Raw genomic sequence first — 72,089 nt, 5'->3', positions numbered from 1 at the left:
GGCTCCAACACCGCCAGTTGCCGTCCAGAAGTGCTGTACGCACAGTCAACAGTCCCTCCTCTGTTATTGGGGTTCAGTAACGTCAGCTGTTCCCCTGCTGTGTGTGTGTGGCAATCCCTCCTACCTCCTCCAACCTCCTCCTCCTCCACCTGTCCCTGGGCTCCAACACCGCCAGTTGCCGTCCAGAAGTGCTGTACGCACAGTCAACAGTCCCTCCTCTGTTATTGGGGTTCAGTAACGTCAGCTGTTCCCCTGCTGTGTGTGTGTGGCAATCCCTCCTACCTCCTCCAACCTCCTCCTCCTCCACCTGTCCCTGGGCTCCAACACCGCCAGTTGCCGTCCAGAAGTGCTGTACGCACAGTCAACAGTCCCTCCTCTGTTATTGGGGTTCAGTAACGTCAGCTGTTCCCCTGCTGTGTGTGTGGCAATCCCTCCTACCTCCTCCAACCTCCTCCAACCTCCTCCTCCTCCACCTGTCCCTGGGCTCCAACACCGCCAGTTGCCGTCCAGAAGTGCTGTACGCACAGTCAACAGTCCCTCATCTGTTATTGGGGTTCAGTAACGTCAGCTGTTCCCCTGCTGTGTGTGTGGCAATCCCTCCTACCTCCTCCAACCTCCTCCAACCTCCTCCTCCTCCACCTGTCCCTGGGCTCCAACACCGCCAGTTGCCGTCCAGAAGTGCTGTACGCACAGTCAACAGTCCCTCCTCTGTTATTGGGGTTCAGTAACGTCAGCTGTTCCCCTGCTGTGTGTGTGTGGCAATCCCTCCTACCTCCTCCAACCTCCTCCTCCTCCACCTGTCCCTGGGCTCCAACACCGCCAGTTGCCGTCCAGAAGTGCTGTACGCACAGTCAACAGTCCCTCCTCTGTTATTGGGGTTCAGTAACGTCAGCTGTTCCCCTGCTGTGTGTGTGGCAATCCCTCCTACCTCCTCCAACCTCCTCCAACCTCCTCCTCCTCCACCTGTCCCTGGGCTCCAACACCGCCAGTTGCCGTCCAGAAGTGCTGTACGCACAGTCAACAGTCCCTCCTCTGTTATTGGGGTTCAGTAACGTCAGCTGTTCCCCTGCTGTGTGTGTGTGGCAATCCCTCCTACCTCCTCCAACCTCCTCCTCCTCCACCTGTCCCTGGGCTCCAACACCGCCAGTTGCCGTCCAGAAGTGCTGTACGCACAGTCAACAGTCCCTCCTCTGTTATTGGGGTTCAGTAACGTCAGCTGTTCCCCTGCTGTGTGTGTGGCAATCCCTCCTACCTCCTCCAACCTCCTCCAACCTCCTCCTCCTCCACCTGTCCCTGGGCTCCAACACCGCCAGTTGCCGTCCAGAAGTGCTGTACGCACAGTCAACAGTCCCTCCTCTGTTATTGGGGTTCAGTAACGTCAGCTGTTCCCCTGCTGTGTGTGTGGCAATCCCTCCTACCTCCTCCAACCTCCTCCTCCTCCACCTGTCCCTGGGCTCCAACACCGCCAGTTGCCGTCCAGAAGTGCTGTACGCACAGTCAACAGTCCCTCCTCTGTTATTGGGGTTCAGTAACGTCAGCTGTTCCCCTGCTGTGTGTGTGTGGCAATCCCTCCTACCTCCTCCAACCTCCTCCTCCTCCACCTGTCCCTGGGCTCCAACACCGCCAGTTGCCGTCCAGAAGTGCTGTACGCACAGTCAACAGTCCCTCCTCTGTTATTGGGGTTCAGTAACGTCAGCTGTTCCCCTGCTGTGTGTGTGGCAATCCCTCCTACCTCCTCCAACCTCCTCCAACCTCCTCCTCCTCCACCTGTCCCTGGGCTCCAACACCGCCAGTTGCCGTCCAGAAGTGCTGTACGCACAGTCAACAGTCCCTCCTCTGTTATTGGGGTTCAGTAACGTCAGCTGTTCCCCTGCTGTGTGTGTGTGGCAATCCCTCCTACCTCCTCCAACCTCCTCCAACCTCCTCCTCCTCCACCTGTCCCTGGGCTCCAACACCGCCAGTTGCCGTCCAGAAGTGCTGTACGCACAGTCAACAGTCCCTCCTCTGTTATTGGGGTTCAGTAACGTCAGCTGTTCCCCTGCTGTGTGTGTGTGGCAATCCCTCCTACCTCCTCCAACCTCCTCCTCCTCCACCTGTCCCTGGGCTCCAACACCGCCAGTTGCCGTCCAGAAGTGCTGTACGCACAGTCAACAGTCCCTCCTCTGTTATTGGGGTTCAGTAACGTCAGCTGTTCCCCTGCTGTGTGTGTGGCAATCCCTCCTACCTCCTCCAACCTCCTCCTCCTCCACCTGTCCCTGGGCTCCAACACCGCCAGTTGCCGTCCAGAAGTGCTGTACGCACAGAGCCAAACACCTCGCCTATGTGTTAGTGGGGTTCAGCACCGCCAGCTGTTCCCCTGCTGTGTATACGGCAACGTGTACTGCGACCACCACGCAGGCACAACAAGTTAAATTTAAGGGAACCTGTCCCCCCCCCCCCATGCGTTTGTTACTGAAGGAGCCACCTTGTGCAGCAGTAATGATGCAAAGGGAAAAAGTGCCTCTTTTCGTGGTGCTCCTTGCATATGCTGAACCTAACACTTATGAAATGTGTCCCCTCACAGCGTTCAACCGTCCGGTAGGTGGAACTTTCCTTTGTCATGTGACGCAGCACAGCCGTCATTTTTACCCCCTTGTCGCCGTGCGCCGCCTCCTCAGCGTTGTTTGAATCTGTCCCGGAGCCTGCGCTGTTAGGTTACCCCTTGGCCATGCACACATTTTGCGCTGCCCGTCTTCTGACATCATTTGCTGTCAGGCTGGCTGCGCCTGTGCGGGTGCGCTGTCCGAGATTCAGCCTCGCGGTGTCGTCTAATGTAATCCCACCGCGGGCCTGGGATCCGTGTCCATGCGCAGTGCATATCCTCGCCTCTCACTCCCCTCCCTACGGCTTCTAATGACTGTTCGGTGTCAGCTGGTCCCTAATAGCATGCCACGGCCGTGACACTGCACAGTCTTTAGAAGCCGTAGGGAGGGGAGTGAGAGGCGAGGATATGCACTGCGCATGGACACGGATCCCAGGCCCGCGGTGGGATTACATTAGACGACACCGCGAGGCTGAATCTCGGACAGCGCACCCGCACAGGCGCAGCCAGCCTGACAGCAAATGATGTCAGAAGACGGGCAGCGCAAAATGTGTGCATGGCCAAGGGGTAACCTAACAGCGCAGGCTCCGGGACAGATTCAAACAACGCTGAGGAGGCGGCGCACGGCGACAAGGGGGTAAAAATGACGGCTGTGCTGCGTCACATGACAAAGGAAAGTTCCACCGACCGGACGGTTGAACGCTGTGAGGGGACACATTTCATAAGTGTTAGGTTCAGCATCTGCAAGGACCATAATTAAAAGAGCTAAGTTTACCTTTTCCAGCATTAGTGCTGTACACGATGGCTCTTCCAGCTACAAACGCCTGGGGGGGGGGTTAAAGGTTTCCTTTCAACTTGCTCCAGTGCAGGCTTCGGCCTACACTCCGCTCCCCCTGCTCCTCCTGCTGACCCTGGGCTCTAACACCGCCAGTTGGGGCCCAGATGTGCTAGCTGCACAGAGAAAAACACCTCGCCAATGTGTCAGTGGGGTCCAGCACCGCCAGCTGTTCCCCTGCTGTGTAGCCGGCAACGTGTCCTGCAAAAGCCACGCAGACACAACAGACCCAAAGCTGCCGCCAGTGCAGGCTTCGGCCTACACTCCCCTCCCCCTGCTCCTCCTCCTCCTGCTCCTCCTCCTGCTGTCCCTGGGCTCTAACACACCGCCAGTTGGGGCCCAGATGTGCTAGCTGCACAGAGAAAAACACCAGCCAATGTGTCAGTGGGGTCCAGCACCGCCAGCTGTTCCCCTGCTGTGCAGCCGGCAACGTGTCCTGCAAAAGCCACGCAGACACAAGAACTGAAATTGAAGGGAACCTGTCCCCCCTCCCCCAGGCGTTTTTACGTTATCCAGCCACCTTGTACAGCGGTAATGCTGCATGTGTGCAAGGTGGCTCAGAAACGTATTCTCCTCGCACATGTGGAACTGAAAACACGTCTGAAATGTGTCCTCTGTGTGACCAGTTAACCGTCCCGGTGGTGTGACTTTCCTTTGTAATGACACGCTGCAACCCCCTTGGTAGCGCTGCCCGTCTTCTGGCATCATTGTTTGGCTGGCTGCGCCTCTGCGGCCGCCCTGACCCACACAACGCCCCTCGGTGTCTTATTTATTGGGACTGCGAGGGTGTGATTCATGGGCAGGATCAGTGCATCAGTTCGCCTGTCCCTCCTCTCCTTCCGCCTTCTTCGGACTGTGCGGCTTCATGGCCGTGGCATGCGATAAGGGATCAGATGACGCCGCACAGTCTGAAGCGGGTGTAAGGACCCGAGTGTGAGAGGCCAACATATGTGCTGCGCCAGGCCCTGAATCCCAGCCCCGCAGTGTTTTAACAATGTTAAGACACTGCGGGGCTGGGATTCATGGTCATCGCGAACCGCACCGGCCGACATTACATGATGCCAGAAGATGGGCAGCGCTAACGGCGCTAGGCCAGGGGATAACACGACAGCGCAGACTCCTGTACAGCAAATAACAACGCTCGGGAGGCTGCACCCAGCACCAAGGTGGGATTCTTGACACCTGTGCTGCGTCTCATTACAAAGGGAACTCGCGCCTCCATTACACAGTTTGACTGTATAAAGGGCTGAATGTTATACGTGTTCCATTCAGCGTGTGCAAGGAGAAAAATTACAAGAGCAACCTTTGACTTGCGCAGCACTGCTGCTGCATAAGCTGTGGCTCTTCTACTTTGTAACCCCTGAGGGGGGGTTAAAGGTGACTTTTGAAATCGGTTCAATTAGGCTTCGGCCTACACTCTGCTCCACCTGCAGAGCCCGGGCTCCAACAACGCTAGTTGCTGTCCGGAAGTGCTGGCTGCACAGAGCCAAACACCTCGCCAATGTGTCAGTGGGGTCCAGCACCGCCAGCTGTTCCCCTGCTGTGTAGCCGGCAACGTGTCCTGCAAAAGCCACGCAGACACAACAGACCCAAAGCTGCCGCCAGTGCAGGCTTCGGCCTACACTCCCCTCCCCCTGCTCCTCCTCCTCCTGCTCCTCCTCCTGCTGTCCCTGGGCTCTAACACACCGCCAGTTGGGGCCCAGATGTGCTAGCTGCACAGAGAAAAACACCAGCCAATGTGTCAGTGGGGTCCAGCACCGCCAGCTGTTCCCCTGCTGTGCAGCCGGCAACGTGTCCTGCAAAAGCCACGCAGACACAAGAACTGAAATTGAAGGGAACCTGTCCCCCCTCCCCCAGGCGTTTTTACGTTATCCAGCCACCTTGTACAGCGGTAATGCTGCATGTGTGCAAGGTGGCTCAGAAACGTATTCTCCTCGCACATGTGGAACTGAAAACACGTCTGAAATGTGTCCTCTGTGTGACCAGTTAACCGTCCCGGTGGTGTGACTTTCCTTTGTAATGACACGCTGCAACCCCCTTGGTAGCGCTGCCCGTCTTCTGGCATCATTGTTTGGCTGGCTGCGCCTCTGCGGCCGCCCTGACCCACACAACGCCCCTCGGTGTCTTATTTATTGGGACTGCGAGGGTGTGATTCATGGGCAGGATCAGTGCATCAGTTCGCCTGTCCCTCCTCTCCTTCCGCCTTCTTCGGACTGTGCGGCTTCATGGCCGTGGCATGCGATAAGGGATCAGATGACGCCGCACAGTCTGAAGCGGGTGTAAGGACCCGAGTGTGAGAGGCCAACATATGTGCTGCGCCAGGCCCTGAATCCCAGCCCCGCAGTGTTTTAACAATGTTAAGACACTGCGGGGCTGGGATTCATGGTCATCGCGAACCGCACCGGCCGACATTACATGATGCCAGAAGATGGGCAGCGCTAACGGCGCTAGGCCAGGGGATAACACGACAGCGCAGACTCCTGTACAGCAAATAACAACGCTCGGGAGGCTGCACCCAGCACCAAGGTGGGATTCTTGACACCTGTGCTGCGTCTCATTACAAAGGGAACTCGCGCCTCCATTACACAGTTTGACTGTATAAAGGGCTGAATGTTATACGTGTTCCATTCAGCGTGTGCAAGGAGAAAAATTACAAGAGCAACCTTTGACTTGCGCAGCACTGCTGCTGCATAAGCTGTGGCTCTTCTACTTTGTAACCCCTGAGGGGGGGTTAAAGGTGACTTTTGAAATCGGTTCAATTAGGCTTCGGCCTACACTCTGCTCCACCTGCAGAGCCCGGGCTCCAACAACGCTAGTTGCTGTCCGGAAGTGCTGGCTGCACAGAGCCAAACACCTCGCCAATGTGTCAGTGGGGTCCAGCACCGCCAGCTGTTCCCCTGCTGTGTAGCCGGCAACGTGTCCTGCAAAAGCCACGCAGACACAACAGACCCAAAGCTGCCGCCAGTGCAGGCTTCGGCCTACACTCCCCTCCCCCTGCTCCTCCTCCTCCTGCTCCTCCTCCTGCTGTCCCTGGGCTCTAACACACCGCCAGTTGGGGCCCAGATGTGCTAGCTGCACAGAGAAAAACACCAGCCAATGTGTCAGTGGGGTCCAGCACCGCCAGCTGTTCCCCTGCTGTGCAGCCGGCAACGTGTCCTGCAAAAGCCACGCAGACACAAGAACTGAAATTGAAGGGAACCTGTCCCCCCTCCCCCAGGCGTTTTTACGTTATCCAGCCACCTTGTACAGCGGTAATGCTGCATGTGTGCAAGGTGGCTCAGAAACGTATTCTCCTCGCACATGTGGAACTGAAAACACGTCTGAAATGTGTCCTCTGTGTGACCAGTTAACCGTCCCGGTGGTGTGACTTTCCTTTGTAATGACACGCTGCAACCCCCTTGGTAGCGCTGCCCGTCTTCTGGCATCATTGTTTGGCTGGCTGCGCCTCTGCGGCCGCCCTGACCCACACAACGCCCCTCGGTGTCTTATTTATTGGGACTGCGAGGGTGTGATTCATGGGCAGGATCAGTGCATCAGTTCGCCTGTCCCTCCTCTCCTTCCGCCTTCTTCGGACTGTGCGGCTTCATGGCCGTGGCATGCGATAAGGGATCAGATGACGCCGCACAGTCTGAAGCGGGTGTAAGGACCCGAGTGTGAGAGGCCAACATATGTGCTGCGCCAGGCCCTGAATCCCAGCCCCGCAGTGTTTTAACAATGTTAAGACACTGCGGGGCTGGGATTCATGGTCATCGCGAACCGCACCGGCCGACATTACATGATGCCAGAAGATGGGCAGCGCTAACGGCGCTAGGCCAGGGGATAACACGACAGCGCAGACTCCTGTACAGCAAATAACAACGCTCGGGAGGCTGCACCCAGCACCAAGGTGGGATTCTTGACACCTGTGCTGCGTCTCATTACAAAGGGAACTCGCGCCTCCATTACACAGTTTGACTGTATAAAGGGCTGAATGTTATACGTGTTCCATTCAGCGTGTGCAAGGAGAAAAATTACAAGAGCAACCTTTGACTTGCGCAGCACTGCTGCTGCATAAGCTGTGGCTCTTCTACTTTGTAACCCCTGAGGGGGGGTTAAAGGTGACTTTTGAAATCGGTTCAATTAGGCTTCGGCCTACACTCTGCTCCACCTGCAGAGCCCGGGCTCCAACAACGCTAGTTGCTGTCCGGAAGTGCTGGCTGCACAGAGCCAAACACCTCGCCAATGTGTCAGTGGGGTCCAGCACCGCCAGCTGTTCCCCTGCTGTGTAGCCGGCAACGTGTCCTGCAAAAGCCACGCAGACACAACAGACCCAAAGCTGCCGCCAGTGCAGGCTTCGGCCTACACTCCCCTCCCCCTGCTCCTCCTCCTCCTGCTCCTCCTCCTGCTGACCCTGGGCTCTAACAAACCGCCAGTTGGGGCCCAGATGTGCTAGCTGCACAGAGAAAAACACCTCGCCAATGTGTCAGTGGGGTCCAGCACCGCCAGCTGTTCCCCTGCTGTGCAGCCGGCATCGTGTCCTGCAAAAGCCACGCAGACACTTGCTCTTGTACCTTCTGCTCCCCATCCTGGTTCCAGTACCGTCAGCTGGTTCCGGGCAGAGCCTTTGGCTTAGGTGCCTCCCTTTGGTATCCGAGTTCCACCAACGTCAGGTGGTCCTTGGTAGTGCTTTCAGGCACGGGTACCTCCTGCTTAGTAACCGGGTTCCAGTAACGTCAGCTGGTCCTCGGTAGTTCCATTGGCTCTTGGACCTTCGGCTACCCATCCGGGTTCCAGCACCGTCAGCTGGTTCTCGGCAGTGTCTTTTGCTCTTGTACCTTCTGCTCCCCATCCTGGTTCCAGTACCGTCAGCTGATTCCGGGCAGAGCCTTTGGCTTAGGTGCCTCCCTCTGGGTATCCGAGTTCCACCAACGTCAGGTGGTCCTTGGTAGTGCTTTCAGCACAGGTACCTCCTGCTTAGTAACCGGGTTCCAGTAACGTCAGCTGGTCCTCGGTAGTTCCATTGGCTCTTGGACCTTCGGGTAGCCATCCGAGTTCCAGTTCCATCAGCTGGTTCTCGGCATTTTCTCAGCCTTCTTGTACCTTCTGCTACATTTCCAAGTTCAAGAGACTAAACACAATGACCCAGAAGACCACCCCTAAGATGACGACGACACCAGAGACGACAACCACCGTGATGACGACGACCCTGGAGACGATGACCCCGAAGACCACCCCGATGACGACGACCCCGGAGACGACGACCCTGAAGACCACCCCGATGACGACGACCCCGGAGACGACGACCCTGGAGACGACGACGACCTGGAAGACCGAGAAGCAGAAGAACAAGAGGCTGCAGAACAAAGAGCAGAAGAACATTAAGCATAACACTAAATATCAGAGCAAAAAATATTATCTAAATTATAAGCAGAAGAAGACTAAGCAGTGTATGGGGGTGAGTCCGTTCCTCCTCGTGGTGCCCCTGGATAAAGCCTGATGCTGCAGGCCAAACTGAACGCGGACAAATGTAACTGTTTTGTGACAGGCAGAACGGAAGGTGTAATCTTCAAACTTTTATAGATAACAACTACGGGAATGCCTGTCACAAATAAGAATATGATGAAGAAGTTGAATATGATGAAGATAATAGTAAAATAAAAAGAATATGAACAATGTAACCCAAAAAATAATAGGTAGAAGATGAAGAAGAAGATGAATAAGGTGAAGAAGTTGATGTCAAAGAAGCTGATGATGAGGATAATTAAGAAGAAAGCGTGGGAGAAGTAAAAAAGAAGGTGAAGGGCGTGGAAGTAGTGAAACATCAATATCTGACATAAAAAAAAAAAAAAAAACATAGTCAAATTCTTTCTAACGCCGAACTTCATAAAAAAAAATAAAAAATCCTGCTATTCTATTACATTGGGCTAAACCTCTGTCCCTTTAATATCTCCGCCACGTCCCCCAATACATCCTACAATATTCTTAGTTGTTTTCCTTCATGTAGAATGAACCTACAAGTGTATAAAGGGTTTATTTTAATTCCGATATTTTCGTCCCATTGACTTGCATTGGGATCGGGTATCGGTATCGGATTGGATTCCGATACTGTGACGGTATCGGCCGATACTTTCCGATACCGATACTTTCCGATATCGGAAAGTATCGCTCAACACTACTCCTGACACAAACCTGTGCCTGTTCCTAAGCTCTTCTAATGCCCTATGTGGGTCCTTCCCTCGTTGCCATCACGTGCCTATTTACTGATTGTCACTAGTGTTGAGCATTCCGATACTGCAAATATTGGGTATTGGCCGATATTCACGGTATCAGAATTCCGATACTGAGTTCCGATACTTTCAGTATATCGAATACCGGAATTGGAAGTTCCCGTAGTGTAATGAGCCAGTTTGATTTAATTCAGCCAATGATGAATTTTAAGAAGTGTGGGCACATCCTGTTATGCATGTTAGGCTGTTCTGACTGAGGGATAGTTTGAGATGGCGATTTGCTTCATTGTGCTTTACCCAGGCTAATTTAGCAACCGCTGTGTTAGAACCTTGTTTTTGCCTTGCAGCGCTGTTCATGGCTGTCTGCAAGGTCTGTGTGTGAGTGCAGCTCATGCTGTAGCCCGTTATGCAGCCACAGCTGGTTGTAGTTAGCTCAGGGTGTGTCACTGCCTCATACTGTTCCATTGTCCTTTTTTTCAATTAGTGCTGCCTGCTGCACATTTTTTCTGACTTATCCTATTAGTGGGTTTCCATCTGTATCCTGCTAGATTGTGGAAAAACACTATATAGGATTATATAGAGGAGCTTTTTTGGCCTTGCAGCGCTGTTCACAGCTGTCTGCAAGGTCTGCGTGTGAGTGCAGCTCACACTGTAGCCTGTTCTGCAGCCACAGCTGATTGTAGTCAGCTCAGCGTGCGTCACTGCCTCATACTGTTCCATTGTCCTTTTTTCAATTAGTGCTGCCTGCTGCACATTTTTTATGACTTATCCTATTAGTGGGTTTCCATCCGTATCCTGCTAGATTGTGGAAAAACACTATATAGGATTACATAGAGGAGCTTTTTTTGGCCTTGCAACGCTGTTGACGGCTGTTTGCAAGGTCTGTGTGTGAGTGCAGCTCACGCTGTAGCCTGTTCTGCAGCAACAGCTGGTTGTAGTCAGCTCAGCATGCATCACTGCCTCATACTGTTCCATTGTCCTTGTTTTCAATTAGTGCTGCCTGCTGCACATTTTTTTCTGACTCATCCTATTAGTGGGTGTCCATCCGTATCCTGCTAGATTGTGCAAAAACACTATATAGGAGTACATAGAGGAGCTTTTTTTGGCCTTGCAGCCCTGTTCATGGCAGTCTGCAAGGTCTCTGTGTGAGTACAGCTCACGCTGTAGTCTGTTCTGCAGCCACAGCTGGTTGTAGTCAGCTCAGCGTGCGTCACTGACTCATACTGTTCCCTTGTGCCCTGCCGCCCCAGCCAGATTAGTATTAGCCTATTTTTTGGAGCCTCATCTATTGCATTGTAGGTTACCTTCCTGCATTGTAATCGCTTCAAAAAGTTTGTGATACGATCGGTTTTACATCTTTGGGCACATCCAGTGTCTTTTTGTGAAAAAAACAAAAAGTTAATAAAGTTCACCAAACACTCCACTTTACAGTTGTGTAGGCCACATTAGCTCATATTAAAGGGAACCTGTCACCTGAATTTGGCGGGAACAGTTTTGTGTCATCTGGGCGGGGTTTTCAGGTGTTTGATTCACCCTTTCCTTACCCGCTGGCTGCATGCTGGCCGCAATATTGGATTGAAGTTCATTCTCTGTCCTCCGGAGTACATGCCTGCGCAATGCAATATTGCCTTGCGCTGGCGTGTACTCCGGAGGACAGAGAATGAACTTCAATCCAATATTGCGGCCAGCATGCAGCCAGTGGGTAAGGAAAGGGTGAATCAAACACCCGAAAACCCCACCCATATGACCCAAAACTGGTCCCGCCAAATTCAGGTGACAGGTTCCCTTTAAAGTCTAGTCCACACTTTATAAAATTAGTGTTTCTTATACCTGTTAGCAGCTGTTCAGGAATAAGCACACTAAGCCCTTAGTACTTTTCTGCCTATCTTTATCAGTCTACCAAGATGAACAAGGCAGGGAGTAAGGCACGTGGTCGTGGGCGTGGAGTTTCTGCAGGGAGAGGACATGGGGATTCTGTGCCTACTGCGGGCACTGGTGACTCATCATCCCCCAGTTTTAGCAGGGAACAGTCCTTCATGTGCAGCTTTGTAGGAGATCGCCGTACCCCACAGCTGCAGGACGAACAAATTGAAGCCATTGTCGGATGGATGGCAGCTAATGCATTGACTTCAATTAGTGCTACATCCTCTCAGGCACAGAGCACTGAAGACCACCCATCTGTCTCTTCACCACCTGCCAAATTGCCCAGGCAGTCAGAGAGCCCAGGACAGGAGCCATCTCTACTTCTGTTCTTTGAATCTCTTGGCTTGGAAAGAGGGGGCCAGCCAAGCAGCATTTGAGAAACTGAAGAAGAGGCAGTATGCAGTGATGCGCAACAGCTTTGTCTCTCTGAATCCGAAGAGGCGGGTGGGCCAGTGCCTACGGTCAGCACACCTCAGTACGTATCTGATGATGAGACTCAGGTGCCACTTTCTGGTGCATACTGTGCTGCCAAGACTACCCAGGAGAAGCAGTTGTTGGAAGAGGGTAGTGTAGATGATGAGGTCCTTGACCTATCATGGCGTGAGGTACAGGAAGGTGGTGAGAGCAGCTCTGAGGAAGAGATTCCCCGAAGGGCCCAAAAAGGAGGAAGAGGGAGGGGAAAGACTGCATTGCCTGTAGCCTCCACTTCGGCACCCATTAGGAGTATGCCTCTTCCAAAAGCCAAAACGGGTGCTCCCAAGACTTGCAGTGCCTGGTCCTTTTTTGACACGGTTGCAGATGACATTTGCTTTGTCAAATGCAAGCTGTGTAATCAGAAAGTCAAAAGAGGGAAAAGTGTCACCAACCTCAATACCACAAATATGTGGAAACATGTGTGGACCAAGCACGTGGTGGAGTTACAAAAACACACTGAAGACCTAGGCCAACCTCCAGCGGCACCTACCACCTCTTCAGCTAGTGTTGTAGCCTCTTCCTCCAGCTCACACACAGCTGGTTCGGCTTCCTCACAGGATCGCCATGGAAAAACCTCTGGCACTGTTGGACAGAGACACAGTGTAATTCCCCCCACAGCACAACGTACCCTGTCATCCTCACACTCCCAGGCCAGTCTACAGCCATCAGTAGCACAGGCATGGGGGAAAAGGTGCCCATACTCGGCAAACCACCCTCGAGCACAGGCTCTGAATGCTGGCATTGCAAAACTACTGTCCCTTGAAATGCTATCATTCAGGCTGGTGGAGACTGACACCTTCCGTAACTTCATGGCATTGGCAGTCCCACAATACAATGTGCCCAGCCGCTTTTATTTCAGCAGGCAAGCCGTCCCTGCCCTGAAAAAGCATGTGGAGGGAAAAATTAAACATGCGCTACTAAACGCCGTCTGTCATGGTTCCCAATGGCAAGGGAACGTAAAAAACACATAAGTAATGAACGAGCTCTCGGGTGATGGAAACTCGAGTTGACCGTGAGCTAAATCTACCACACAACTAACAGTAGCCAGGGAGCATACCTACGGCTTCCTATATGCCACGCGCCAGCCGGAGGACTAACTACGCCTGGTAGAGGAAGAAACAGACCTGGCTTACCTCTAGGGAAATACCCCAAAAGATGATAGCAGCCCCCCACATGTAATAACGATGAATTAAGAGGAAAAGACATACACAGTATGAAAGTAGATTTAGCAAAGAGAGGTCCACTTACTAGATAGCAGAAGGATACAAAAGAGGACTTCACGGTCAACTGAAAACCTTTTCAAAAACCATCCTGAAATTACTTTAAGACTCCTGTGTCAACTCATGACACAGGAGTGGCAATTTCAGCCCGCAAGAGCTTCCAGCTACAGAGAATTACAAAAACTGCAAACTGGACAAAAGGTACAAAACAAAAGGACAAAGTCCACTTAGCTGATCAGCAGACTAGTAGCAGGAACATGCAACCGAAGGCTCTGGTTACAATGATGACCGGCAAGGAAATGACTGGAGAGCAAGGCTAAATAGGAAACTCCCAAACACTGATGGAAGCAGGTGAACAGAAGAAGCAAAGTGCAAACAAGTCACCAGTACCACCAGCAACCACCAGGGGAGCGCAAAAAGCGGATACACAACAGTACCCTCCCCTTAAGGAGGGGGCACCGAACCCTCACAAGAACCGCCAGGGCGATCTGGATGAGCCCTATGAAAGGCACGAACCAAATCCGAGGCATGAACATCAGAGGCAGTTACCCAAGAATTATCTTCCTGACCATAGCCTTTCCATTTAACCAGATATTGAAGTCTCCGTCTGGAAATATGGGAGTCCAAGATCTTCTCCACGACGTACTCCAATTCACCCTCCACCAGCACAGGAGCAGGAGGTTCAGTAGAAGGAACCACCGGTACCTCATATCTCCGCAACAACGACCGATGGAACACATTATGGATAGCAAAAGATGGCGGGAGGTCCAAACGAAAGGAAACAGGGTTAAGAATCTCCAAAATCCTATAAGGACCGATAAACCGAGGCTTAAATTTGGGAGAAGAAACTCTCATAGGGACAAAACGGGAAGTGTTGTGAATTTGGATTCTGGGCTCCCCCGGTGGCTACTGGTGGAATTGAACTGGTGTCTTCATCTTCTCTGTTCACCTGTTCCCATCAAGATGTGGGAGTCGCTATATAACCTTGCTGCTCTGTTAGTTGCTTGCCGGTCATCAATGTTATCAGAAGCCTCTCTGTGCTTGTTCCTGCTCCTAGACAACTACTAGATAAGTTGGACTCTTGTCCATGTTTGTTTTTGCATTTTTGTTCCAGTTCACAGCTGTAGTTTCGTTACTGTGTCTGGAAAGCTCTTGTGAACAGGAATTGCCACTCTGGTGTTATGAGTTAATGCCAGAGTTTTAAAGTAATTTCTGGATGGTGTTTTTGATAGGGTTTTCAGCTGACCATGAAAGTGTCCTTTCTGTCTTCTGCTATGTAGTAAGTGGACCTCAAATTTGCTAAACCTATTTTCATACTACGTTTGTTATTTCATCTCAACTCACCGCCAATACATGTGGGGGGCCTCTGTCTCCTTTCGGGGTATTTCTCTAGAGGTGAGCTAGGACTAATATTTTCCTCTGCTAGCTTTATTTAGTCCTCCGGCTGGTGCTGGGCATCTAGAATCAACGTAGGCATGCTACCCGGCCACTGCTAGTTGTGCGTTAGGTTTAGTTCATGGTCAGCTCAGTTCCCATCTTCCAAGAGCTAGTTCCTATATATGCTTATGCTATGTTCTCTTGCCATTGAGATCATGACAGTTTGACCGGCCCTCAAAGTGTTAATTGTTTGGGCTGAAGCAGGAGAAAAAGAAGTGTTGAAGGGAAATTTTTTTTTTTTTTCCCCTCAGAGTTTTGCTGCCTAGCCCTTAATTGCTGTCTAGCTGCTTCTTACCTCCTCTTAACCCTTGAATGGCTCTGTGTCCACCTGTTTGTAATGGATCTTCAGAGTGTAACTGCAGGTTTGAATAATCTCGCCACGAAGGTACAAAATTTGCAAGATTTTGTTTGTCATGCACCTGTATCTGAGCCGAGAATTCCTTTGCCGGAATTTTTCTCGGGGAATAGATCCGGGTTTCAGAATTTTCGAAATAATTGCAAATTATTTTTGTCCCTGAAATCTCGCTCTGCCGGAGACCCTGCACAGCAGGTCAGGATTGTGATTTCCTTGCTCCGGGGCGACCCTCAAGACTGGGCTTTTTCATTGACACCAGGGGATCCTGCGTTGCTCAATGTGGATGCGTTTTTTCTGGCCTTGGGGTTGCTTTATGACGAACCTCATTTGGAGCTTCAGGCAGAAAAAACTTTGATGTCCCTATCTCAGGGGCAAGATGAAGCGGAAATTTACTGCCAAAGATTCCGTAAATGGTCTGTGCTTACTCAGTGGAATGAGTGCGCCCTGGCGGCGACTTTCAGAGAGGGTCTCTCTGATGCCATTAAGGATGTTATGGTGGGGTTCCCTGTGCCTGCGGGTCTGAATGAGTCCATGACAATGGCTATTCAGATCGATAGGCGTTTGCGGGAGCGCAAACCAGTGCACCATCTGGCGGTGTCCACTGAGAAGTCGCCAGAGAGTATGCAGTGTGATAGAATTCTGTCCCGAAGCGAGCGGCAGAATTTTAGACGGAAAAATGGGTTGTGTTTCTATTGTGGTGATTCTACTCATGTTATATCAGCATGCTCTAAGCGCACTAAAAAGCTTGGTAAATCTGTTTCCATTTGCACCTTACCGTCTAAATTTATTCTATCTGTGACCCTGATTTGCTCTTTGTCATCTATTACCACGGACGCCTATGTCGACTCTGGCGCCGCTTTGAGTCTTATGGATTGGTCCTTTGCCAAACGCTGTGGGTATGATTTAGAGCCTTTGGAGACTCCTATTCCTCTGAAGGGGATTGACTCCACCCCATTGGCTAATAATAAACCACAATACTGGACACAAGTAACTATGCGTATTAATCCGGATCACCAGGAGATTATTCGCTTTCTGGTGCTGTATAATCTACATGATGATTTGGTGCTAGGATTGCCTTGGCTGCAATCTCACAACCCAGTCCTCGACTGGAGAGCTATGTCTGTGTTGAGCTGGGGATGTAAGGGGGCTCATGGGGATGTACCTGTGGTTTCCATTTCATCATCCATTCCCTCTGAAATTCCTGAGTTCCTGTCTGACTATCGTGACGTCTTTGAAGAATCCAAGCTTGGTTCGTTACCTCCGCACCGAGAGTGCGATTGTGCCATAGATTTAATCCCGGGTAGTAAATACCCAAAGGGTCGTTTATTTAATCTGTCTGTGCCTGAACATGCTGCTATGCGAGAATATATAAAGGAGTCCTTGGAAAAGGGACATATTCGTCCATCGTCATCTCCCTTAGGAGCCGGTTTTTTCTTTGTGTCAAAAAAAGACGGCTCTTTGAGACCATGTATTGATTATCGGCTTTTGAATAAAATCACTGTTAAATATCAATACCCATTGCCGTTGCTGACTGATTTGTTTGCTCGCATAAAGGGGGCCAAGTGGTTCTCTAAGATTGACCTTCGTGGGGCGTATAATTTGGTGCGAATCAGGCAGGGGGATGAGTGGAAAACCGCATTTAATACGCCCGAGGGCCACTTTGAGTATTTAGTGATGCCTTTTGGTCTTTCTAATGCTCCGTCAGTTTTCCAGTCCTTTATGCATGATATTTTTCGCGATTATTTGGATAAATTTATGATTGTGTATCTGGATGATATTCTGATTTTTTCGGATGACTGGGACTCTCATGTCCAGCAAGTCAGGAGGGTTTTTCAGGTTTTGCGGTCTAATTCTTTGTGTGTGAAGGGTTCTAAGTGTGTTTTTGGGGTACAGAGGATTTCCTTTTTGGGATATATTTTTTCCCCCTCTTCCATTGAAATGGATCCTGTCAAGGTTCAAGCTATTTGTGATTGGACGCAGCCCTCTTCTCTTAAGAGTCTTCAGAAATTTTTGGGCTTTGCTAACTTTTATCGTCGATTTATTGCTGGTTTTTCGGATATTGCTAAGCCATTGACCGATTTGACTAAGAAGGGTGCTGATGTTGCTGATTGGTCCCCTGATGCTGTGGAGGCCTTTCGGGAGCTTAAGCGCCGTTTTTCCTCTGCCCCTGTGTTGCGTCAGCCTGATGTTGCTCTACCTTTTCAGGTTGAGGTCGACGCTTCTGAGATCGGAGCTGGGGCAGTGTTGTCGCAGAAAAGTTCTGACTGCTCCGTGATGAGGCCTTGTGCCTTCTTTTCCCGTAAATTTTCGCCCGCTGAGCGGAATTATGATGTTGGGAATCGGGAGCTTTTGACCATGAAGTGGGCTTTTGAGGAGTGGCGCCATTGGCTTGAGGGGGCCAGACATCAGGTGGTGGTATTGACTGACCACAAAAATTTGATTTATCTTGAGACCGCCAGGCGCCTGAATCCTAGACAGGCGCGCTGGTCATTATTTTTCTCTCGGTTTAATTTTGTGGTGTCATACCTACCGGGTTCTAAGAATGTTAAGGCGGATGCCCTTTCTAGGAGTTTTGAGCCTGACTCGCCTGGTAACTCTGAGCCCACAGGTATCCTTAAGGATGGAGTGGTATTGTCAGCCGTTTCTCCAGACCTGCGGCGGGCCTTGCAGGAGTTTCAGGCGGATAGACCTGATCGTTGCCCACCTGATAAACTGTTTGTTCCTGATGATTGGACCAGTAGAGTCATCTCTGAGGTTCATTCTTCTGCGTTGGCAGGTCATCCTGGCATTTTTGGTACCAGGGATTTGGTGGCAAGGTCCTTCTGGTGGCCTTCCCTGTCACGAGATGTGCGAGGCTTTGTGCAGTCTTGTGACGTTTGTGCTCGGGCCAAGCCTTGTTGTTCTCAGGCTAGTGGATTATTGTTGCCCTTGCCTATTCCTAAGAGGCCTTGGACGCACATCTCGATGGATTTTATTTCAGATCTGCCTGTTTCTCAGAAGATGTCTGTCATCTGGGTGGTGTGTGACCGTTTTTCTAAGATGGTCCATTTGGTTCCTCTGCCCAAGTTACCTTCTTCTTCCGAGTTGGTTCCTCTGTTTTTTCAAAATGTTGTTCGTTTGCATGGTATTCCTGAGAATATCGTTTCTGACAGAGGGACCCAATTCGTGTCTAGATTTTGGCGGGCATTCTGTGCTAGGATGGGCATAGATTTGTCTTTTTCGTCCGCTTTCCATCCTCAGACGAATGGCCAGACCGAGCGGATTAATCAGACCCTGGAGACATATCTGAGGTGTTTTGTGTCTGCTGACCAGGATGATTGGGTTGCTTTTTTGCCATTGGCGGAGTTCGCTCTCAATAATCGGGCCAGCTCTGCCACTTTGGTGTCCCCGTTTTTCTGTAATTCGGGGTTTCATCCTCGATTTTCCTCTGGTCAGGTGGAATCTTCGGATTGTCCTGGAGTGGATGCTGTGGTGGAGAGATTGCATCAGATCTGGGGGCAGGTGGTGGACAATTTGAGGTTGTCCCAGGAGAAGACTCAGCTTTTTGCCAACCGCCACCGTCGTGTTGGTCCTCGGCTTTCTGTTGGGGATTTGGTGTGGTTGTCTTCTCGTTTTGTCCCTATGAGGGTCTCTTCTCCTAAGTTTAAGCCTCGGTTTATCGGCCCGTATAAGATATTGGAGATTCTTAACCCTGTTTCCTTCCGTTTGGACCTCCCTGCATCCTTTTCTATTCATAACGTTTTTCATCGGTCATTATTGCGCAGGTATGAGGTACCGGTTGTGCCTTCCGTTGAGCCTCCTGCTCCGGTGTTGGTTGAGGGTGAGTTGGAGTACGTTGTGGAGAAAATCTTAGACTCTCGTGTTTCCAGACGGAGACTCCAGTATCTGGTCAAGTGGAAGGGATACGGCCAGGAGGATAATTCTTGGGTGAATGCATCTGATGTTCATGCCTCCGATCTGGTTCGTGCCTTTCATAGGGCCCATCCTGATCGCCCTGGTGGTTCTGGTGAGGGTTCGGTGCCCCCTCCTTGAGGGGGGGGTACTGTTGTGAATTTGGATTCTGGGCTCCCCCGGTGGCTACTGGTGGAATTGAACTGGTGTCTTCATCTTCTCTGTTCACCTGTTCCCATCAAGATGTGGGAGTCGCTATATAACCTTGCTGCTCTGTTAGTTGCTTGCCGGTCATCAATGTTATCAGAAGCCTCTCTGTGCTTGTTCCTGCTCCTAGACAACTACTAGATAAGTTGGACTCTTGTCCATGTTTGTTTTTGCATTTTTGTTCCAGTTCACAGCTGTAGTTTCGTTACTGTGTCTGGAAAGCTCTTGTGAACAGGAATTGCCACTCTGGTGTTATGAGTTAATGCCAGAGTTTTAAAGTAATTTCTGGATGGTGTTTTTGATAGGGTTTTCAGCTGACCATGAAAGTGTCCTTTCTGTCTTCTGCTATGTAGTAAGTGGACCTCAAATTTGCTAAACCTATTTTCATACTACGTTTGTTATTTCATCTCAACTCACCGCCAATACATGTGGGGGGCCTCTGTCTCCTTTCGGGGTATTTCTCTAGAGGTGAGCTAGGACTAATATTTTCCTCTGCTAGCTTTATTTAGTCCTCCGGCTGGTGCTGGGCATCTAGAATCAACGTAGGCATGCTACCCGGCCACTGCTAGTTGTGCGTTAGGTTTAGTTCATGGTCAGCTCAGTTCCCATCTTCCAAGAGCTAGTTCCTATATATGCTTATGCTATGTTCTCTTGCCATTGAGATCATGACAGGGAAGACAACCACACCAAGTCCCCAACGCGAAGGTGGGGACCAACACGACGACGACGGTTAGCAAACTGCTGAGTCCTCTCCTGGGACAATTCCAAATTATCCACCACTTGTCCCCAAATCCGATGCAACCGATCCACCACCGCATCCACTCCAGGACAATCCGAAGATTCAACCTGACCAGATGAAAAACGCGGATGAAACCCTGAATTGCAAAAGAAAGGAGAAACCAAAGTGGCAGAACTAGCCCGATTATTAAGAGCAAACTCCGCCAACGGCAGAAAGGCGACCCAATCATCCTGATCCGCAGACACAAAACACCTCAAATAAGTCTCCAAAGTTTGATTAGTTCGCTCCGTCTGGCCATTGGTCTGAGGATGGAATGCAGATGAAAAGGACAAATCAATGCCCAACCTGGCACAGACTGCCCACCAAAATCTAGACACGAACTGGGTACCCCTGTCAGAAACAATGTTTTCCGGAATACCATGCAAGCGAACCACATTTTGAAAAAACAGAGGGACCAACTCAGATGAGGAAGGCAACTTAGGCAATGGCACCAAATGAACCATTTTAGAAAAACGGTCACACACCACCCAGATGACAGACATCTACTGAGAAACAGGGAGATCCGAGATAAAGTCCATAGAGATGTGCGTCCAAGGCCTCTTCGGAATAGGCAAGGGCAACAACAACCCACTAGCCCTAGAACAACAAGGCTTGGCCCGAGCACACACATCGCAAGACTGCACAAAAACACGCACATCTCGAGACAGGGAAGGCCACCAGAAGGATCTAGCCACCAAATCTCTGGTGCCAAAAATTCCCGGATGACCTGCCAGAGTAGAAGAATGAACTTCCGAGATGACTCTAGTGGTCCACTCGTCAGGAACAAACAGTCTACCAGACGGACAACGATCAGGTCTATCCGCCTGAAATTCTTGCAAAGCACGTCGCAAATCTGGAGAGACAGCAGACAAAACCACTCCATCCTTAAGGACACCAACAGGTTCAGAATTCCCAGGAGAGTCAGGCTCAAAACTCCTAGAAAGAGCATCTGCTTTCACATTCCTAGAACCCGGTAAGTACGAGACCACAAAATTAAACCGGGAAAAGAACAACGACCAACGTGCCTGTCTAGGATTCAGGCGCCTGGCAGACTCCAAATAAATTAAATTCTTGTGATCAGTCAAAACTACCACCTGATGTCTGGCACCCTCAAGCCAATGACGCCACTCCTCAAATGCCCACTTCATGGCCAAAAGCTCCCGATTACCAACATCATAGTTTCGCTCGGCGGCCGAAAATTTTCGCGAAAAGAACGCACAAGGTCTCATCACTGAGCAGTCGGAACTTTTCTGCGACAAAACCGCCCCCGCTCCGATCTCGGAAGCATCGACCTCAACCTGAAAGGGAAGAGAAACATCAGGCTGGCGCAACACAGGTGCAGACAAAAAGCGGCGCTTAAGCTCCCGAAAGGCGTCCACGGCAGCAGGGGACCAATTGGCAACATCAGCACCCTTTTTAGTCAAATCCGTCAGAGGTTTAGCAACGCCAGAAAAACCAGCTATAAATCGACGATAAAAATTAGCAAAGCCCAAGAATTTCTGGAGACTCTTCAGAGAAGTAGGCTGCGTCCAGTCGTAAATAGCCCGAACCTTGACAGGGTCCATCTCAATAGAAGAAGGGGAAAAAATATACCCCAAAAATGAAATTTTTTGAACCCCAAAAACACACTTTGAACCCTTTACACACAAAGAATTCTCCCGCAAAACCTGAAAAACCCTCCTGACCTGCTGAACATGAGACTCCCAGTCATCAGAAAAAATCAAAATATCATCCAAGTACACAATCATAAATTTATCCAAATATTCCCGGAAAATATCATGCATTAAGGACTGAAAGACAGAAGGTGCATTAGAAAGGCCGAAAGGCATTACCAAATACTCAAAATGGCCCTCAGGCGTATTAAATGCGGTCTTCCACTCATCCCCCTGCTTAATGTGCACCAAATTATACGCCCCACGAAGATCAATCTTAGAGAACCACTTAGCCCCCCTTATGCGAGCAAACAAATCAGTCAGCAAAGGCAACGGATACTGATATTTGACTGTAATTTTATTCAGGAGACGATAATCAATACAAGGCCTCAGAGAGCCATCCTTTTTAGAGACAAAGAAAAAACCGGCTCCTAAAGGTGATGAAGAAGGACGAATATGTCCCTTTTCCAGGGACTCCTTAATATACTCGCGCATAGCAGCATGTTCAGGTACAGATAGGTTAAACAAACGACCCTTTGGAAATTTACTGCCAGGAATCAGATCTATGGCGCAATCACAATCCCTGTGAGGAGGGTGTGAACCAATTTTAGGCTCTTCAAAAATATCACGATAATCAGACAAAAATGCCGGAATCTCAGATGGAATAGATGACGAAATGGACACCATAGGAGTGTCCCCATGAGCCCCCCGACATCCCCAGCTTAACACAGACATAGCCTTCCAGTCAAGGACTGGGTTATGAGACTGTAACCATGGTAATCCAAGCACCAAAACATCATGTAAATTGTACAACACAAGGAAGCGAATCACCTCCTGATGGTCTGGAGTCATACGCATAGTCACTTGCGTCCAGAACTGTGGTTTATTACAAGCCAAAGGTGAAGAATCAATACCCTTCAGAGGTATAGGGACTTCCAGAGGCTCTAAATCAAACCCACAGCGCCTGGCAAAGGACCAGTCCATAAGACTCAGAGCGGCGCCCGAGTCCACATAGGCATCCACGGTAATAACTGATAATGAACAAATCAAGGTTACAGACAAAATAAATTTGGACTGTAAAGTGCCAATTGAAATGGACTTGTCAACCTTCCTAGTACGTTTAGAGCATGCCGATATAACATGAGCAGAATCACCACAATAGAAGCATAACCCATTTTTACGCCTATAATTCTGCCGCTCGCTTCTGGACATAACTCTCACATTGCATTTTCTCTGGCGTCTCTTCAGAAGATACCGCCAAATGGTGCACGGGTTTGCGCTCCCGCAAACGCCGATCAATCTGAATTGCCATTGTCATGGACTCATTCAGACCTGTAGGCGCAGGGAACCCGACCATAACATCTTTAACGGCATCAGAAAGGCCCTCTCTGAAATTTGCCGCTAAGGCGCACTCATTCCACTGAGTAAGCACAGACCACCTACGAAATTTTTGGCAGTATATCTCCGCTTCATCTTGCCCTTGAGATAGGGCTATCAAAGCTTTTTCAGCTTGAATCTCCAAATTAGGTTCCTCATAAAGCAACCCTAAAGCCAGGAAAAACGCATCCACATTGAGCAACGCAGGATACCCTGGTGCCAATGAAAATGCCCAATTTTGAGGGTCACCTCGCAGCAAAGAGATTACAATCTTAACCTGCTGGACAGGATCTCCTGAGGAGTGAGGTCTGAGAGAAAGGAATAATTTACAATTATATTTGAAATTCAAAAACCGAGATCTATCTCCGGAAAACACCTCTGGTGTAGGGATTTTAGGTTCAGAAATAGGAGCATGTATAACAAAATCTTGTAAATTTTGAACCTTCGTAGCAAGATTATTTAAACCTGCAGCCAAACTCTGGACATCCATGTTAAACAGCTAAGGTCAGAGCCATTCAAGGGTTAAGAGGAGGTAAGAAGCAGCTAGACAGCAATTAAGGGCTAGTCAGCAAAACTCTGAGGGAAAGAAAAAAAAAAAAAAATTTCCCTTCAACACTTCTTTTTCTCCTGCTTCAGCCCAAACAATTAACACTTTGAGGGCCGGTCATACTGTCATGGTTCCCAATGGCAAGGGAACGTAAAAAACACATAAGTAATGAACGAGCTCTCGGGTGATGGAAACTCGAGTTGACCGTGAGCTAAATCTACCACACAACTAACAGTAGCCAGGGAGCATACCTACGGCTTCCTATATGCCACGCGCCAGCCGGAGGACTAACTACGCCTGGTAGAGGAAGAAACAGACCTGGCTTACCTCTAGGGAAATACCCCAAAAGATGATAGCAGCCCCCCACATGTAATAACGATGAATTAAGAGGAAAAGACATACACAGTATGAAAGTAGATTTAGCAAAGAGAGGTCCACTTACTAGATAGCAGAAGGATACAAAAGAGGACTTCACGGTCAACTGAAAACCCTTTCAAAAACCATCCTGAAATTACTTTAAGACTCCTGTGTCAACTCATGACACAGGAGTGGCAATTTCAGCCCGCAAGAGCTTCCAGCTACAGAGAATTACAAAAACTGCAAACTGGACAAAAGGTACAAAACAAAAGGACAAAGTCCACTTAGCTGATCAGCAGACTAGTAGCAGGAACATGCAACCGAAGGCTCTGGTTACAATGATGACCGGCAAGGAAATGACTGGAGAGCAAGGCTAAATAGGAAACTCCCAAACACTGATGGAAGCAGGTGAACAGAAGAAGCAAAGTGCAAACAAGTCACCAGTACCACCAGCAACCACCAGGGGAGCCCAAAAAGCGGATACACAACAGCCGTCAGTAGCAAGGTCCACCTCACCACTGATGCGTGGACCAGTCACCATGGACAGAGACGATACATTTCCCTCACTGCCCATTGGGTAAATGTTGTGGAGCCAGGGACAGATCTTGAGAGTGGCGCTGTACGTGTTCTGCCAACTCCAAGGATTGCAGGAATCCAGTCTGTACACATTGACTCCTCATACTCCAGTTCCTCAGAATCACCGCTGCAGGAGCCGTCACAGTCTACCTCCACATGGACCCGTGAACGCTTACCTGTTACGACCGATATGAGCACAGACGTGGCCAAACGTCAACAGGCCGTATTGAAATTAATTTCTTTGGGGAATCGAAGCCACACAGCGCAGGACCACTGGAATGCCATTAAGCAGGAGAGTGACGTGTGGTTTATGCCAGTGAATCTCCAGACAGGCATGGTAGTGTGTGACAATGGCTGAAATCTGGTGGCAGCTCTGGGCCTAGGCAACCTCACTCACATCCCATGTCTGGCACATGTGCTCAACTTGGTCGTGCAGAGTTTTTTGAGGGACTATCCGGATCTTGATGCACTGCTGCACAAAGTCTGCCTAGAGTGCGCTCACTTGCGGCGTTCCAGCATGGCAAGATCGCGCACTGCAGCTCTTCAGCGCCGATTCCGCCTTTCGAAACATCGCATCATATGTGGCCTACCAACCAGGTGGAATTTAACGTTACATTTGTTGGAGCGGTTGTATGAGCAGCAGGCAGCAGTAATGGAGTGCCAGCTGCATCAGGTGCAAACAAGTCGCACTGTGCGCCGTTCACACTTCACTACCACTGAGTGGTAGGGTTGAGCGAAACAGATCGGCATTAGTGTTGAGCAATACCGTCCGATACTTGAAAGTATCGGTATCGGAAAATATCGGCCGATACCGGCAAAGTATCGGATCTAATCCGATACCGATACCCGATACCAATACAAGTCAATGGGACACCAAGTATCGGATGGTATCCTGTATGGTTCCCAGGGTCTGAAGGAGAGGAAACTCTCCTTCAGGCCCTGGGATCCATATCAATGTGTAAAAGAAAGAATTAAAATAAAAAATAGGGATATACTCACCCTCTGACGCGCCCTGGACTTTACCGCCGTAACCGGGAGCCGTTGTATCTAAGAATGCGCGCTTGAAGGGCCTTAGATGACGTCACGGCGCTCTGATTGGTCCGTAGCGGTCGCGTGACCGCTACGCGACCAATCACAAAGCCGTGATGTCACCTAAGGTCTTTCAAGCGCTTGAAATACCTTAGAAGACGTCCGCAGCTTCTGATTGGTCATGTGTGTGTGTGTTTTTTAACCCTTTCATACAATTGGATTAATAATGGATAGGTGTCAGAATTGACGCCTCTCCATTATTAATCTGGCTTAATGTCACCTTACAATAGCAAGGTGGCATTAACCCTTCATTACCCCATATCCCACCGCTACACGGGAGTGGGAAGAGAGTGGCCAAGTGCCAGAATAGGCGCATCTTCCAGATGTGCCTTTTCTGGGGTGGCTGGGGGCAGATGTTTCTAGCCACGGGGGGGCCAATAACCATCGACCCTCTCCTGGCTATTAATATCTGCCCTCAGTCACTGGCTTTACCACTCTGGCGGAGAAAATTGCGCGGGAGCCCACGCCAATTTTTTCTGCGATTTAACCCTTAAATTTAATAGCTACAGTGCCGAAATTTTGCACATACACACTACTAACATTAGTAGTGTGGAATATGCAAAAAAAAGGGGGATATGACATGGTTTACTGTATGTAAACCATGTCTCACATCATGTCGGGTTTAGGCAGGAGAAATGAAAAGCCGGCAATTGAATTACCGGCTTTTCAACATTATCGCACTGAAGCAAATATTAAAAAAGTATGCTTCCCCATTGAATTGCATTGGGTTTCGTGTTTTGGCCGATCCCCGACCCCGACTTTTCAATAAGATCGGCCGATTTCACTAGACCCGACTTTTGAGAAAGTCGGGTTTCGTGAAACCCGACTCGATCTCAAAAAATGAAAAGTCGCTCAACCCTACTGAGTGGGCCTCTGTGAAGGAGATCTGCCATGTTTTGCGTGCCTTCGATGATTCCATGTGGATGGCGAGTGCAGATGATGCACTAGTCAGCATGACTGTCCCCCTTATCTGCATGCTTGAAAAAACACTGCAAGCACTAAGGGGCGAGGTTGTGGAAGAGGTGGAGGATGAGAAGTCACAAACGCCATCTGCTTCTGGACAGTCTGCGCAACGTGGTTCCTCACAAAGGCCTAGGCAGGGGACACTTTGTGAGGAGGATGAGGAGGGGTCAATGGAGGAGGAAGGCATCTGTCCAGAGGAGGGAGTTACACAATGCTGTAGTAGTCAGTATGTAGAGCAAGGGTGGGATGATGCAGAGCAGGCAGAGATGACGTCTCAAGCAAGGGACAGCGTTTCTTGGCCAGTTGGCAGTCTGCAGCACATGGTTGATTTCATGCTGCAGTGCCTGAGAAATGACCGCCGCATCGCCCGCATTCTCAACACGGCTGATTATTGGGTGTACACCCTCCTAGATCCTCGCTACCGGGACAACTTACAAAGCCTCATAACTCTGTTGACCCGGGAGCGTAAAATGGGGGAGTACCAAGACACACTGGTGCATTCCATCTTGTTCTCCATTCCAACCGAGAGCAGTGCTGCTAGTGCTTTACAAAGCAGCTGGGTGCATCGAGGCAGTGGAGGAAGCTCTGCACAAAGAGGGAGCAGAAGCAGTGCCTCAGCACAAGGCAAGACCAGTATGGTCCAAATGTGGCAAAGTTTTGTGTGCCCGCCACAAATGTCTACACATCACAGACGGCTCAAGTCAGCAGGAGGCAACGTTTCCATCAGATGGTGACAGACTACATGTCTTGCCCTCTCAGTGTACTCCCAAACGGCTCTACCCCTTCAAGTTTTGGGTCTCTAAGCTGGATACATGGCCAGAGCTTAGCGAGTATGCATTGGAGGTGCTGGCTTGCCCTGCTGCTAGTGTATTATCAGAACGCGTCTTTAGTGCCGCAGGTGGTGTACTAACAGACCGTCGCATGCGACTATCCTGCGATAATGTTGAGCGGCTTACTTTTCTGAAAATGAACAAGGCCTGGATCTCGCAGGATTTTGCTATTCCTCTTCCAGATTAAATAATTGGTTGGCAACAGTATCCTGGTCTCCTGTTGTGTTCATGTTTCTACCACCTGAACTGGAATCCCTGGGCTCCAACACTGTCAGTTGCTCCTCAGAAGTGCCATCTGCACAGTCAACACATGACCCAGTGTTATTGGGTTTCAGTAACGTCAGCAGATCCCCAGCTGTGTATCCGGCAATTTCTCCTGCTCCGTCCACACTCACATTGCATCCTGGTCTCCTGTTGTGTTCATGTTTCTACCACCTGAACTGGAATCCCTGGGCTCCAACACTGCCTGTTGCTGCTCGGAAGTGCCATCTGCACAAAGAAAAACACTAGCTCCTGTGTTAGTGGGGTTCAGTAATGTCAGCTGCTCCCCTGCTGTGTGTCCGGCAATGTCTCCTGCTCCCTCCACATTCACATTGCATCAGATATTAAACTTGCTCCAATTATGCCTCAGCCTACACCCTGATTGACCCTGGGCTCCAACACCGCCAGTTGCTGCTCGGAAGTGCCGTCTGCACAGAGAAAAACACTAGCTCCTGTGTTAGTGGGGTTCAGTAACGTCAGCTGCTCCCCAGCTGTGTATCCGGCAATTTCTCCTGCTCCGTCCACACTGACATTACATCAGATACTAAACTTGCTCCAATTAGGCCTCGGCCTACACCCTGATTGACCCTGGGCTCCAACACTGCCAGTTGGTGCTCGGAAGTGCCATCTACACAGAGAAAACCACTAGCTCCTGTGTTAGTGGGGTTCAGTAACATCAGCTGATCCCCAGCTGTGTATCCGGCAATTTCTCCTGCTCTGTCCACACTCACATTACATCAGATACTTAACTTGATCCAATTAGGCCTCGGCCTACACCCTGATTGACCCTGGGCTCCAACACCGCCAGTTGCTGCTCAGAAGTGCCGTCTACACAGAAAAAAACACTAGCTCCTGTGTTAGTGGGGTTCAGTAACGTCAGCTGCTCCCCTGCTGTGTGTCCGGCAATGTCTCCTGCTCCCTCCACATTCACATTACATCAGATATTAAACTTGCTCCAATTAGGCCTCGGCCTACACCCTGATTGACCCTGGGCTCCAACACCGCCAGTTGCTGATTGGAAGTGCTGTCTGCACAGTCAACAGTTGCTCCTCTGTTATTGGGGTTCAGTAATGCCAGCTACTCCCCTGCTGTGTGTGTGGCAATTTCTCCACTCTGTTTCTAGCATTGACCCTGGGCTCCAACACCGCCAGTTGCTGCTCGGAATTGCTGTCTGCACAGTCAATGCCTGCTTCAGTGTTATTGGGGTTTAGTAACGTCGGCTGATCCCCTGCTGTGTATCTGGCACTTGCTCCTGCTACCTCCACACTCACACTACTACAGATATTAAACTGCCTCAAATTAGGCCTCAGCCTACACTCTGCTTCTCCTGGATTCCCTGGGCTCCAACACCGCCAGTTGCTGCTTGGAAGTGCCGTCTGCACAGTCAACACTTGCTGCCATGTTATTGGGGTTCAGTAACGCCAGCTGCTCCCCTGCTGTGTGTGCGGCAATTTCTCCACTCTGTTTCTAGCAATGACCCTGGGATCCAACACTGCCAGTTGCTGCTCGGAAGTGCCGTCTGCACAGTCAACACTTGCTGCCGTGTTATTGGGGTTCAGTAACGCCAGCTGCTCCCCTGCTGTGTGTGCCGCAATTTCTCCACTCTGTTTCTAGCATTGACCCTGGGCTCCAACACCTCCAGTTGCTGCTCGGAAGTGCTGTCTGCACAATCAACACCTGCTCCAGTGTTATTGGGGTTCAGTAACGTCAGCTGATCCCCTGCTGTGTATCCGGCAATTGCTCCTGCTACCTCCACACTCACACTACTACAGATATTAAACTGCCTCAAATTAGGCCTCAGCCTACACTCTGCTTCTTCTGGATTCCCTGGGCTCTAACATCGCCAGTTGCTGCTCGGAAGTGCCGTCTGCACAGTCAACACTTGCTGCTGTGTTATAGGGGTTCAGTAACGCCAGCTGCTCCCCTGCTGTGTGTGCAGCAATTTCTCCACTCTGTTTCTAGCATTGACCCTGGGCTCCAACACCACCAGCTGCTGCTCGGAAGTGCCACCTGCACAGTCAAGACTTGCTGCCATGTTAGTGGGGTTCAGTAACGCCAGCTGATCCCCTGCTGTGTATCCGGCAATTCCTCCTGCTCCCTCCACACTAAGACTACAACAGATATTAAACTTGCTCCAATTAGGCCTCAGCCTACACTATGCTTCTAGCATTGACCCTGGGCTCCAACACCACCAGTTGCTGCTCGGAAGTGCCATCTGCACAGTCAACAGTTGCTCCTCTGTTATTGGGTTTCAGTAACGCCAGCTGCTCCCCTGCTGTGTGTGCGGCAATTTCTCCTGCTCCCTCCACACTAAGAATAATACAGATATTAAAGGAAATCTGTCCCCCCCAGGGGTTTGTAACTAAAAGAGCCACCTTGTGCAGCACTAATGCTGCATTTGGACAAGGTGATCTTTTAGTTATGCTCCTTGCACACGCTGAACTAAACACTTATAAAATGTGTCCCCTCATACCATGAAAGTCCCGGAGGCGGGACTTTCCTTCCTAATCAGACGCGGCACAGCTGTCATTCATACCCCATTGGCGCCGTGCACCTCCTCCTGAGCGTTGTTTGAATCTGTCCCAGAGCCTGCTCTGTAATGTTATCCCTTGGGCATGCGAAGGTAGCACTGCCCGTCTTCTGACATCATTTGTTGTCACGCTGACTGCGCCTGTGTGGCCGTGCTGCCGGAGATCCCGCCCCGCAGTGTCTTCTGATTTATTCACACTGCGGGGCTGGGATTCATGGGCATGCACAGTGCATATCTTCGCCTCTCAATCATCTCCCTCTGCATTTTTCAGACTGTGTGGCGTCAGCTGATCCCTAATCGCCGTGGCATGCGATTAGGGATCAGCTGACGCCGCACAGTCTAAAGAAGGCGGAAGGAGATGAGTGAGAGGCAAAGATATGCACAGCACATGCCCATGAATCCCAGCCCCGCAGTGTGAATAAATCAGAAGACACTGCGGGGCGGGATCTCGGGCAGCGCAGCCACACAGGCGCAGTCAGCCTGACAACAAATGATGTCAGAAGATGGGCAGCACTAACTTCGCATTTCCAAGGGATAGCATTACAGCGCAGGCTCCAAAACAGATTCAAACAACTCTGAGGAGGCGGCGCCCAGTGCCAAGGGGGTATGAATGACAGCTGTGCTGCGTCTCATTAAGAAGGAAAGTCCCGCCTCTGGGATGGTTTCACGGTATGAGGTGGCACATTCTATAAGTGTTTACTTCAGCATGTGAAAGGAGCCTAACTAAAAGAGCCACCTTTTCCTTGTGCAGCATTAGTGCTGCACAAGGTGGCTTGTTTAGTTGCAAATGCCTGGGGGGGTTACAGGTTCCCTTTCTACTTGCTCCAATTAGGCCTCAGCCTACACTCTGTTTCTCCTGTAATCCCTGGGCTCCAACACCGCCAGTTGCTGCTCAGAAGTGTCTTTGGCACGGGTACTCCCTCCTGCCCAGCCTGGTTCCAGCACGCCAGCTGTTTCTGGGTAGTGTCAAGGTCACTTTGCCTCCAATACGTTGTCCTGTCAGGTTGCGGTGGTGCCTGCAGTTTAGGTGCTTCCTATGTGGGCTGCGGGAACTGGCAATCAAGGCTGGTTCCATAGTGCCAATAGGACAAGCTCCTCCTGTAGGACTCTGGGCTTTCGGTAACTACGGCCGGCTCACGGCCTAGCAATTTTTTTTTCATGTGGACCTTCTGCTGCCTATCTGAGTTCCAGCATCATTAGCTGGTTCTTTGGAAGACAATCTTGAATAGGTCCCCCTGGTTCCAGTACCATCAGCTGGTTCTAGGCAGAGCCTTTGGCTTAGGTGCCTCCTTCTCGGTATCTGAGTTCCACCAATGTCTGGTGGTCCTTGGTAGTGCTTTCTGGCACGGGTACCTCCTGCTTAGTAACCGGGTTCCAGTACCGTCAGCTGGTTCCAGGCAGAGCCTTTGGCTTAGGTGCCTCCTTCTCAGTATCCGAGATCCACCAACGTCTGGTGGTCCTTGGTGGTGCTTTCTGGCACGGGTACCTCCTGCTTAGTAACTGGGTTCCAGTATCGTCAGCTGGTCCTCGGTAGTTCCATTGGCTCTTGTACCTTCTGCTGCCCATCCAGGTTCCAGTAACGTCAGCTGGTTCTCGGCAGTGTCTTTGGCTCTTGTACCTTCTGCTCCCGATCCTGGTTCCAGTATCGTCAGCTGGTCCTCGGTAGTTCCATTGGCTCTTGTACCTACGGGAAGCCATCCGGGTTCCAGTACCATCAGCTGGTTCTCGGCAGTTCCTCGGCCTTTTTGTACCTTCTGCTACATTTCCAAGTTCAAGCTTTTGGAAATGGTTTTTGCTAATCACTCTGGATCTCCCTGACGACGACCCTAAAGAGGATGATGAAGAAGTAAGTGTGGGAGAAGTAAAATAGAAGGTGAAGAGCATAGAAGTAGTGAAACATAAATATCTGACAAAATATAAAAAATCCTAACATAGTCAATATCTTTGTAACTCCGAACATCTCAGAAAAAAATTAATTCCTGCTATTCCATTTGATTGGGATAAACCTCTATGCCTTTAATGTCTCCTCCACCTCCCCCAATACATTCTACATTATTCTTAGTTGTTTTCCTTCATGTAGAATTAACCTACAAGGAAAGAAAGGGTTTATTTTAATTCTGATATTTTTGTCCCATTGACTTGCATTGGTATCAGGTACCGGTATCGGCGATATTTGTTATTTTTTTTATATTGACCGATCCAATCCAATGCCGATATTTTCGAATATCGGAAGGTATCACTCAACACTAATTGTCACCTCAATAAACCCTAGCTAGTGCACTGGCTAGCAAGGACGCTAGGTTCACCACTGCAGATAGTAAAACACAAACATGGGACAGACAAAGAAAAACGGAGAAATACTTGGCTTCAGTCTCTGCTGCTAAGCTCCAAAGCAGCAGAGAACACATAACCAGAAATCGGATATGCAAGTAGTACACGGCACTCAAGGTTCCTTGGTGGTGCACAAGTAAGGTATCCAACCCGTAAGTAAATAATAAAGCACTTGGCACTCAGAGATTCATTTGCAAGATAAACGTGAAAGTTTTGTTTATTTGTGCGACCAGTTCAAGAGTGTTTAAACGTTTTCGGTCACAAGACCTTCATCAGAAACATCTCTCATGAAACTGGAGGCAGAACAGCGCAATGCATAGGCCTAAAAGGCCCGCATACACATGTGAGAAACCTGGCAAAAACACCTCGGGGCCGCGGCTTCTGGCAACACCAGCCCCTCAGCACCTCGGCACCCCGGATCTGGACTTACTGGCGCCATTCCCTATAGCGGTTTCTCGCCCTCCCGGTGCGCCCAACTCCTTATACACCCTCCAGGACCCCCGAGGTGTTTTTGCCAGGTTTCTCACATGTGTACGCGGGCCTTTTAGGCCTATGCATTGCGCTGTTCTGCCTCCAGTTTCATGAGAGATGTTTCTGATGAAGGTCTTGTGACCGAAAACGTTTAAACACTCTTGAACTGGTCGCACAAATAAACAAAACTTTCACGTTTATCTTGCAAATGAATCTCTGAGTGCCAAGTGCTTTATTATTTAATAACCAGAAATCTACACTCCCACGGCAGCAACAGAGAGCGCCAAACCCCCAGCTGGTCTGCAAAGAAGTAATTCTCTTACCAACAATCATCTGGTGGGTCATGTGGCTGTTTAAAGAAAAGTGGGAGTGGTTACCAACCAACATCAGCTGACCAACCTAAAAGAACAGCCAGCAAGAGACAGACAAACTCTTGTTGGACCAAAATGACAAAACATCATTTAAATAACAGCAGAATCAGAGCTGCCATGAATCTCATAATGAATCATGACAGACTGGAGCAGCAGCCACTGCCAGGTCTAAAGCTGTAGTACGTGAGACCCAGCTGCTGAGGTGACGTCAGTAAGGTCACCACAGTTCAAAGCATACGGACTGATGAACCACCGCTCATCAGTCCAGCCACTATGAACTGAGGTGACCTTACTGACATCACCTCAGTTCACAGCAGCCTGCACAGTGGTAGTGCTAGACTGATGAGCGGTCGTCCATCAGTCCAGCACAAATCTGTGCATTGTGAGAAGCAGCTGCTATGAACTGAGAAACTGAGGTGACCTCAGAAGATTCTGATTGTAGTGGAACCTTCACATTATGAATTATGGCTGACCCTCAGAATTTTTTTTTATTATTATTATTTTCTTTTTTACAAATGGGGAAAGAGGGAAATTGTTGGGGAGTTATTTTTTTAAATAAAAATGTTTTTTTCTCTGTGTTTTTTCCAAATACATTTTTTTTTGGGGGGGTTGTTTTCTTCTTTTTGTACATACTGGCTTAGTAATGGGGGTGTCTGATAGACACCTCCCCATTACTAACCCATGGACTTGATGTCAGCAGACATTGCACAGCTGAGATCAATCCCACAATCTCATTATCTAATTTGCCACTGCACCATGGCAATTGGGAGGAGATGAGGCTAAGTGACAGAATTAGCGCATCTAATGGATCAACCATTTCTGTGGTGGCTAAGGGCTGGTCTTATTACGCTGGGCCAATATCCATGGCCCTTTCCAGCTGTCTTCTTTGCCTTATGTGGTTATTGAAAATAGGGGGAAAACAAGTCATTTTCTTAGGATCCCTCATTTTTAATAACCAGCAAAGGGACAGCAGACAAGTGGGGGCTGATATTAATAGGTTGGGAAGGTCCATGAATATTGGTGCCTTGCCAGAGTAATAAGACTAGCTCACAGCTGTCTGCTTTCTCTAGGCTGGTTATTAAAAATAGGGGGGACCCCACATTTTTTATTTGACTTACCATTTATACTCGAGTATAAGCAGAGATTTTCAGCCCAAATTTTTGGGCTGAAAGTGCCCCTCTCAGCTTATACTCGAGTCACGGTCGGCGGTCGGCGGCAGGGTCGGCGGGTGAGGGGGAGAGAGGTCTGTCGCATACTCACCTGCTTCCGGCGCTCCTGGCACTGTCCCTGCCTGTCCCACGGTCTTCGGGTGCCACAGCTCTTCCCCAGTTCAGTGGTCACGTGGCACCGCTCATTAAAGTTATGAATATGGACTCCACTCCCATAGGGGTGGAGCCGCATATTCATAACTGTAATGAGCTATGCCAGTGACCGCTGACAGAGGAAGAGCCTGCAGTGCCCGGAGACCATCTGTCCGGGATAAGCAGCCAGGGACGCCGGGAGCAGGTAAGTATGTCATATTTACCTGTCTGAGTTCCACACGCCGGGCACCGCTCAGTCTTCCCGTCCCCTTGCTCTGACTGTTCAGGTCAGAGGGCGCGATGACGTACTAGTGTGCGCGCCGCCCTCTGCCTGAACAGTCAGTGCGGAGAGACGGGACGCTGAGGAGCTGCGGGCAGCAACTAGAGGTGAATATGTCATTTTTTTTTTATTGCAGCAGCAGCATTGTATATGGGGCACAGCTTTATATGGAGCATCTTATGGGGCAATAATGAACGGTACAGAGCATTATATGGGGCACAGCTTTATATGGAGCATCTTATGGGGCAATAACGCTTGTGCAGCATTATAATGGGGCAAGTTTTTAACATATTTATTAATGACCTTGTAGGGGGCATTCAGAGTAGAATTTCAATATTTGCAGATGACACTAAACTCTGCAGGGTAATCTATACAGGGGAGGACAATTTTATATTACAGGATGATTTATGTAAACTAGAAGCTTGGGCTGATAAATGGCAAATGAGCTTTAATGGGGATAAATGTAAGGTCATGCACTTGGGTAGAAGTAATAAGATGTATAACTATGTGCTTAATTCTAAAACTCTGGGCAAAACCGTCAATGAAAAAGACCTGGGTGTATGGGTGGATGGCAAACTCATATTCAGTGGCCAGTGTCAGGCAGCTGCTACAAAGGCAAATAAAATAATGGGATGTATTAAAAGAGGCATAGATGCTCATGAGGAGAACATAATTTTACCTCTATACAAGTCACTAGTTCGACCACACTTAGAATACTGTGCACAGTTCTGGTCTCCGGTGTATAAGAAAGACATAGCTGAACTGGAGCGGGTGCAGAGAAGAGCGACCAAGGTTATTAGAGGACTGGGGGGTCTGCAATACCAAGATAGGTTATTACACTTGGGGCTATTTAGTTTGGAAAAACGAAGACTAAGGGGTGATCTTATTTTAATGTATAAATATATGAGGGGACAGTACAAAGACCTTTCTGATGATCTTTTTAATCATAGACCTGAGACAGGGACAAGGGGGCATCCTCTACGTCAGGAGGAAAGAAGGTTTAAGCATAATAACAGACGCGGATTCTTTACTGTAAGAGCAGTGAGACTATGGAACTCTCTGCCGTATGATGTTGTAATGAGTGATTCATTAATTAAATTTAAGAGGGGACTGGATACCCTTCTGGAAAAGTATAATGTTACAGGGAATATACACTAGATTCCTTGATAAGGCATTGATCCAGGGAACTAGTCTGATTGCCGTATGTGGAGTCGGGAAGGAATTTTTTTCCCCATGGTGGAGTTACTCTTTGCCACATGGGGTTTTTTTGCCTTCCCCTGGATCAACATGTTAGGGCATGTTAGGTTAGGCTATGGGTTGAACTAGATGGACTTACAGTCTTCCTTCAACCTTAATAACTATGTAACTATGTAACTATGTAAGTGACTGTACAGAGCATCTTATGGGGCCATAAGGCTTGTGCAGCACTATAATGGGGCAAGTGACTGCACGGAGCATCTCATGGGGCCATAACGCTTGTGCAGCATTATATGGGGCAAGTGACTGTACGGAGCATCTTATGGGGCCATAACGCTTGTGCAGCACTATATGGGGCAAGTGACTGTATGGATGATCTTATGGGGCCGTAACGTTTGTGCAGCACTATATAAGGCAAATATCTCTATGGAGCATCTTATGGGGCCCTTATTACCCTTTATGTAGGATTATATGGGGCATATTTTAATATGGAGCATCTAATGGGGCCCATCAAACTTTATGGAGCATTATATGGGGCTCCTGATTCAATATGGATATTCAAAAACACTTAACCTACTGATGTCTCAATTAATTTTACTTTTATTGGTATCTATTTTTACTTTTGAAATTTACCGGTAGCTGCTGCATTTTCCACCCTAGGCTTATACGCGAGTCATTAAGTTTTCCCAGTTTTTTGTGGCAAAATTAGGGGGGTCGGCTTATACTCGGGTCGGCTTATACTCGAGTATATACGGTATTTATCAGAATTTTTAATTTATTTATTTACTTATAACATAAATAAATAAATAAATAAATAAATAAATGAAAAAGCCTGAGTGATGTCCCCCCTATTTTTAATAATCAACTAAGGGAAAGAAGACAGCTGCTGGCTGATATTAATAGGCTACAAATGCCCATGGTTAGCGGGCCATTCCCAACCTACAAATATCATACTGCAGCTACCACAGAAGTGGTGCATCATATTTGATGCACCAATTCTGGAACTTAGCCTCAGCTCTTCCTGATTGCCCTGGTGCAGAGGCGTTTATGGTAATTGTTTTGAGGGTTAGTAATGGAGAGGTGAGACACCCCTATTACTAACCTAGTAGTAAAAATAAACAAACACACAAATACACAGAAAAAAATTATTTGTTTAAAGACTCCCCCACACTGGCCCTTCTTCTTTGTCTCCTGCCCCTGTGGATAGCAGTAAAGCTACCACTATGCACAGGTGCCGGCTGATGAATACTCTCAACAGCGTCGCCTCCTCTTGCTGCTATGAGTTTTATCTGGTTTGCTAATGCTGCAACAGCATCTATTTGCCCACTGCCAATGAATAACAGGTTTAGCCATGTATATGCAGACAGGGAGTGACCTGTCACTTAAGGGGAGTGTGATGAAGAAGCTGGTTGGAAGACATCATGAGCAAGGGTGCTGATGCTGAGTGCACCATAAACATAATAATGTTAAAAAAGGGGCATGTGAAAATGTTTTGATCAAATACAAATAAAGCTGAAAATTTTATACCATTGAGATGATTTCTTCTACTACTTACTGATCATCATTCAAGACTTCAAGGAAGTTTTCAAACAGAGGCTAGACAGAAATCTGTCTGAGATGGTTTAGAGAATCCTGCATTGAGAAGGGGGTTGGACACGATGACCCTGGACGTTCCCTCCAACTCTAACATTCTATGACCATCGTCGCAGCAACCCTCTTTCCATGATCCGGAGGAACTAACCAATTGCAATGAGGTAGCTTCTTTTCCTTTTTCCAAGTTGGAAGAAGTCATCAGGGACTGGCCGTTAGAACTAATTTGACCTAGTCCCCAGTGATTTTTTTTAAGGCATGTTTTGCTCTGAAACATCGCAGCAATTCAGAGAAAACATGATGCACATAGCTGAAATTGTGCAGCCAGTGTCTGATATAGATGTTGCCCATTGATCAGCCAGCATGTATAAGCTGTCATGTTCCCTTTAAGGTTCTAAGGTCCCCTTCACTCATCAGTTTAAAAAAGTATGCGTGAGACGGTCCATTTTTACTATCCATGTGGATTTCTGTTGTCTGTCTGTGTGTACATGTACCATCCGTATGTCATCCGTGTGTAAGTGTGTGACAACTGTGTGTCATTCATGTGCCATCCATATGTATGCCTGTATCATCTGTGTGACATCCATGTATGTGTGGGGGTTTTATATTACTGTCTTAGTAATGGAGCCTGTCTGATAGACATCTCTCCATTACTAACATCAGGGCTTGATGTCAGCTGTGACAATTCACAACTGACATCAATCCCAAACCTCATTACCCTGATTGCCAATGCACCAGGGCAATCAGGAAAAGCAGATGCAAAGCACTAGAATTGGAGCATCTCATGCAATGCTCCACAGCTAGGGTGGCTGAGGGCTTATATATATATATATATATATATATATATATATATATATATATATATATATATATATATATATATATATATATATATATTTATTAGGTTCATACATGTACAGTAAGCTACACACACAAGGCACTAATTATATATTTCATGGATATCTATTTAGCCATCTATTTATTCTTCTCTTTTTTATCTGTATATCTATCTAAATTAAACTATCATCTATTTACCTCATATCTAACTATCTATCTCTATATTTGCACATCTTTAACGCATTAAAATCTTTAATTTCTATTCTGGTACGTGTCACAAGGATGGCACACGGATGGCACACATATGTCATCCGTGTGCTGTCTGCATTGTCATCCATGCTGCCGGGAAAAAGCGGACATGTCTAAGTGTGGGTCATATGGACACACGGTCTGTGTTAAAACATGGACATATGAGCAGCCCCATAGATTATAATGAAGGTTTATGTGAAAATACCCACCATATGTACTGGAAAACGAACATGTGAAAAGGGCCTAAAAGACAGACCCTACATGCTCAAAATTGCTATAAAAGAGTATTTGATAATAGGTTTTCTACACCAGACAGGTCTTTCAAATAAAAGTCCCCTATGACTTTACAAACTGTCAAATATTCAGTCTTGAAGCATGTTGCTTAGTTAGGACATGCAAGGAAACATCTGCCAGGAATGAAGCACAGTGTATCAGATATTGAACAATAGATAGCATCACTTGTCTATGGTTTCGTGTTTTTCCGTTGTGTTTGATCTCAGGGAGCTGCTTTCATTGCTCAGGATAATTAGGCTCTGTGGAGAACCATTTTTGTAATACAAGCAATAGATTTACAGAAATCTTCAAAGTCCCATTTAAAAAAAATATATATATATACGTATATACATATATATTTATATATGTATATATATATATATATATATATACTGTATATATATATATATATATATATATATATATATATATATATATATATATATATATATATATATATACATATTTTGCAAACTTGCTCCTGTATTTATATTGTTTTTCAGATTTTATTTTAAATGAGATGTGCAAAAATAGTGGAGAGTGATAATGACTGATTGTCATTTTTTAATATAAAAATAAAGGAGTTTGTCATAATGTGTAAGTAATATATATGTTTTCTAGAATCCTGTATAAGGATCTGGCATATCTTCCAACATTTTAAGAACATAAAGAGGGACAAAAAATGTTGCACGTCATGGCAAATTTTGTCCATGCCCCTTGCCACAACCCAATCCATGCCCATTTACCAGAGAAGAATTGAATAGTTTATTTAAAGGGAAGGTGCCGTGATTTTAATTTTTGTTTTAATAATTATTGATTATATAATCAATTATTTTTAATACAAAAGTGAATGTACTACTTTCCTAGTTTTTTATTTATTCACTATTACTTTTGCCACTGGAGGCTGCCATTTTCATTAGTGTGGGTGTAAGTGTCTGGGCACGACACTTGCACACCTCACTTACGGCAGCCATGGACATAGGAGCCAACGGTCGGACTCCGACCGCATCTCTTTCATTGAGGCCGCTCCTCCTGCCTCTCAGCTGTGACTTGGGCACGCCCACTGAGCTGCTACATCACAGCTGTGAGAGGAGATCGCGGCCATTTTGTTTGCTGTGGGCTGCGATGACCGAAGATGTTGGGGAGAAGCTGCTGGGAGCGAGGGTCCAGGGTGAGTATCTGCAGCACTAGCAGTGATCGCAGCTTGTAATTAGTAATACAGTACAGGCTGCGATCACTGCCGACCTGTGCTGTCTTGCTGAAAGCTTCCTCCCTCAGTCCACGGGCAGGACATCACCCAGCAGCAGCGTGTCTCCCTGTACATGGAGCGTTATGTCTGCTGCTTTTCTGTGCTGCACTGATTTGTGGCTGGAGCCTGGATGTGTTGCACTTCATCACCCTGACACAGTGACTGTAGGTGCAGCCTGGAGTCCGAAGCTCCATGTTTCTAAAAATAGAGCAATTCTCTGCAGCACAGGATCCCTCCTTGTTACAAGGGGCGGCACCGAGGCTGGACTGTAATGGTTAACCCTTCCCTACCTGCTGTGCATGGTGCAGGGGGATCAGTGTTCAGGCAGGCAGCAGCCAAGGGGATCACCGATCGATCAGGTGGGAGGTCTGCACAGTGTAAAGAGGTGGGCGGCAGCTTCTGGGATGGATCCAGGGTTTTGCAGAAGGTCTGACAGCTGCCCTGGCGCATGTCCATCTCCTGGGAGCACCACAATACTGTTCTAACACTTGGGCTATGATTGGCACAAGGGAGCAGACGCTACAAGGAAGCATACCCCAGGGGGTGATGACACTCAGAAAGTTCTAGCTGCTGTGTCACTACAAGTCCCAGCATGCCAGGACTGAGCTCCTAAGTGTTGTAGTCCTGCAGCTCCTCAGGTCTCCTGCCTGATCGTCCTACTATACATTCCAGAGCAGAGGGCAGGTGGCAGCAGTCTGAGACTAGTGATCCAGGGAGCAGAAGAGGAAAGACTTATTTGTAACATTAGATCTTGTTACTATTGATGCTGCATACGCAGCATCAATAGTAAAAAGTTGGTCACACAGGGTTAATAGCTGCGTAACCGGAGTGCGCTACACCGCGCTCCGGTAACGCTGGCATTAACCCTGTGTGAGGGCTGACTGCAGGGGAGTATGGAGCGGGCACTGACTGTGGGGAGGAAAGAGCGGCCATTTTGCCGCCGGACTGTGCCCGTCGCTGATTGGTCGTAGCATTGGTTGTGGGCGTTTTGCCACGACCAATCAGCGACTTGGATTTCCATGACAGACTGAGGCCGCGACCAATGAATATCCGGGACAGACAGACAGACGGAAGTACCCCTTAGACAATTATATAGTAGATGATAATATTTTTTAAGAACATGTAAACATTAATTCTTTAAATTTTTTCAATTGCTGTAAAAAAAAATTTTGATGGCACCTTCCCTTTAATTTATGTCAGAGCAGAGAGATGTGGCCCCACCTCCCGGTGATGACGTTGGAGAGAGGCATTAGAAGTCAGGAAAAAGACCTGATTTTCTAGAACAATTGGGAGTCTCTGGGTTTAGAAATTTAACTTAAAAAAAATCTACACATTTTAACCCTTCAGATTGATGGAATGGTATGTCAAGATTGCAAGTTTTTTCCTGCCAACTGACATACAGTCAAGTCACAGAAATGACACGGACTGAGGAATTGTGCATGTACTATCCACAGCAGGAGTCCGCTTTTACACAGGGCTAAGTTCATGGTGCATGTACTGGGGACAAGAACTAGCACTGATCCAGTGTTTCCCAAACTCTAATCCTCATGGCCCTCATCAGGCCATGTTTTTAGTATTTCCATAGTGTTACACAGGTGATGAAAGTATCAGCAAGACATTATGAATTCTTGATGTCTAGCTGATACTTCCATCACCTGTACAATACTAAGGAAATCCTGAAAATATCACATGTTGGGGGCTGTGAGGACTGGAGATTGGGAAACATTGCTCTGATCTGAGCATTTCAACCCCTCAGATGTCACAGTCAGCAGTGACCGTGGCAAGCAAGAATTTTGACAAAGGGACATTGCTCCTTCTTTCAGCCCATTGGCACCCCTGCAGCATGATTATTGGGTGCTCAATGCTGCTGTGGTAACAAGGATGCCAAACAATGATCTTTTTATGTTTTCCATAACCCTCAAGATATCAGCTACCTCCAGGCACGGGGTTTAATAAGTTACATGTCAGTAAAAGGCTAGGGTCACACAACAGTATAAAAAATTGGTCCAATTTTCATTCAGAAAAGTGAGATGATATTTTCTCACTTGTCAACCACGTGCAGTCCGTATGCAAACCGTTTTATTACAGCAGCATCTATTAATCTTTTAAAGGACCATTTACAGTTTCCTATGTTACAGAATTGCAATGTATCTGTAAAAATTGGATACTTTACTAATTTTTTTTCCTGAACCCATAGACTTAAATGGGTGAGTCTCATCCTATTTCTGGAGTAAGGCTATGTTCACACATTCATTATTTGGTCAGTATTTCACATCTGCATTTTTCAGTCAAAATTAGAGTTGGAACAATCATAGGAAAAATTTCATAGAAACACGTCACCACTTCAGAATTCTTCACCCACTCCTGGTTTTAGCTACTTGTGCAAGTTACAGAAATGCAAAAGAAATTATACAAAAAGTTATAAACAAAACGGATTTCTTTTGTGAAAAAGTAGTAAAACCAAAATACTGTGCTATAAATACTAATACTATAAATTGGGTATCACCGTAATTACATTGACATAGTCTAAAGTTAGCATTTCAACTTAGAATTCACTGTGAATTCCATTACAAATGTAATTAAAGAATAATTTCATACTTATTGTTCTTAGTTCATGCCTCCTACCAAAAATTTTTAAAAAATTAAAAACAACACCAGCAAAAACTGCAGCTTACCTCCCCCCCCCCCAACAAATGAGCCCTCACCCAATTTAATTTACAGAAAAATAAAAAATATGTGTTTCAGAATATTGTGACAAGGAAAGGATTGTTTTGATAAGTTTTTCTTTTGCACACAAATAGCAAAACATAAGAAAACTATATAAATTTGCTGTTTTCAAGTACTGTATTAAGCCAATGAATAAAGATTACTTTTACAATTATATTTAATGGTGAACATTGTTTAGAAAAAAAACAGAATTGAATTCAGAAAGTTTTTTCAGTCATTTTGTCTCCCAAGGAATCTAATAAAAAGTGATCAAAAAGTTGTATGAACCACAAAATAGTGCCAATAAAAACTATACTTTGACTTTAAAAAAAAACAGTAATACAGTTCCACAAATGGAAAATTGCAAAAATTAGAGCCCTCACAACATGGTAACACAAAAATAAATTACTTTTTTTCAGTGTCTTTATTGTGCAAAATAGTAAAACATAAATAAAACTACAGAAATTTGGTATCACCATAATCATACTGACCTACAGTATAGAATAAAAGTAACACTTTATTTGTGTAGCACCGTTAATAGCAAACAATTTAAAATGCAAAAAAGTGACAGAATAGGTGCTTTGTTAATATTCCTCCTAATAAATAGTTAATAAATGTTTATTAATGAGTTCTGTGAACCCCAAAATGATTCCACTAGCAAATACTACTAATCAAGAAAAGAAAAGGTCACATACGACTATGTCCCAAAACAAATTGAAAAGTTATAGCTTTGGGAATTTCACAATAAGATTACGGTCACACATTTATTTGACACGTCCTAATGCTGTCTGGTTTTTCAGCAAACAACCCTATAGAATTTCATTAATCCATACACATATCCATTTTAACAATAGAAACATGTTTTCAGTCCATGATACCCAGAATATTATTCTCATCCATCTTGTGGATCACACTCCACCATTAAAGTCTTTGGGGATCTGTAAAACATGGATGAAAAATGGAATGCACATTTCAGTGTTGCATCTACGTTTCAACTGTTTTTCATGGATCAATTATTTAGAAGCAATGGATAAATAAAAGTTCAAACAGTTTTTAAAATATTATAAGAAAGAAATGAATACAACATGGTTGCAACTAGGAAGACACTTGAGAAAAAGATGGTTTGTTTCTCTCGTATGGCAACGTTCACATGCATGTGTGAATACAACCTAAAAAAAAGTTTTTAAAAATTGTCACGAGGGCCAAAAATAGCTGTGATGCCAAGTGATTATGAAAACCTTTCATCTTTGCAATTGTGTTCACACAACTAAAAGGTACAACTAAAAACAGTGAAGAGGATTATAGCCCAGACACAGTTGAAGACTTTTGTGGCACTGGAAGCCCAGCTCGGTTTCCTGCCCATCATATAGTAGTAGCCAGGCCAAAAGAGTGAGCCAGTGTAGGAGTGTTGGGAAGGGACAGAATACTCCTTCATTTGGAATGGACTATTGTTTATGCAAAGAGCACAGAGGAAAAGTCATATTTTATGGCACAATGTTTGCACAAAAACATTTGGCTAATCACTCAAAACTTTTCATAAAGATGCAATTGATGAGTCATCCAAAAAATTGGAAACACCACCCACAATGGCAAACCAAAAACTACATACTGTAGGCAATCACATAAATCTCTGGCAAAAATTAAGATGCCACCACATGAAAACCTTGTCATGGGCAGCCCGATCTCCAGACCTGAACCCCATTGAAAACCTTTGGAATGTAATCAAGAGGATCATGGATAGTCACAAGCCATCAAACAAAGAACTGCGTACATTTTTGTACCAGAAGCAGTGTGAAAGACTAGTGGAAAAATGTCAAGACGCATGAAAAACTCTTCCCGAGTTAAAACATTAGTATTGTTGTTTCTAAATGATTAGAAACTTGTTTTCTTTGCATTATTTGAGGTCTGAAAGCACTGTTTTTTTTCTTCTAATTTTGACAATTTCTCCTTTTCAGATAAAAATGCTAAATTTATTGCTTGGAAATTTGGAGACATGTTGCCAGTATTTTATAGAATAAATAAATAGAAAATGTATTTTACTAAAAAATATACATATAAAGAGAAAAATCAGACAAACCGAACATTTTGCAGTGGTCTCTTAATTTTTGCCAGAGCTGAATAAAAATTACTTTAAAAAGGCGCAAATTAAAAGAAGAATAAGGCAAAAATGTAACCTGGTCATTTTGTTGTCATCCAACAAATAGTATCTGAGGAGTAGTGTACAAAAATCATGTTTTACATAGATATGCGTATGAAACAGAAATGTGTCACTGAATTCCACCATACTGAAAAAAAAATTGCACCCATCGATGCTTGCCGAAGGTTTATGGGGATAATAAAGTAGTATGAGCACAGTGAGGTAGTGGGTGTTAAGTTTCAAAAGAATCAATAAAGATGGTAAAGACAATCAATGTTCTGGACATCCCTGCATAGCTGTCAACTCTCAAAATAAAGAGCACCTTGATCAACTCATCCATACGAATCAGCGGAATACAAACCAGAAAATTTCTTGAAAAGCTTAATATCAGATTTAATTCATTGGTAAAGATGTTGGCAATGTTGGGTTACTGCGGAGACTGTGCCAGGTGGATCCCAGGGATGCTTACACAGGAACAGAAAGAGCGTGAAATGCAAATCTTTCAAGACTTTCTGGATCAATATGAGACTGAAGGTGACAGTTTCCTAGTCACCATCGTTACCAGGAATTAAACACTATGAGCCATAAAGTGGTGAAATAAGCATTCCCCATAAAAACAGTTCAAGACACAGGCATCTGCAAGCAAAGTGATGTGCACAGTCTCTTGGTATATGAATGATGTGATACTTTCAGATTTTCTGTAGTCTGAAGAATCTATCAATGCTGAACACTACTTGAAGATAGTAACTAACCTGAAGGCTCCAACTTCCAGATTCAGGGCAGAAAAGAAGACAACACCAAGCCCTAGTTACGACTGAACACATTGCAATATTTGGCTGGTCTGTCCTACCACATTCATCCTATAGTCCAGATTTAGTGCATTCACACTTACATGTAATTGAGCCAATAAAAAGTGGACTACATGGACAACATTTACCGGACAATGATGCTGGTCATTGCAGGTATAAAAAAAAGTGGCTTGCCTTTGCTCATTAAGATTTTTACCAGTGCGGCATGCAGGTGCTGACTCAATGCTAAGAAAAATGTGAAAACGCTTTATCAATGGTGGTGGCTATGGAAAAACGATGTTATGTAGCTAAAATCTTTCTATATTCATTTATGTTATTATGCTCTCTGGATCTGCTGAGGTTTCTTTCAGATCAGCCCTCATGACATACTATTTATTTACATTCCCATTTTAAAAATTTTGCAGTGGGGCTTAGGAACTTTAAAATATTCTTCAGTATACCAAGTGCAAAGTATTTGTTCAAAAAACATTTTACTTCACAGAACACTAGAAAACTATGTTATAACAACCCAAAAGTTTCAGAAATAGTTTTAAACCTTTAAAGGTCAAGCCTTGCTAAAGTAATAAAACTAAACAACATGTTTCTGCTTCAATAAAATTACTTACAAGTATCAGGAAATAAATAAGTTTAATATCAGAATAGGGAAATATACTTACTCAATAGAATAAAAACAAGGTGGTAAAAATGGCATTTATAAATCAGAAAGTCATGAACATTATGAATACAATTATGCTTATACATAAAAATAATATAACTCATAGGAATTATTGTCTAAGAACTTTATACCCATCACTGCTAATGCCACAGTAACACTAGCACAAAAAAGTAAATAATTCACTTTTTCACTATTGATGACAAGCATGCAGAGAAGAAGCACATAGCATAGTAGGTTAGAACTGTTGCAAATTTTAGTGTTTTCACATAATTGTTTTTTACAAACACATGCTAAAAAATAAACTACACAGAAGCGGTCTAAAATCCTTATTATGAATGTTCACTAGAGATGATCGAATAAATTAGAGTAGAATTGAGTTATACTGAAATTTTGCAAAAATCTTAATTTGCCAAAATACGGATTTTTGTAAGTCGCTTCCACGTGGATCCAGCAAAATGGCACCTTTTGGACACAATTTTTCTGAATCGAAAAAAGCCATCAAAATATTAAAACAAAAAAATCCTTATACTCATCGCACACCTCCTCCGGCTCCTTCACTCTTCACCACCACAAATCGGTCCTCTGTTGTGATTTTGCTTTTTGCTCCCTCTAGTGGTCATTAGTGATTTGACTCTGGAGCGTCTGTCTTTTCCTATATCCTCACCTGGGCCGTTAGTTCAGGGGCGTTGCTATATAAGCTCCCTGGACCTTCAGTTCAATGCCTGGCATCGTTGAAATCAGAGCTAATCTGTTGTGCTCTTGTCCTCTGATCCTGGTTCCTGTTTTCCAAGCTAAGTCTGCTTCCTTGCTTTTTGCTTTTGTTTTGTTTGGTATTTTTTGTCCAGCTTGTTCCTTTCTGCATCCTGACCTTTGCTGAAAGCTCTAGGGGGCTGGTGTTCTCCCCCCGGACCGTTAGACGGTTCGGGGGTTCTTGAATCTCCAGCGTGGATTTTTATAGGGTTTTTGTTGACCAGATAAGTTATCTTGCTATATTCTGCTATTAGTAAGCTGGCCTCTCTTTGCTGAACCTGGTTCATTTCTGTGTTTGTCATTTCCTCTTACCTCACCGTTATTATTTGTGGGGGGCTTGTATCTTGCTTTGGGGTCCCTTTCTCTGGAGGCAAGAGAGGTCTTTGTTTTCTTCTCCTAGGGGTAGTTAGATTCTCCGGCTGGCGCGAGTCATCTAGCGATCACCGTAGGCATGATCCCCGGCTACTTCTAGTGTTGGCGTTAGGAGTAGCTATTTGGTCAACCCAGTTACCACAGCCCTATGAGCTGGATTTTTGTATCTTGCAGACTTACACGTTCCTCTGAGACCCTGTCCACTGGGGTCATAACAGTATGCCAGGCCAGTACTAAATGTTTAATGCATTGCAGAAGTGGGATTATAAGAAAGAAAATTTTGAGTTTTTTTTTTTCCTCTCTCATTTTTTTTTTTCTTTTCCCCTTTACCTCAGAGTGGCTTAAGCTTGCTGCAGACATGAATGTCCAGACCTTGATTACAAGTGTGGACCAGCTTGCCGCTCGTGTGCAGGGTATACAAGATTATGTTACCAGAAATCCTAGGTCTGAACCCAAGATTCCGATTCCTGAACTGTTTTCAGGAGACCGATTTAAGTTTAGGAATTTCAGGAATAATTGTAAATTATTTTTGTCCCTGAAACCTTGTTCGTCTGGAGACTCTGCTCAACAAGTAAAAATTGTTATTTCATTCTTACGGGGTGACCCTCAGGATTGGGCTTTTTCGTTGGCGCCAGGAGATCCGGCATTGGCTGATATTGATGCGTTTTTTCTGGCGCTCGGTTTACTTTATGAGGAACCCAATCTTGAGATTCAGGCAGAGAAAGCCTTGCTGGCTATGTCTCAGGGCCAGGACGAGGCTGAGGTGTATTGCCAAAAATTTCGGAAATGGTCCGTGCTGACACATTGGAACGAGTGTGCACTGGCCGCTAATTTTAGAAATGGCCTTTCTGAGGCCATTAAGAATGTTATGGTGGGTTTTCCCATTCCCACAGGTCTGAATGATACCATGTCCCTGGCTATTCAAATTGATCGGCGGTTGCGGGAGCGCAAAACCGCAAATTCCCTCATGTTGTTGTCTGAACAGACACCTGATGTGATGCAATGTGATAGAAAAACCGCAAATTCCCTCATGGTGTTGTCTGAACGGACACCTGATTTGATGCAATGTGATAGAATCCTGACTAGAAATGAGAGGAAAATTCATAGACGCCGGAATGGCTTGTGCTACTACTGTGGTGATTCTACACATGTTATCTCAGCATGCTCTAAACGTATATCTAAGGTTGTTAGTCCTGTCACCGTTGGTAATTTGCATCCTAAGTTTATTCTGTCTGTAACTTTGATTTGCTCACTGTCATCTTATCCTGTCATGGCGTTTGTAGATTCAGGTGCTGCCCTGAGTCTTATGGATCTCTCATTTGCTAAGCGCTGTGGTTTTATTCTTGAACCATTAGAAAATCCTATCCCTCTTAGGGGTATTGATGCTACGCCATTAGCAGAAAATAAACCGCAGTATTGGACACAGGTTACCATGTGCATGACTCCTGAACACCGCGAGGTGATACGTTTTCTCGTTCTACATAAAATGCATGATTTGGTTGTTTTGGGGCTGCCATGGTTACAGACCCATAATCCAGTCCTTGACTGGAAGGCTATGTCAGTGTCTAGTTGGGGCTGTCGTGGTATTCATGAGGATTCCCTGCCTGTGTCTATTGCTTCTTCTACGCCTTCGGAAGTTCCGGAGTACTTGTCTGATTATCAGGATGTCTTTAGCGAATCCAGGTCCAGTGCATTGCCTCCTCATAGGGAATGTGACTGTGCAATAGATTTGATTCCAGGCAGTAAATTTCCTAAGGGAAGACTGTTTAATCTGTCGATACCTGAACATACCGCTATGCGTTCATATATCAAGGAGTCTCTGGAGAAAGGACACATCCGTCCGTCTTCTTCCCCTCTTGGTGCGGGATTCTTTTTTGTGGCTAAAAAGGACGGATCCTTGAGGCCTTGTATTGACTATCGGCTTTTAAATAAGATCACTGTCAAATTTCAGTATCCTTTGCCGCTGTTGTCTGACTTGTTTGCCCGGATTAAAGGTGCCAAGTGGTTTACCAAGATAGACCTTCGTGGTGCCTACAACCTTGTGCGCATTAAGCAAGGGGATGAATGGAAAACCGCATTCAATACGCCCGAAGGTCATTTTGAGTACTTGGTGATGCCTTTTGGGCTCTCTAATGCCCCTTCAGTTTTTCAGTCCTTTATGCATGACATTTTCCGGAACTATCTGGATAAATTTCTGATCGTTTATCTGGATGATATTCTGGTTTTTTCTGATAATTGGGACTCGCATGTGGAGCAGGTCAGGATGGTCTTTAAAATTTTGCGTGAAAATTCTTTGTTTGTCAAGGGCTCAAAGTGTCTTTTTGGTGTACAGAAGGTTCCCTTTTTGGGGTTCATTTTTTCCCCTTCTGCTGTGGAGATGGACCCAGTCAAGGTCCGAGCTATTCTTGATTGGACTCAGCCCTCGTCAGTTAAGAGTCTTCAGAAGTTCTTGGGTTTCGCTAACTTCTACCGTCGTTTTATCGCTAACTTTTCTAGCATTGTGAAACCTTTGACGGATATGACCAAGAAGGGCTCCGATGTGGTTAATTGGGCTCCTGCTGCCGTGGAGGCTTTCCAGGAGTTGAAACATCGGTTTACTTCGGCGCCTGTTTTGTGCCAGCCTGATGTCTCGCTTCCCTTTCAAGTTGAGGTGGATGCTTCAGAGATTGGAGCAGGGGCCGTTTTGTCGCAGAGAGGCCCTGGTTGCTCTGTTATGAGACCTTGCGCCTTTTTCTCTAGGAAGTTTTCGCCTGCGGAGCGAAATTATGATGTGGGCAATCGGGAGTTGTTGGCCATGAAATGGGCATTTGAGGAGTGGCGTCATTGGCTCGAGGGTGCTAAGCATCGTGTGGTGGTCTTGACTGATCACAAAAATCTGATGTATCTCGAGTCTGCTAAACGCCTGAATCCTAGACAGGCCCGCTGGTCATTGTTTTTCTCCCGTTTTGACTTTGTTGTCTCGTATTTACCAGGTTCAAAGAATGTGAAGGCCGATGCTCTTTCCAGGAGCTTTGTGCCTGATGCTCCTGGAGTCGCTGAACCTGTTGGTATTCTTAAGGATGGTATTATCTTGTCAGCTATTTCTCCAGATCTGCGACGTGTGTTGCAGAGATTTCAGGCTGATAGGCCTGATTCTTGTCCACCTGACAGACTGTTTGTGCCTGATAAGTGGACCAGCAGAGTCATTTCCGAGGTTCATTCCTCGGTGTTGGCAGGTCACCCAGGAATTTTTGGCACCAGAGATCTGGTGGCCAGATCCTTTTGGTGGCCTTCCTTGTCTAGGGATGTGCGGTCATTTGTACAGTCCTGTGGGACTTGTGCTCGAGCTAAGCCTTGCTGTTCTCGTGCCAGCGGGTTGCTCTTGCCCGTGCCTGTCCCTAAGAGACCTTGGACACATATCTCCATGGATTTCATTTCTGATCTTCCGGTGTCTCAGGGCATGTCTGTTATCTGGGTGATATGTGATCGCTTCTCCAAGATGGTCCATTTGGTTCCTTTGTCTAAACTGCCTTCCTCTTCCGATCTGGTTCCTGTGTTTTTCCAGAACGTGGTTCGTTTGCACGGCATCCCTGAGAATATTGTGTCAGACAGAGGATCCCAGTTCGTTTCCAGATTCTGGCGATCCTTTTGTAGTAGGATGGGCATTGACTTGTCGTTTTCGTCTGCTTTCCATCCTCAGACTAATGGACAGACGGAGCGAACTAATCAGACTTTGGAGGCTTATTTGAGGTGTTTTGTCTCTGCTGATCAGGATGATTGGGTGACCTTCTTGCCGTTAGCTGAGTTTGCCCTTAATAATCGGGCTAGTTCCGCCACCTTGGTTTCGCCGTTTTTCTGCAACTCTGGTTTCCACCCTCGTTTTTCTTCGGGTCATGTGGAACCTTCTGACTGCCCTGGGGTGGATTCTGTGGTGGATAGGTTGCAGCGGATCTGGAATCTTGTAGTGGACAACTTGAAGTTGTCACAGGAGAGGGCTCAGCGCTTTGCCAACCGCCGCCGCGGTGTGGGTCCCCGACTACGTGTTGGGGATTTGGTGTGGCTTTCTTCCCGCTTTGTTCCTATGAAGGTTTCCTCTCCCAAATTTAAACCTCGTTTTATTGGTCCCTACAAGATATTGGAAATTCTTAATCCTGTATCCTTTCGCCTGGATCTTCCTGTGTCGTTTGCTATCCACAACGTGTTTCATAGGTCCTTGTTGCGGCGGTACGTTGTGCCTGTGGTTCCTTCTGCTGAGCCTCCTGCTCCGGTGTTGGTTGAGGGCGAGTTGGAGTACGTGGTGGAGAAGATCTTGGATTCTCGTCTCTCCAGGCGGAGGCTTCAGTACCTGGTCAAGTGGAAGGGCTATGGTCAGGAAGATAATTCCTGGGTGGTCGCCTCTGATGTTCATGCAGCCGATTTAGTTCGTGCCTTTCACGCCGCTCATCCTGATCGCCCTGGTGGTCGTGGTGAGGGTTCGGTGACCCCTCACTAAGGGGGGGTACTGTTGTGATTTTGCTTTTTGCTCCCTCTAGTGGTCATTAGTGATTTGACTCTGGAGCGTCTGTCTTTTCCTATATCCTCACCTGGGCCGTTAGTTCAGGGGCGTTGCTATATAAGCTCCCTGGACCTTCAGTTCAATGCCTGGCATCGTTGAAATCAGAGCTAATCTGTTGTGCTCTTGTCCTCTGATCCTGGTTCCTGTTTTCCAAGCTAAGTCTGCTTCCTTGCTTTTTGCTTTTGTTTTGTTTGGTATTTTTTGTCCAGCTTGTTCCTTTCTGTATCCTGACCTTTGCTGGAAGCTCTAGGGGGCTGGTGTTCTCCCCCCGGACCGTTAGACGGTTCGGGGGTTCTTGAATCTCCAGCGTGGATTTTTATAGGGTTTTTGTTGACCAGATAAGTTATCTTGCTATATTCTGCTATTAGTAAGCTGGCCTCTCTTTGCTGAACCTGGTTCATTTCTGTGTTTGTCATTTCCTCTTACCTCACCGTTATTATTTGTGGGGGGCTTGTATCTTGCTTTGGGGTCCCTTTCTCTGGAGGCAAGAGAGGTCTTTGTTTTCTTCTCCTAGGGGTAGTTAGATTCTCCGGCTGGCGCGAGTCATCTAGCGATCACCGTAGGCATGATCCCCGGCTACTTCTAGTGTTGGCGTTAGGAGTAGCTATTTGGTCAACCCAGTTACCACAGCCCTATGAGCTGGATTTTTGTATCTTGCAGACTTACACGTTCCTCTGAGACCCTGTCCACTGGGGTCATAACAGTCCTCATCACATCTTCAGATCACCTTCAACCAATCTAAAATCCTCAGCCCTCCCACGCTAGGTGGAAGCTCCTGGGTTTAATAGGCACAGGAAGATAAGGTTCTGTGTATGTGCTTGCAAAGGTCGTGGCCAACACTGAGATGTCATGGTATATTAATACCACCATACAGTGAACCTATAGACGTAGGTACCAGTTCTGCAGACAATATAACTACAGTACAGTTATAAATTGAGCATTGGGGTATCAGCAGGATAAGGAGTTTATGAAGTTTTGGAATAGATGGAGAGAGTACTAAAAATGTAAAAAAGTTAAACGTGCCTTTGTTGGAAACTTTGCAGGCAAAAAAATTGTCATGGCAGTATAGGCCAGATGGAAAAGACAAAAAAAGTGAACAATGTCATGGAGAACATCATGTATATGTTATTATATATAACTGTACTGTATTTATAGATCAAAGAAACTTAGAACAGCAGATGAAAGGCACATCATGCTTGCTTCTATTCAAAATTATTAAAATATGTCCATCAGTGCCATCAGAATGTGAAATATCTGCCTATGACAGTAGGCAATATGGTCTAAAAGGGCTCTGGAGAGAAGTACAATTATGAGGGTCTAAAGCAATAGTGAAACGTGGTGGAGAATCCCTGCAAGATTGGTCAAGATTAATGGTGTCCATTGCTGAGAAATACAAGCAAATATTTATCAATCAATGCTATCAGAGAAGCATCTGAATTGATTCCGCAACAGGACCACGACCCTAACCATACAACCAATATAAACAAGAACTACCTACAGGATAAATAAGAACAATAAATCCTGAAATTGAAGATATGGCCTCTATGGAGTCCTGATCTACACATCATTGAGTTTGTCTAGGATTACATGAAGAGAAAGAAGGATTTGCTTAAGCCTACATAGCAAATCTGTGGTTAGTTGGTTAGTTCTCCAAGATATTTCTAACAACCTCCCTGCTAAGTTCTTTCAAAAATTGTAAGCAATTGTACCTAGAAATAGTTGATGCTAAAGGTAACACTATTAACACACATACCACCACATCAAAACCCTGTCATGGCCAGCCCAATCTCCAGACCTGAACCCCATTGAAAACCTCTGGAATGTAATCAAGATGATGATTGATAGTCACTCACAAGCCATCAAACAAAGAAGAACTGCTTACATTTTTTCTCCAGGAGCAGTGTGAAAGACTGGTGGAAAGCATGCCAAGACACATGAAAGCTGTGATTAAAAATCATGGTTATTCTGCAAAATATTGATATCTGAACTCTTCCTGAGTTAAAACATTAGTATTGTTGTTTCGAAATGATTATGAACTTGTTTTCTTTGTATTATTTGAGGTCTGAAAGCACTGTTTTTTTTTAATTTTGACCATTTTTCTTTTTCAGAAAAAGAATGCAAAATGTATTGTTTGGAAATTCAGAGACATGTTGTCAGAAGTTTGTAGAATAGAATAAAGAACAATTTACATTTTACTCAAAAATATGCCTATAAAGAGAACAATCAGACAAACTGAACATTTTGTGGTGATCTCTTAATTTTTGCCAGAGCAGTATTTATATGAGTCGCCCTGCCAGGGCCGTGGGGTACTCGGTACTGGGTCTTGCGGTTCACAGGGGGATGTAATGGTGGCGACCCGGTCCATGGCCCTGGGCGCCCATGTAAAAGGGAAAGGTCTTTAAAGGGAATAAAGTTTATGTTCATAATGCCACCTGTGGTATTTGGTCAGTGGGGACTGACGCTGCTTTAAGGGGTCCTCTGGGGTGATGTTATGGCAGCTAGATGGTATAACTTCCCACAGGTGAAGTATATCCCCAGGGCTCCCGGTGTGTAGATGGAGGATGGTGAAAGGCGCAGTAAAGAATGAGGACACAAGTTTGCAGTCTCTTTACTTGTTTACTGTCGACTTTAGGTAGCCACAGTCAAGGGCTCCAGATCACAGGGCAGGCAGGAGTCCCCTTATCCAGGTGGAAATCAAAAGCCTTCCTCTAGCGCCATGGTGTTGTAGTCCCTTACTGCCTAGGGCTTCAAGTAAGGTCCTAACAGATGTTATCTCTCTCTCTCTGTCCCCTGGATAGGATAGGACATAACCCGTATGACTGGTGGCTTGAAGCTGTTTATAGGGACTCTAGCATGCCCCGGCCTCAGAGTGGTGCCACCGTGCCTCCTTGGTGTTAAGTCAGACAGGTAACTTGGAGTTCAGCTGTCCTGCAGTCTCTGATGTAAGTCAGAGGTCCTTACAACCTCGGTATTCCGGCTACAGGTCTCTGTACCTCAGAAGGAGGCAGCCTGCTTGGGGCTGGTCTCCCCCTGGTATTCTCTCCTGTGCTTTGCTCTCCTGCACGCTCTCTGCAATGTATTCAGCTTTCTGAATGTCTCTTTCCAGGAGCTGCTGCACTGCAGCTACACAGCTCCGTAGAACCTTCTTCTCTCCTCAGACTGATCCAGTCTATTTCCTGGCAAGAACCGACTGGACCTTCCTGGAACTGACTGACTTTCCCTACAGACTACCAGTTTTATATATATATGTGGAGTCTCCTAGTGAATAGGATCAAAAGCTCCCCCTGGTGGCCTGGAGTGTGAATGTGTTGCATGTTTGTGGTACCTGGTTACAGTTATACCTTCTTGCCTTCAAGCGTAACATCACTCTCCCCATGAGGAAAGCAATGCCACTGTGATGACCAGGACCCTGGGGCGCCACATATACACAAACATGGTGTCCTTCTACTCCACCCACGTTTCCATTATCAAGACTGGCTTTTATGGGGATATTCCTGTCATTTGCCAGATTAAACAAATTAAGAAAAGAACATATACACATTCTTTTTAATAAATTCAATCATAATTTTATGAAGGTCACTGCTGTCATACTGATTACCAAGTCAGACTAGTGGTACATGGGAAAGAACAAATGAGATGACTAGACAAGAAGACAGCATCCTACGTAATAATTGCAGAAACACCTTTCTGCATGTGAGACAGAGAAATATCCAATGCAGCATGAAAACCCCATTCATTTTTCTACATTTTTTTACATTACACCCACCAATGTAACATTTTTGGGGGGATCATGCTGTGGGGATGCTTTTCTTCAGCAAGGGCAGGTAAGCTGGTTAGAGTTGATGGAAAGATGGATATAGGGCAATCTTGGAGGAAAACCTGTTAGAGGCTGCAAAAGTCTTGCAACTGGGTTATAGGTTCACCTTCCTGAAGGACAATGACCCTAAACATACTGCCAGTGGTACAGTAGAATGGTTTAGATCAAAGCATATTCATGTATTTGAATGGCCCAGTAAAAGTCCAGACGTAAATCTCATTGTGAATCTGTAGCAAGACTTGACAATTGCTGTTCACAGATGTCTCTATCCAATCTCACTGAGATAGAGCTAAATTGCAGAGAAGAATGGGCAAAAATTTTGGCCTGTAGATGTGCAAAGCTGGTAGAGAAATACCCCAAAAGACTTATTTACGAAAGGTGGTCCTACAAAGTATTGACTCAGGGGGTCTGAATACAAATGCACAGCACCATTTTTAGATTTATGTTTTTAAAATATTTAGTAAACCATGTATCATTTCCTTTACACATCACAAATACTTGCTACTTAGTGTTCATATATTACATAAAATCCCAATAAAATACATTTAGGTCTGTGGGTGTAATATGAAGAAACGTGGAAAAGTTCACGGGGCTGTGAATACTTTTTCAAAACACTGTAAATATTTTTATATATATATTCTAATGACATCTCCAAATGGAGACACCATGACTATGTCTTTATTTTTCTCTTTTTTACCTTTTTGACTTTTTAACTTTTTTGCAGTAATCTCAATAAACATGTCTGCTTCACTACGTGAGACTGTGACTTTTTGAGCGTTTTCCATATCAATACCAATGGACCATATATTACTATTCATATGGCATGCATAGAAATAATTTACATAAAGGTTTATTGCCATTAGTGGAAATTATTGTTATTACATGTTAGGTTTATTAAGAAAAATTGCAATCTTAATGTCAATGGATTCGATTAGTAAGTGAAAATAAGTAAGTGATTGACACTTCTGAATAACTAAATGATGGCAAAGAACAAAAAAAAACACTGTAGAAATTGCATTATCATTCAAGGCTAGGTATTCCTGATTTATTACACTGATAAGTATGTATGTTGTGTTGCAGTGTTGGTTGCTCAGAATGCATGATTCATAAGCAGTAACCTGGTATACACAGAGACCTTACTAAGCTCGCAGGAGAAAATAATCATGAGACAATTCTGCATTATGTTTCATGCTAGTGAGATGCAAATGACTGTGTCAGTAGCAATGGCAGCTACAAATTTCTGAAAGATCCAGAGACTCTGTGTGATTTCTAAATGCGCTAAAGGCAGATGCAAACTAGAACTCTCCCGTGTATCTATAAAGCAAGCCATGGCAGATGGGGTTAAAGACTGTTTTGCAGAAACCATCAAATCTCTGCTGTACAACTTGTCCAAATGTGCTTAGGGCAACAGTGAGGTACTTTTGGCCAATTTTACAGTATGACCCTGCAGCTATCTGTAAATAATCCTAAAGTTTCCCTGAAATAAATCTTCCTGAAATAACAAGTAACATATCGACCCCTCTGGAATAGATTAGAATTTGGCTTCCTATACAGCTTCATGTAAATCAGATATTCTGTGGTTGACCATACACTTGCTGATTAATTTATGGCCATGTGAGAAGTGATTTTTCTACATTGATCATGTTTCTGTGATTTAAAAGGACTCTCACTCACTAGTCATGAATACTTGATCTTCCCATTTCATACTTATAAAAAGGGCTAGATAGAAATGCAAACAATAACACAAGCCTCAAATCCAACCGAGTTATGTCTGAAAGACACTCTTGGCTGCTGATATATTTCAGAACATGCCCCATTCTTCTCCAGAGGCTGGTGATATAGGTTTTCTTTCATTCTTTGTATCATGAATTGACTTTAAAGTAACTTTTCTGCTCTATAAATTCATGACAGGGAAGTTATTCTTTCACTGCAAGTTGAACATTGCATTTGACCTAAATTATAGTAAATCACAATTTGTTGCTACCAAAACTTAGACTTAGAGATGAGCTAGTATATTCAAGTGGAAAACTGGATTCTCCTTGAATTTTACAAAAATTCAGAACACTATTTTTTCTTAAATTTGTTCAGTTCAAATACAGCACAATGGCAGCCAGCTGGAGAGCACGCAAATTTTTCCAAAAAAACTCCACTGCTGATCTGTCTTGCTGCTCTCATTGCCTACCATCTTGTCCTTGCAGAAGGCACATTTTATTATTTCATTTTCCCCCATTGTGCACATCCTTTATGACCTGTATCACTCTATGCCAGGTGTGATGCAGTTGCATGTAGAAAAGCCGCGGAGACACCATCACGTGTTTCTCAATGCAAGCAATGAATAGCCAGGTCTTTCACCGGGAAGGAACAACCACAGGAAGGGCAGCATCCAATAAAGGAAAACCACCTATGCCAAAACATGGTATCCATCCACAGACAGCTGTTTCGGGGTATTTGCCCCTCATCAGTGTGGAGTAGGAAACTGGCTATTAGGAGCAGTGCCTAGTGAAAAGACTATAAACATAAGGGTGAATGACCTCGGGGAGATCAAAACATCCAACACCGTGGAGACACCATCACGTGTTTCTCAACGCAGTGATCCAGAACACTGTGCCCATCACTAAAGGGAAATATGCAAATGCATGTAGAAAAGCCACGGAGACACCATCACGTGTTTCTCAATGCAAGCAATGAATAGCCAGGTCCCTCACTGGGAAGGAACAACCACGGGAAGGGCAGCATCCAATAAAGGAAAACCACCTATGCCAAAACATGGTATCCATCCACAGACAGCTGTTTCGGGGTATTTGCTCCTCATCAGTGTGGAGTAGGAAACTGGCTATTAGGAGCAGTGCCTAGTGAAAAGACTATAAACATAAGGGTGAATGACCTCGGGGAGATCAAAACATCCAACACCGCGGAGACACCATCACGTTTTTCTCAACGCAGTGATCCAGAACACTGCCCCCATCCCTAAAGGGAAATGGATGGATACCATGTTTTGCTATAGGTGGTTTTCCTTTATTGGATGCTGCCCTTCCCGTGGTTGTTGCTTCCCAGTGAAATAACTGGCTATTCATTGCTTGCATTGAGAAACACGTGATGGTGTCTCCGCGGCTTTTCTACATGCATTTGCATATTTTCCTTTAGGGATGGGGGCAGTGTTCTGGATCACTGCGTTGAGAAACACATGATGGTATCTCCGCAGTGTTGGATGTTTTGATCTCCCCGAGGTCATTCACCCTTATGTTTATAAGTGTGATGCAGTGACCCATGTTACAGCCAGGAGGCGCTGTATGTGCTCCTTAGGATATGCATGGAGGCATATCTGTAATGGTGATAATGAAACAGTGTCTGGCATGATTGTAAATGGCCGGTATGTGGCGCAGAAGGAGTCTGCGCTGTAAGCCTGTAGTATTGTTGTTCTGGGACCTGTAGTCCCACAAGTATTTGTATAGTTAAAAGGGAGGCTTACAGGGTTAATCAGACAGCTCGGCAGGACTGGCTAACCACACCCCCCCACCTATGGGGGTAGTTACAGGTACATAATGTGACCAGGGTTTGGGTCACATGTTCAGATTGTATAGACCTGAATGGTCAGTGTGTAAAGTCCTGGATAGCCTGTGTGTTGGAATGTCCTGGAGTGGACTGGATTCCTGGAAGCACATGGTGAGGCCATGGACTGATGGCCTGTGTGTTGGAATGTCCTGGAGTGGACTGGATTCCTGGAAGCACATGGTGAGGCCATGGACTGATGGCCTGTGCGATGGAAGTGCCTGGGACTGGACTTCCTGAATAGCGCATGGAGAGGTCGTATCTGCAGAGCCTGTGATGGCTACTGTGTTGTGGAGGCTACAGTTCAGTCTGCGTGTGTGGACTATCTGAAGTGCCCTAGTCACAAGGATGATGATCCCAGTTTGGCAGCTTCCCTGGGAATCAGGACTGACAGGAGTCAGTGTGTGGAGCAGGAAATCCTGTAAGGTAACTCCAGATAAAGGGGGTTACGGGCAGAGAAGTATCTGCCATTGGAACAGACTGTCGGTGGTTTATGTGTTCCTTTGCCGTTAATGAACTGTTCGCCGAGTTAAAGTGCTATGGACTATGTGTAGGCCTGTGATGTGCAACATGGCCTGCGGTGCGGTTTATGATGCTTAAATAAACCAAGTAGACTGTTTTTTGTGAGAAATCGTGCCTGAGTGCTTTAATCCCTTTGCCAAGCGAGTGTCCCCCAACCCATTCAGGTAGCATTGTCTCACACAGGCCTTCCAGCACAAAGTAGGCCTTTGACATCACAGCTGACCAGACCTAAGATGTCAGAAGCCTACTGTGCCTCAAATGCCCTAGTGTACAGGGTGGGCCATGTATATGGATACACCTAAATGTTTGTGGCACATTAGTATATGGGAGAGGGAAAACTTTTCAAGATGGATGGTGACCATGACGGCCATTTTGAAGTCGGGCATTTTGGATCCAACTTTATTTTTTCCAATGGGAAAAGGGTCATGTGACACACGTCATCAGTCGAACATCCCTTCGACGGATATTTGCTACTCACAAATGGCACCCATACAAAATCCAGCTGCTGCAGCATCTCAACAAGGATGAACTAGATCGGTGTGCTGAAATTGCAGAATGGGCAAAACAAAAATTGGAACAGGACCCTCAGTTTACACAGAAAATTATGCTCAGTGATGAGGCAAACTTTTTTGGGTGGGCCATTTATATGGTGTCTTGCGTTGAAATCTGCTGCAATGGCCTGGTACTGCATTCACCAGACATCAACACAATTTCTATCCACTCCTCACGTGTTAACCTCTGCAACATGTCAATGGCTGTAAGAAAAGAGAAACTTGTAAATAACTCATGAAAGAATAAAGTTACGTTAAAACCAAGCACACCATTGTTTTTATTGTAAAATGCTCAATAAGTTTAATGTGTTTGATGACCCTCTTCCCATTGGAAATAATAAAGTTGGATCCAAAATAGCTGACTTCAAAATGGCCACCATGGTCACCACTCATCTTGAAAAGTTTTCCCCCTCCCATGTACTAATATGCCACAAACAGGAAGTTGATGTCACCAAGTTCAAAATAAAAAAAAACCCAGTGCTTTCAGACGTCAAATAATACAAAGAAAACAAGATCATAATCATTTAGAAACAACAATACTAATGTTTTAGCTCAGGAAGAGTTCAGAAATCATTAATTTGTGGAATAACCATGATTTTTAATCACAGCTTTCATGCGTCTTGGCAAGCTTTCCACCAGTCTTTCACGCTGCTTCTGGCGCAAACATTTGAGCAGTTCTTTGTTTGATGGATTTTGACTATCCATCATCCTCTTGATTACATTCCAGAGGTTTTCAATGGGGTTCAGTTCTGGAGATTGGGCTGCCCATGACAGGGTTTTGATGTGGTGGTCTCTTAATTTCTTAAATTCTTTACCATTGAGCTAGTAGAAAATGCCAAACAAAAACTGATCACAAGACTGATCCTATAGTATCCTATGGGTCAGTTTGACTGCTAAAGATGTCTGTTTTGACAATGGACTTCCTCATGACTAGGGTTGAGCAACTTTTCATTTTTTGAGATCGAGTCGGGTTTCACGAAACCCGACTTTCTCAAAAGTCGGGTTGAGTGAAATTGGCCGATCTTATTGAAAAGTCGGGGTCGGGGATCGGCCAAAACACGAAACCCAATGCATTTCAATGGGGAAGCATACTTTTTAAATATTTGCTTCAGCGCGATAATGTTGAAAAGCCGGTAATTCAATTGCCGGCATTTCATTTCTCCTGCCTAAACCTGACATGATATGAGACATGGTTTACATACAGTAAACCATCTCATATCCCCCTTTTTTTGCATATTCAACACTACTAATGTTAGTAGTGTGTATGTGCAAAATTTCGGCGCTGTAGCTATTAAATTTAAGGGTTAAATCGCGGAAAACATTGGCGTGGGCTCACGCGCAATTTTCTCCGCCAGAGCGGTAAAGCCAGTGACTGACAGCAGATATTAATAGCCAGGAGAGGGTCCATGGTTATTGGCCCCCCCGTGGCTAAAAACATCTTCCCCCAGCCACCCCAGAAAAGGCACATCTGGAAGATGCGCCTATTCTGGCATTTGGCCACTCTCTTCCCACTCCCGTGTAGCGGTGGGATAAGGGTTAATGAAGGGTTAATGCCACCTTGCTATTGTAAAGTGACGTTAAGCCGGGTTAATAATGGAGAGGCATCAATTATGACACCTATCCATTGTTAATCCAATTGTTTGAAAGGGTTAAAAAACACACACACACATGATTAAAAAGTATTTTAATGAAATAAACACACCGGTTGTTTTAATATTTTATTGCTCTCTCAATCCATTTGCAGACCCTCGCTTGGAAAAATAATAAACCCACAATATACATACCCTCTGATGAACTGTCACGTCCCACGAGGTAATCCATCTGAAGGGGTTAAAATCTTTTACAGGCAGGAGCCCTGCTAATGCAGCTGTGCTCGTGCCTGTAAGCCCCGGAGAATGAAGGAAATGTAGGTCAATGACCTATAGTTACCTTCAGTCACGGTGATGCGCCCCCTGGTGGATGTCCTCATATGACCTGGAGCGTGGGAAAAAGTTTCCAGGCTGCAGTTCATGAGGACATCTAGCAGGGGGCGCATCGCCGCGACTGAAGGTAACTACAGGTCATTGACCTACATTTCCTTCATTCGCCGGGGCTTACAGGCACGAGCACAGCTGCATTAGCAGGGCTCCTACCTGTAAAATATTTTAACCCCTTCAGATGGATTACCTCGTGGGACCTGACAGTTCATCAGAGGGTATGTATATTGTGGGTTTATTATTTTTCCAAGCGAGGGTCTGCAAATGGATTGAGAGAGCAATAAAATATTAAAACAACCGGTGTGTTTATTTCATTAAAATACTTTTTAATCATGTGTGTGTGTGTTTTTTAACCCTTTCAAACAATTGGATTAATAATGGATAGGTGTCATAATTGACGCCTCTCCATTATTAATCTGGCTTAATGTCACCTTACAATAGCAAGGTGGCATTAACCCTTCATTACCCCATATCCCACCGCTACACGGGAGTGGGAAGAGAGTGGCCAAGTGCCAGAATAGGCGCATCTTCCAGATGTGCCTTTTCTGGGGTGGCTGGGGGCAGATGTTTTTAGCCACGTGGGGGGCCAATAACCATGGACCCTCTCCTGGCTATTAATATCTGCCGTCAGTCACTGGCTTTACCGCTCTGGCGGAGAAAATTGCGCGGGAGCCCACGCCAATTTTTTCCGCGATTTAACCCTTAAATTTAATAGCTACAGCGCCGAAATTTTGCACATACACACTACTAACATTAGTAGTGTGGAATATGTAAAAAAAAGGGGGATATGAGATGGTTTACTGTATGTAAACCATGTCTCATATCATGTCGGGTTTAGGCAGGAGAAATGAAAAGCCGGCAATTGAATTACCAGCTTTTCAACATTATCGCGCTGAAGTAAATATAAATATATATATATATGTGTCTCTCTATGACATATATATATATATATATATATATATATATATATATATATATATATATATATATATATATATATATATAAAAAACGAAACCCGACTTTGGATTACAGATCGTGTACCGCCGACCCGATCCCAGAGTGGGATCGGGTCGGGTTTCACGAAACCCGACTTTGCTAAAAGTCGGCGACTTTTGAAAAGTGCCGATCTGTTTCGCTCAACCCTACTCATGACATGCTACTGTAAGGTGCCCAGGATGGTACTTATGGGCAAGCTGCTGCTTTATAATGTCCTGGCACTTTACAAACATATGGTGTCCCAGTCCATTAATGTTATAGTGTGTACATTGCATTGTACTCACTTGTAAGCCGGAGGCCTTCAATGTCTCCACATTTTCAGGTCCAGTACCAGCCACACAGACACAGGGGACACAGGATTCGTTTTAACAAGTTCAACTTTACTGGACAGTTCAATTACATTCTTACACGCAGTATAGGGCACAGGACCATATGGCTCCAGTTCCGTCAACACAGTACATTTCAAGCCTTTGCTTATGTTTGGCTCAAACTAACTCTATGCTTGATCCTCTTGTCATCCCCAGGGATTTCCCATCTGGTCCCACAGCATTCCTGAGATTCATTACTTCTCTCTCACACGCAGTTCCCTTTCCAGTTTCCTCTGGTATGGAAGGAATTATGACACACTCCTCAGTGCCTACTTCAGGCTATAGAGGAAGGTCAGCAGGAAATTTGGTACACAACCTCATGCTGCCTGAACGGTACGTACTCCACATGTTTCAAGCCCACTGCACCTTAAACTTCCACTTGCTAAACCAGGAACCAGCAAGCAATTCCTCTTTTAACTTGACCCTTCCCAACTCCCATGCTGAGCTGATCCCAAGAATTTAACTCTCTTTATTCTGTCTGCCCCAGAAGTCTGTTGCTGGGCAACTTGGACTTTTCACCTGCTTAACTACAGTCACTATCTTCTAAAAGGATGCAAGAAGCATTTTACACTTGCAACACCTATTCATGTCAAATCTGCTCTATGTCCTAAACCCTAAATTATAACCTTTACTTTCCTACACCTGAGCTGAGTGTAAGAGTTACCGTAGGCATTACCTTTGCAGTACCCACATAGCAGCATCAGTACATTAGTGACATTTGACATTACACATTTCACATTACACAGTAAAACCACATGTCAATATTCACACTGCACAAATTGTTGTCTTCAGGGGCAGGTACCCGACAGTCTCTGTCATACCCTTATACATTGTTTCTCTGTCTGGCCCTGACAGCTGAAGAAATAACCAACTATTTGAACAGTTGTGTCTTTTTGAGGTAAAAACAAACTAGATGAATACAACTGAGGAAAATATATACTTTACCTTTACTATAGCATGGTAGTTTCAATTAAAGCAGTTATCAGTTGTGAGAACCACCTAGATCTTGCTCTTATAAGTCTTTGTGGATTATTTTCTGCTTTCTGTTTAATATGACACTTTAACCAATCCATACTATCAAACTTAAAGGATAAAACAGTTGATCCTAGTCTAAAAAATGGGGAGAAACTGTATTACAGGACTAAAATGAAAAAAATATATATATACATTTTGTAAAGGGTCTGTGGCCAAGGATAGTGGCTTAACTTGATGGACGTGTCTTTTTTTCAACCCTACTAACTAAAGATGACAAAGAACAGGAGAACCAGGAGCCAGAAGTACAAATATATAAAAAGAAACTTTATTAGTACACAATATTAAAATCAGGACATAGGTACTAATGCCAAGCGTTCCACAGCACTACATGAAAGGGGAAAGAAAAGAGCCCTAAACCAATCCACCCCAATGCTATGCAAAATGAAGACACAAATAATAATGGGCAATTAGCCCTATGTGGTAACTCCTAAGATTAAGGGTCCCACACAGCGGTATAAATAATGAACATTACATAGCAGAAAGTGGTAAAGGCATGGAAAATACAAGGCACAAAAGTAGACTGACTGTGTCAATGGCCGGCCAAAAAGTTCTAAGACAAGTGCACTAGTTCATCGTATTACACCAGCCTAAGACACAGCCGCAATAAGTATGAGCGCCATGCTTACCCATGCAGGGGGGGGAAGAGGAGAAGGGATCCCACCGGTGGATAGCCCCGACGCGCGTTTCGCTCTTTTCTTTCCCCTTTCATGTAGATCTCCCCTTGAGGAAGCGGCGCGTGTACGCCGCGAAACACTCGTCGGGGCTATCCACCGGTGGGATCCCTTCTCCTCTTCCCCCCCCTGCATGGGTAAGCATGGCGCTCATACTTATTGCGGCTGTGTCTTAGGCTGGTGTAATACGATGAACTAGTGCACTTGTCTTAGACCTTTTTGGCCGGCCATTGACACAGTCATTCTACTTTTGTGCCTTGTATTTTCCATGCCTTTACCACTTTCTGCTATGTAATGTTCATTATTTATACCGCTGTGTGGGACCCTTAATCTTAGGGGTTACCACATAGGCCTAATTGCCCATTACTATTTGTGTCTTCATTTTGCATAGCATTGGGGTGGATTGGTTTAGGGCTCTTTTCTTTTCCCTTTCATGTAGTGTTCTCCCCTTGAGGAAGCGGCGCGTGTACGCCGCGAAACGCGCGTCGGGGCTATCCACCGGTGGGATCCCTTCTCCTCTTCCCCCCCCTGCATGGGTAAGCATGGCGCTCATACTTATTGCGGCTGTGTCTTAGGCTGGTGTAATACGATGAACTAGTGCACTTGTCTTAGACCTTTTTGGCCGGCCATTGACACAGTCATTCTACTTTTGTGCCTTGTATTTTCCATGCCTTTACCACTTTCTGCTATGTAATGTTCATTATTTATACCGCTGTGTGGGACCCTTAATCTTAGGGGTTACCACATAGGGCTAATTGCCCATTACTATTTGTGTCTTCATTTTGCATAGCATTGGGGTGGATTGGTTTAGGGCTCTTTTCTTTCCCCTTTCATGTAGTGTTCTCCCCTTGAGGAAGCGGCGCATGTACGCCGCGAAACGCGCGTCGGGGCTATCCACCGGTGGGATCCCTTCTCCTCTTCCCCCCCCTGCATGGGTAAGCATGGCGCTCATACTTATTGCGGCTGTGTCTTAGGCTGGTGTAATACGATGAACTAGTGCACTTGTCTTAGACCTTTTTGGCCGGCCATTGACACAGTCATTCTACTTTTGTGCCTTGTATTTTCCATGCCTTTACCACTTTCTGCTATGTAATGTTCATTATTTATACCGCTGTGTGGGACCCTTAATCTTAGGGGTTACCACATAGGGCTAATTGCCCATTACTATTTGTGTCTTCATTTTGCATAGCATTGGGGTGGATTGGTTTAGGGCTCTTTTCTTTCCCCTTTCATGTAGTGCTGTGGAACGCTTGGCATTAGTACCTATGTCCCGATTTTAATATTGTGTACTAATAAAGTTTCTTTTTATATATTTGTATTTCTGGCTCCTGGTTCTCCTGTTCTTTGATATCTATGTTTGGAGCGATTAATTTTACAATCCGGGTTATTACCTTACATAATCACTAGTATTTTGTCCCGGGTTTATTTGCCATGTATTCGGATTTTCTGTTATTATTAACTAAAGATGAGCAGATCATCCACAGTCCAGGTCAGTGGTCTCTGACCATGGACAGAAGGTACACAAATTTCCCTACCCGACGGGATCCCAGGCTCGGCTGATGATTAGTTGGGCAGGTGAGATGCCACCTGTTAGCTACACGTCGCACATATGCCATCACATTGAGCCAGCAAATCAACCCTCCTTCTTGAGCCAAGGAAATTTGTGCAGCCCCTGTCCACAGCTGTAAAGCCCTGACCTGGACCTGCGTGAAGCAATTCGCTCATCTTTAGTATTAACTATGTAACTAAGGATAACCATTTACATTCACATTCAGGACTGACTTATATACAAAATATTAGACTAATTTATACTGAAATAAAGCATGTTTGTCCAAGGGATTTTGGGGAAAAAATAGGTAAATAATTATTAATATAACCATTATAAAAAATATATACATCTTCTAAGCATTATTAAAAATATATACATCTTCTAAGCAGTATACAGTATAATCTACAACATCACATTATAAATGTATGCAATTCTATTATTATTAAATGAATCTCTTATGTAGACTGTAAAAATACTAAACATTAGTATGAGACATCCTTTTTTTCAAAAATAATAGAAATGGATGTGAGAATGTAGTTGGACACATAGGGGCAGAACACCCTGCTCTTCTCTTTCAATAGAAAAGAACTTTCTGGATTCAGTACTTAATAATACTTTTAAGCTCCCAATGATCAGTGATAAGTGCATTATCAGCAGGGAAAATTTACTACACTAGGAAAGTCTGGCTATTTCTCAGAAGTAGAGGAAATTGGTTATTACTGACCAAAGTTCAGTCTTCATAAGTTGAAGTTGATTTTAAGTATTTTTCTGTAAACATTTGTGACGTGATTTCTTAGCTAACTTTGTATCTAGAGAAATATGACTGTTCTGCTCTAAGTCTTCTTCCTGTAAAATATAAATCACTTTCTAAGCCTTATTTTCATCACATCGGTGTGCAATAAGTTGCATTATCACTTGCCATAATCCACATGTGGTGATTTGTCTGTGGCCTTTTTGTTTATCTTTCATATTTTATTAACACATAAAAGACAGACAAAAAAGCATTAGGACCATAGTGATTATTATGGTCCTTCTAAGTATGTGCCCATTTTTCGAATAAAAAAGCACATCATGCGGAACTTTTTCTTCTGTTAGAAAAACTGACATAAACAAATCCAAATGGACCCCATAATAATAACCAATAGGGTCCATGTACTTTTATTTGCATCAGTTCTGCAATGGATCTATTTTAAAAATGGAATAGATAGACAGAATGTCCAAACAGAAACATGAACATAGTCCAGTATGTTTTAGAGACATTGCCATTGGTAGGTCAGTAAAACGCACATCTTGTATCTCAAGTTCCGATAGACACACAGCCATAATCCAGTCCCACTGCTTCGATCCTCTTGCAAACCAATGGCAAAATGATTTCTCATACTCTGCTGTCCTGTCAATAAAATCTTGTGCAATGCTTTGAATATTCACGGGGCAAATGATTAAATTTTGGCTTATAATTTTTGTATTTAAAATTTTTATTTTCACCTTTCCTAAGACGTAATTATTTTCTGTATTTTCCACTCTATTTTTCTTTTTTGCAACAAAGCTCAAAATAATGTCACAGTAAGAGTTGTGCTGGGTCTATTTTGAACAAACAGCAGAGTCAAATGAAAGATCTTCCAGATCTTTTGCTTCTTTAACTCTTTATACACATAATTCATTAAATGAACATATCTAGCAGTGTATACCAGGCTACCAAACTATTAAGATAAGACTAAGGCTTTGAAAAACTTTCAGTTGAAAGAATTGTTGTTTATTGGCTCATTAGCAGATAAATAAGTAGTCAGGGTCTTGATGACATATTACAACTTCAAGTTCTTAAGGCCTTTGGTCTTTCCATATTAATTACTTGGCTTGTTGGCTCTAGCACTGAGCAAATACCACTAGCTAAGGGTACCGTCTCACAGTGGCACTTTGGTCGCTACGACGGCACGATCCGTGACGCTCCAGCGTCGCTCCATTATCGCTCCAGCGTCGTAGACAGCGGTCACACTTTGCAATGCACGACGCTGGAGCGATAATTTCATGACGTATTTGCGATGTAGAAGCCGTTGGTTACTGTGCGCACATCGTATACAACCTTTGTTACACGATGCGATCATGCCGCCACAGCGGGACACTTGACGATGAAAGAAAGTTTCAAACGATCTGCTACGACGTACGATTCTCAGCGGGGTCCCTGATCGCAGTAGCGTGTCAGACACATCGATATCGTATGGATATCGCTGGAACGTCACGGATCGTGCCGTCGTAGCGACCAATGTGCCACTGTGAGACAGTACCCTAACTCTTAACCATACCGGGGCTTGCAAAATTATTTAGCCCCTTGGCTTTTTAACTATTGTGTTATTTTACAAATGGTGTTGAATTATTTTTGTAATTCGATTTGCGTGTGATACATCAGCACTAAATAATTCTAAGCTGGTGAAGTGAAGTGAGAAAAATAAAAGATCCATTGCAGGATCGAAACGCGTTGCTGGACTATCAGTGTCTGCTCTGTGCATACTATTATCCACTTGGGATTCTGCCTATCACCATGTTTTAACTGCTGAAGAATAAAGAAAGTTTTTTAAGGAGCTGAAAGGCTTGCCTCTGTATTCATGTTGATGTATGTCAAGTCCTGACGGAGTTCCGTGCACCTGTGGCGGTCGGTGAGCTGGCTAGGGCTATCAGCCCAAACCCCTTTCTTTATATATTGGTGGTGATGCCCCTTCGAGAGAGCAAAATAGAAAAGAAGCTGCTCTGTTGATGTGACATCACAAGAATACACAGAATTGTTGACAATAGTGGTCTGAGACTTCTCTGAGTTGGCAAAATTTACACATGGAAAGGTTTTAATACTAGAGGTTAGGACAGTCACATTTGGGTACTTCTTGATGCTGGTGAAATGGCTTTTACACTTTTTTAATTAAAAACAGTGTTTACTAAGTATCCTAGGTTATTTATATGCACTATTTCTTTTTACTTACAGTAGGGTATATGTTCATTTTGTTTCATTTAATGGCCTGTGTGAACATGCTCCTACACGTTGCCTGTCTAGCAACCTGTATTCCAGTTCATTTCTTTTGGTTTTGAATTTGATTAAAGACTGACTTACTGTTTATAAAAAACGATATGATAAATTAACATTATCTCTAAATGGTAGTGTAGGGTTATATAAATTTCAAGTGTAACTTTTTTTTTCTTGTACTCGAAAAATAGACCATTTTGTTTTCAATGTGTCGTATCCATTTTTTGGGTCTGTGTATCAGTTTTTACAATCTTTTGACATCTATTTTTCTTGTGTGAAGAAAGCAATCAAACAATCTCAGCTTCCACAACCCATTAAACAGTAAAATGCGGAAAACACTCAGATGACATCTGTGTGCCATCGTCCTCCATATTTCAAATAGAACTTTGACTTATGTTTGCGAGCGTTATTCACAACAAGGATCAGAGTAAGACATGTCTCATTTTTGGGGGAGAGAGTTGTAGACCATTGGCATACAAAAAACATGTGAAAAGGCACATTAATTACAATTAGCCCATGATTTATCTGCAAAACTAATGGATTGCAAGCACAGCAAAAAAACTGATGAATACTTTATAACATTTCCTAATGGTAAATCTGAATCTTTATAATCGCTCACCACCATGTAAATTCATTGGATGTCTTTCAGGAGATTTGAACAGTAGGGTCTTAAAATGAATGACTCAATCATTAAGTAAAAGTTTATCAGCAGTTTAAATGTAGACAGACATTTAAAGTGCTGAGCTCATTGAAAGTTCCATTTAAAATTCATAAGAAATACCTGTAATTAGGTTGTATTAATGTGCAATCTATTTGCTGTACAATGTAATTATGAAATTAATAATTAAATAGATGATGGGCAAAATGTCCTTTGGAGCATTCAAGTCTGATATAAAACGTCAGCCTTTTTCTGTGTCATAATTAATATTTTATTGATAGCTTTGTTTCTCTTCATTTTTTAATTACGCCAATATTTTATACACTGCTATATGTATCACTATGTTTTTTTCACTGGAATAAAAATTTACTTTTTATAAATCTGCAATTTCCTACTCATCATAAATTACAGTTATTATAAACCCCAGTAATCTATTTATGACTGAAGGAAAAATGTTTCCATTCTCCTGTCATTATTTTAAGAGTCAAAACTTTATTAGTCATCTATCGCTGTATGACAGCTTGTTTTCTACAGGATGACTTATAGTTTTCAAAGACACCATTTATTTTACCATATGATAAACTTAAAAACGGGGAAAATTTTTATTCTCTCCCTCATAGACCGTTCTCCATGTTATTATCTCCCTCACAGACTGTCCCCCATGTTATTCTCTCCCTCACACACTGTCCTCCATGTTATTCTCTCTCTCACAGACTGCCCTCCATGTTATTCTCTCCTTCACAGACTGTCCTCCAATTTATTCTCTCCCTCACAGACTGTCCTCCATGTTATTCTCTCCCTCACTGCCAGTCCTCCATGTTATTCTCTCCTTCACACACTGTCCTCCATGTTATTCTCTCCCTCACTGCCTGTCCTCCATGTTATTCTCTCCTTCACACGCTGTCCTCCATGTTATTCTCTCCCTCACACACTGACCTCCATGTTATTCTCTCCCTCACAGACTGTCCTCCATGTTATTCTCTCCCTCACAGACTGACCTTTATGCTATTCTTGCCCTCACAGACTGTCCTCCAAGTTATTCTCTCCCTCACAGACTGTCCTCCATGCTATTCTCTCCATCACAGACTGACCTCCTTGTTATTCTCGCCCTTACAGACTGACCTCCATGTTATTCTCCCCCTCACAGACTGTCCTCCATGTTATTCTCTCCCTCACAGACTGTTC

This window comes from Ranitomeya variabilis, chromosome 6 (genome assembly GCF_051348905.1).
Source record: "Ranitomeya variabilis isolate aRanVar5 chromosome 6, aRanVar5.hap1, whole genome shotgun sequence".
In the NCBI taxonomy this organism is placed as follows: Eukaryota; Metazoa; Chordata; class Amphibia; order Anura; family Dendrobatidae; genus Ranitomeya; species Ranitomeya variabilis.
The sequence above is the reverse complement of the archived record's forward strand: the minus strand, read 5'-3'. Positions refer to the sequence as shown.